Source organism: Nicotiana tomentosiformis, chromosome 2 (genome assembly GCF_000390325.3).
Source record: "Nicotiana tomentosiformis chromosome 2, ASM39032v3, whole genome shotgun sequence".
Taxonomy (NCBI): Eukaryota; Viridiplantae; Streptophyta; class Magnoliopsida; order Solanales; family Solanaceae; genus Nicotiana; species Nicotiana tomentosiformis.
Window position 1 is genome coordinate 41,242,929 of NC_090813.1, and position 72,089 is coordinate 41,315,017.

Here is a 72,089-nt window from a genome sequence, read left to right on the forward strand (position 1 = left end):
TAATTGCAAAATGTAAGTAGAAAAAGAATGCATGTGCGTAATTTTTAAAATCTACGGCCGCACTTGAATTTGTTTCTTCCGCAGTTTAGGTGTTTTGGGAAACCTGGTGAAGCAAGTGCATCTGCGGCTACACTTTAATTGTGCGGACCGAATAAATCTAAAAGGAGTCGCACTCAAAAATGTGCGGACCGTCTACGGCCGCAAAACTGCCTCTGCACTATCGTCATAGAGGGGCTTCTGGGCCTTTGATGTTTTTTGATAAATGTGTGACTGCACTAGTAATTGTGCGGTCTACACTTCCTGTCTGCGGCCTCACATAAACAATTTGTGGACTGCAGATTCGAGTTCCAGTAGCCTGTTGTTTTTGTCGTAATTTCACTATGTACACAATGTTCTCCCTTGCCTACATAAGTCTTGCATATGTGGAATGATGAGTTGCAACTAAGAATTTTCTTTGCTTTGATACAAGCAATGGTTTGATCGCACCGCGGTGGTAAAACTACAAAAGGGAATGGTGAATCTTCTAGGGGTCGAGGTAGAGGTACCTTGCCCCTTGGCCATCCAAAAACCATTAGGAAAAAGGCCACAACAGGTAGACGGAGAGGTGCAGAGCTCTCTGATTCTTGTTCCTATGTCCCGTATAGGGAAGCTTCGGAGGGAAACTCAGCCTATATTCAGGAAGAGCAGACACCTACACAGTCTAGGCCATATGGGAGATTTCAGCTCATAGATGAGGCCTCCTCATCTCACAGCACTTCCGAGGGGTCAGAAAGTGCTAGCCAGACCTCTAATCCAGCAGATGCCCCAGACACAAATGCACAGACTGTATAGGATATCCCCGATGATGATAGAGGGGGAGATGGTACATCCACGGATGTGGAGAGATTGAAGAATAAGGATATATGGGAGGTTAGGTTCGTTTGCTTGCCAGCCTTCACTGACTTCTATATGTGGTGGCAATTTTGATCCTTGACACTTGAGCAGCAGTTTTCCTTGAAGAGTTTGGATAAATACAACCCGAAAGTGTTGAGGAAATTCAGAGCAAGAAAGGGCTGGATGTGGTTTACAGAGAGAGTTGAATATTCTAAGGAATACCTCGTCCGAGAGTTCTACGGAAATGTTTCTCTCATCAAGAAGGGGACGAAGGTGACTAAAGTACGCAACCTCAAGATGAGGTTTGATCAACACACGCTAAATGCCTACTTGGGGTTTAAGGACTTGGAGCTAAGGGAGTACCTATAGAAGTGTGCAATGAAATAAGAAGTTTGACCTTGGCTAGCAGAGAGCTTAGCACCACCAGGGCCACCACCACCACGGATCACTGTTGGGGATCCCATTTGGCGGAACACATTGAGATTTGAGGTAAAGGGATGGCAGACCTTTGTTTGTAGCAGACTGGATACGTGCTAGAATCGGACTCATCTTCGTCTTCCTCATGATGTTCTTGTGCCATTTATCATGGCCAGGTAGCAATTAATGTGGGTGTTGTGATGTTGGCCAACATTTCATTGGTAGCACATTATACCAACATGGCCTACCCTTATCCCAACACTATCACATAGTACCTCACTGATGTAAAGTTAGATCCAAGATCATATGACACCAAGGTGAAGCCGAAGAAGCCATTTGATTGGTATTTGTTGATAAATGCAACAAACCCAAAGAAGAGAGCTCAACCTTCTACCACCACAGGCTAGTCTGACGAGCCGAGAGTGGTAGTCACCGAGACAACTGACTTTCCATCTACCTTTGTTGAGCCCTCTTCTAGTGCTACTACTATGCCTCCACCACAACCCTCAGCTCTTACCATAGCCCCTAGGGCAGCCCCTGCTATAGCTTTGAGGCCGGTGACATGCTTACAGCTCCATTATCCGCTCTATGAGTCTTTAATACATTGGCGAGTCTCAACAACTGGATGTAGACGACTGCTTCAAAGTTGTCTGACATATATAGTATTGTTGCAGCGTAGTCATCTATAAAGGTACCACAGGACTCCTATGATCTTGATGAGAAGTTGAAGAAGATTCTGGAAAACCAGAAGATGATCATGGACACGATGGTACATCACAAGTCGGTAATTGAGGAGTTGGCCAAAGAAGTGAAGAAGATGAGGAAGTCTCAGGCAATCAAGAGATCGGTTGACAAGCTTAGGAAGGAGGTGACCAAACTTGTGACTGTTGGGGATCTACCCTTTGATATGTTACTGTCACGCCCCAAACCTAGGGAGGCGTGGCTGGTACCCGGTGCCCTGCTGGCCCGAGCGAACCACTCTGTAACTCATGATCGTTCGACCAAAACTAGAACATACATAGGTCGAGTTGGCTGAACGCATTCCTTTTTGTAACTATCATGGGCCAACATGGCCACAACTCATAATGTACAAGCGTAAGTGGGAAAACACTGTATCACAGAAACATTTTTTTCTTAAAACATAAATACATATGGGCCATCAAGGCCTCTGACATACTGTACAAAATGAACCTCTGTCTCCAAAGCCTCTAAGATTATTTGACATCAAATGGGATAGGGTACTGGCATACCTATAAGTCTGTAGAAAAACTCTGACACGATGGCGCATAGACTCGGCTGCACTCCGAATGAGGTGGAGTCTTACTGATCCTTCGCTGAATGCCAATTTCATCTACTATGAGGGCTCGTCAAACTGATTCTACCCGTCTATCAGGACCTGCAGCACGACATGCAGCATCCACAAATAAAACGGATGTCAGTACGAATAATGTACTGAGTATGTAAGGCAAGAAAGCATAAGTAAGAACGGTAATGTAACCAGGGATAGAGAATATACAACCTGTGATATCTGGGTACCTCTGAGGACTACTGACATGAAATACATGATACATACATATATATACATAAACTTTTAAAACATACGCCTTTATGGGCCTCACCATCATCATATCGTACCCGGCCGTAATAGGCTCGGTAAAACGTACCCGGCCATCATAGGGCTCGGTAGAATCGTACCCGGCCACGTGGAGCTCGGTAAAACCCAACTGATCAGTGGTTGCACAATAGGTGCCGTACCCGGCCGACTATAGCGCGGCTCGATAGAGTAAAATAGATACATATATATGATGCATGCTGGACTCATTGGAATCATATTTTGAACCTTTCGGAGTGACGTAAGGTCGGTATCCTTCGTACACGTTATTAGGATTAACTCTTCATCAAGAATCTTATAAGAATCAGGAACTACCAACAACATTGATAATATAAGAATAAGAGAAGTAACATCAATATCAATCATTTCATAAGAAGGGCAGCAATGTAAGTACTGCTAGCTTCTAAGAGTAGAGTATCTTTGGGAGCTCGTTCATTACATTATGTACAATCGGAGTCGTGCAAAAGAATGAAGGGGATAGCCTCACATACCTTGTATATACTGCCCAACCTCAAGCTATGCAAATGTTATACCGGGCTTCTTTAGAATTTTTCAGAATCTCACGTTGATTTGAATGGTTGAAGGTCTTGCGTTGCTTATATCAAGGTGGAAAAGAAATGGACAATTTAGCATCATGTGATCTTAATCTCATGTTACTTCAGTATATTGTAGTTGCAATTGTTCTACACACACACACATAACAGATCTTAGAGGTAGGAGAAGTTATGCTCTTTCAGTTACATGGGTTGAACTGTTCGACACAGCAAGTGGTCTAAACTGACCGTCTTTGCCACTCTATTTCAATTTAAACAGTAGAACAGAAGAATTTTCCTTGTTACCTTAACATCCAGGATAATACCAAATACATAAAATGGTCTTAAACGGGAAAGAGACGATATATTAATAGTGATATTTATGATAGATGCAAGTAAGAGAGTGACAGACAAGGTACCAACCTTCTCAAAGTGCCATGTTGCAATCTTTAATTAAGAGTCACTTTGTTTGATTTGTGTTGCCGCCACGTGATGTTCTTATCCCAATCATTTTAGATAATTACCAATTTACCCGCATAATTAAGAATTATCTCAAATTACTTGAAATACTATTCACTTTTAATACACATTATACATCTTACTATCATGATCATGTGGTATAAAATAAATACATACACTATTATTTAATTAAAACATCCATATAAAAATACACATATTTTCTCAACTTTATAATTTTCCTAATCTCATATAAAGAGTAAAAATTCTCGTACTCTTAATTCTTAATTTGGTAAAAAGATAACTTTCTTTTTCTTTTGAGAAAATAATTTCTATATTTACAATAAAGAAAATCTCATAAACTTTCTCATATTATGTGTATAATTTAAAACATATTCGAAAGTAGTAATACTAATAACTATATAGAATCATATATTTTTTTCAAACTATTTTACAAAAATATTCCACTCAAAATACCATATCAAATGTATATATATCGGTATCAAGGATGTTAAACTTATGGGGTGTAACAGTTACTTGACCTAGACCAGTCCATCCCAGATCCATATGCACATCTGCACAGGTTGCACTAGCTGACCAGTCTGATGAGCCATGCCTTGATGTCGACACTGTTGAGGCAGTACGTGAGGTGTTTGCCAATCCCACCACTTGTAGATATGATGATGATGATAAGTTGATTGACCTAATGGGAGATGATGTTGCTTTGGATACTGAGATGTCCAAGTATCCATAGGGAGTTTTCTTCGCCCTCTCGCTTTTTACTCTTATATGTTTAAGCATTGGGGACAATGCTTACATTTATTCGGAGGGGGGGTGGAGTTTATTTAATTTGACATATGACACATTTTGGATACATTTGGACTGTAATAATTTGATGATTTCGTTCCTTTTCCTATTTATAGTTTATCTATCTTTAGTAGTTATTGTTCATTAGCTTCTTTAATTTTCCACTTTAGTTCTTATTTTGTTAGTAGCATCTTCTTATGTTTTCGTAAATAATAACCCTTTGGTTTTCTTAATGCCATGATTCTTTCCAAAGGTAGTTTTTGTGTGAACCAGGTGACTCGTCCCGGGGATGGATAGCGTGACAACCTTCTTAAGGGAGTGACTCAGTTTATATATGTTTAGGTAATACTAATAGTAATAATAAAAGGCCTAATCAAGTCATTCTCGTAAAAAGAGTCATTCATACTTCATTTGGTACCAACACACTTAACTACGTGCTTATGGTTTGAAACAAGGTCTTTGAAAGAAAATAGCTCTAGTTAGTGACTTTGAGACTCTTAAGTTGACTTTGGTAATCATTGATTGGTTTATTGGAGCATAGTGATCTTTAACTTGATTGTGGTTATTGTAGTCCCTCGACTCTATCCTCTTTTACGGTTTAGTTAAGTGAGGGGTGAGGTGATCTTTCGTTGCTAGTCCAAGTACCCGTGCGAATGATCTAGAACTTTTCCCGAATGTGCTTCGAGGTGAAATCCTGAGTTTTCTTGGTTTGGGAAATGATTGTAGGCTTTCATTTGTCTGTTTGAGCTTTCTATTGCCAACCCATGTTGTTATCCCTAGTCAACCCCCTTTGAGCTTCTAGCCTTTCTCATTTGATAACCATGATATAAGCCTTTACCCATTTTGTTGGGATCCTTTCTTGGCACCCGGACCTTCCTTAACACTCTTGTGAAATAAGTGGCCTAAGGCATAATGAGGGAGAGTGGAGGAATTTGAAAAGGGTATCAAGGCACCAAAAAGACAAAACAAATGATTTCTATGAAAAGAGAAGGCAAGAAAAGAGAAAGAACAAAAAAAACAAAAAGAGAAAATGCAAAGATAATAAAGGAAGGGTTGATGGATTCAAAAAGAGGTAATGATCTCTAACGTGATCATCGAGGGAGAAAAATAATGAAATGCACAAGAAAGAGTGATGTCAAGTCTCTCTAGCCCCCAAGAAAAAGAGAATGCCTCTAAGAATTGGTAATTGAGAGCCAAGAAATGAAAATATGGAGTGCTTAAGGAAAGGTGTAACCACTTAACCATATGGTATCCTACCCTAATCCAAAACCCTTCATTACAACCTGAAATAAGTCCTACTTGATTTTGAACCGAGTAAGCTTACATTAGTAGTGATGTACACTAGGGGCAAGCCTATGGTACTTGAAGCCGCACTTGTGACATTCTGTTATGAGAGAAGAGTAAACCTTTCATTGATCTAATGATTGAGTGCTAACCTTTATAGTTAACTTGGTAAATCGAAGGTAGAGGAAGAAAAGTTTGGATTCCACCATGATCTACATGATAGAACAAGAGTCCTTGATGAGTAAAGTCAATTCTTGAAGCTCAAATGTCACATTAGAACTATAGGTGCATGATATGTGAATGGTCAACTTATTGACAATGCACGAGTGTTGTGAGTAATTACTGGTCCCAACTGAGTATGGATGGCTTACCATTGACTCGCTGAAATGACCATTCACTTTGAGGAGGTGGGAACTAATGTATTTGCAAGAGGACAAGCAAAGACTTAAGTTTGGGGGAGTTGATAAGTGTGGATTTTGACAACTTTTAGTAACTTCTTGCTATAGTTTTAGTCTGAAAGTGTTGATTTATGTTCCCAAAACTAATCGAAGTGTGCAAATTTCAACAATGTTGGAGATTTGGACTCTAATGAAGAAATCCAACTCAAAAAAGGGAGTGTTCCGGCTCACAAGGAAAGAAGGGGCGCAACACACCAGAAGTGCAGACTGTAGAATTCTCTCTGCGACTGCAGATCTTATGTAGAATCCCAGAAGAGATTGAAGAGAAGTGCGGCCATAGAACATGGTTGCACTGACAATAATTCAGAAAGTTCATATAGTGCGCAATATGACCAAGAATGATGCCTTGCCAGAAGTGCGGGCCACACATGATTTGTGCAGCCATAGAAGTTGAAGTGCATCCACAGATCAAATTGTGCGGCTGCAAATTCTCTCAACCTACAGACTCAAGCAATGTACGGAACGCACATGGAATTGTGCAGCAGCAGAACTTCTCGGAGGGCATATTTGCCAGCGCATTTTGGGCCACTATAAATTAATGGGAATCACTTTTTAAGGTCATGTTTTGATGTTTTCCTAGCTGTAGCCATTGTAGTTTATAATTTTGGGTAATTTATGATCATGTTTGGAAATAAAAAACATAGTTTATCATTTCAATTTTATATTATGGCTTTAATTAGTGTTTCTTCTTTGTTTTTTTCATTTTCTACTATGAGTAGCTCAATTCTTTCTAGGGTCGTAAACCTTATGGGTATTTAATTTAATCCTTGTTTATGATTGGTTGTTTGTTATTTAGCCTTATTCATGATTTAGTATTATAATTAATGGTTGCAAACATTGATTAATGCCTTTTTGACTTGCTCTTTACTTGAGAAAGAGGGACCTAGTATTGGAAAACATGGCTAACAAGAAATTGGGCCAGTTAAGGATCTGACTAGCCTAATTAAAGGGTTTGAATTAGTGATAGGGGAAACCCGATTTCAGGTCATATCAACTATTTAGCTTGATACCCATTTGAACTTGATAAAGCCAAACTGGCCAAAATCACTCTATGTCCGGGAGGTATTGAGTGGGTAACTTAGAGTTGAGAGCTATGATTCACCCCAATTAATAAAATAAGTGTTAACATAACTAACCCATTAGGCGAACACCTAGGCGAAGGTTACATCCCTAGGCCTTTTCACTGATTTGAAAACAACCAAAAACAATTAGTCAATTTCTAGTTTCATTTCTCTAGTTGATCATTAATAGTATAGTTTATAGAAGTAATTAGCAAAACCAACTTGATTGGAAGTGTATTTAAGTTGTTTCGTCTCCACGCATCAAGCATAGACTCTAACACCCATTGTTAGCTCCCAGAGGAAATCGACCCCGACTCATAATTGCATACTATTCTTCCAACGACCTCTTCCATTCATTGTTGAGTGTGGATTGGGAGTGGATTATATATTTTTCTATCCGTTTCTCTATGGTTATAGTCATGTACTTCGTGTGTTTTTTTTCATTGCGCATATGGTTATTTAGAGCATCATGGCATGAGGTATTTCATATGGACCAGCGTTTAGATTGGGTGATGCATCGCATTAGAGTAGGTTGGAATATGATCCTTTTTCTTATTTCATGTATATTGTTCCTCCTTTGTGTGACGGGTTCATAGAATTGCGCCTTGTAGTGGTTTTTGTTCAACTTGCGAGACGGTTCTCTTATTTGTTTTTTATTTCCATTATTGGGTACATTCGAGTTATTGCCTATTTGGTGCACGAGTTGCACTAAATGTGTATCAAGGCGGGGTTGGTGTGGCATGTTGGTCGAGCAGCTTATGCCGGATGAGATGAGGTTATTGGACCTGGAATAAGTGCTACCAGATTTGATTAGGGTATGTTGGGAAGAATAACGTCACTAGCCAGCTTAGCATTTGGCTATGGTTCTTATCAAGTGAGACAACTCGGAGTTTGAGCCTTTGTCATTCTATTCTCTCACATATGGTGAGGATACGAGCTAGAGTTATTGATGACCCTGTCCCTAGAGACAATGTTGCTAGAGGCCAGGGCAGGGCAGAGGCAGAGGCCGAGGAGGAGCACGTGCTATTGCTAGAGAACCTAACAGAGCAGCAGTTGAGGAGCTGCCAGTAGCTCCTACTATTGCCCCCGGACTTCAGGAGACCTTAGCACAATTCCTGAGCATGTTTGGTATATTGGCTCATGCGGGCTTGATGATGGCTGCACCAGCTACTTCACAGACCAGGGGAGGAGTTCGAACTCCTGCCGCCCGCACCTTAGAGCAGCGGGCTCACATTGGTCAAGTTCGGGGTATGGTGCTGGCACAGCCAGGTTTTCTAGTTCAGCCCGTGATTAGGGCAGCAACATCTGAGGAAGAACAGATGTAGAGAAGTATTACCTTCCTACCTTCAGTGGTTTGGATTCAGAGGATGCACATGATTTCCTAGTGGAGTGCAGCGTTTTCTCCGCACTATAGGTATTGTAGAGACTAGTGGGGTTGTTTTTACTATGTTTTAGCTTAAGGGAGCGGCATATTAGTGGTGACGAGCGTACAAGTTGGGTAGCATGGCCGAGGAAACTTCACTTACATGGGATCGGTTTTCAGAGTTCTTCTTGAGGGAATATGTTCCTCAGACTCTTCGGGATGCCTAACGCGAGGAGATTGAGCAGTTGTGCCAGGGCACTATGTTAGTGTCACAGTATGCCGTCAAATTCAATGATTTGTCCCAACATGCACCTGCTTTGGTTTCTACAGTTAGAGAGCAAGTCTGCAGGTTCATTGATCTGCTCAACCATGATATTCGGTTTAGCATGGATCGGGAGTTGGAGTCAGATGTTCCATTTAATCAGGTGGTAGAGATCGCTCGACGACTAGAGGGCATGCAGGACTAGGAGGGAGAAGACATACGGGTTTAGGAGAGAGAGGTAAGGGAGGCTAAGAGGCCTCGCAGACCGAGAAGATCTACTAGCCCCTATTTTGGAGGCAAGGTACGCCATGGTAGAGGTTTTGTGGATTAGTTTGTTCAATTTTCACTTCAGGCTTTGCGCGGTGCTTCAGATATCCATGGGTCGAAGAGTGCCCGTGTCGCACAGCTTCCACAGCCATGCCAGCGGAGAGGCTGCTTTGAGTGTGAAGATACAAGCCACATGGTGAGACATTGTACCAGACTTCAAACAGATATGTCAGGCGGGGTATCCAGGCTATGCGTTCTGCTCGAGTTGATGATATCCCTGCACCGCCAGCTTGGGGTGCAGGTCAGGCGGGTAGAGGGTGCCCAAGAGGGGGGACTCGATCCGTTGATGTACTATCTACAGTAGGGATGAGGCCGCTGCACCGAATGATATCGTACAAGTATGGTTTTGATTTATTATAGAGGAGCATCATTCATATTTTATTTTTGTTATGCTTATCGGGGTGAGTCCTCCTATGTTGCTTCACATATGGGTGAGTTTCGTGATTTTGTACTCTGCTTATGTGTTTACACATGTTAGGAGATTCTATAGTGGTAGACCGTTTCTATAGTTTGTTTTATTTATTATTGAGAGCTATAAGACTAGGAATGACTTTCTGTTACCAATTATGGGAGGTTTTGATGTGATTTCTGGGTGTGGTTGGTTATGATTTGTGAATTAGATGCTCTACCGATGTGGGAGTTCAGCATGTGTTATGACCTTGCTAGCGAAAATTGAATTAGTGGAAGGTTTCGGTTGGTATAATGTGTAATCTACTTGTGATTCAGAGTTAAGGATGGGATCCTCGTGTTTCCATGAGGTTTGTTATGTTTGGGTCGGGCTGCGTGCTGCGGTGAAGTTATATTAGGATGAGATCCTTGTGAGTTATTCATATACATTGATTCTCCCTTGTGGAATTAATTCGTAGTATGCTACTGATAGGGAGTTGTGCCTGTCGGGCTTGTTTGATAGTTCTTTCATGTGTTCCCTCGTATATCCAATCATATTCATGTTGTGCTTATTGGGGTTTAGCTTGCGAGGTGTGTGCCCAAGTGGTGTTAGGTGTGACTTGTTTATATGAGTGAATAATCATGGTATTTTCGTGCTTCTTGCATCCTTGTAGGTGTTGTGGAGGTTTGGAACAGGGTTCTAGCCGATATGAGGTTAATTGTCGGTGCTGGGTTTGAGTATAGACGGCTATTATGATTAGAAATGTTGTTATGGACACATGTGTAGTGTGTTAGGTCATGTATTTGTATCTGGTGAGTGTATACATAGGTTATTGCAGCTGGTTGAGGCTGATACCGTGTGTTGATGTAGGAATCAAGTCTTTTGGAAACAACCAGATGGTGAGAAAATTGGTTCTAAGGCCTATTGGTATTGGTGGAAGGAAAAACCTTCAGTTGAGGTGGTGTTATCGGGCTTACGTGGATTTGGGTTGACGTGGGGTGTATGAATGAAGTGTATGGAGCCTCTATTAGCTACAAAAGAGTACAATGATAGTGTCGGCAACAAGGCTGCGACTATACCTCAAAATATGGTGATAAAATGAACAAACGATACATCACCCCGAGTGAAGTGGGGCTCACCAAATCAACTTGGAAAAGAGTCTAGTGATATCGCTGATCAGTGTCGCCTGCTGTGGAACCACCTGCATCCATTAAAGATGCAGTACCCCCGGCAAAAGGGACGTTAGTACTGTCGAATAGTACTAGTATATATGACTAAACACTCTCTCAAAGAAACGAGCAGTAATGCAAGTAAGGACAGTCATAATATCAGTTAAAGCCTCAAACAATTACCAAATATCAAATTAGAGACAAGATAAGTTTTAAATAAATTTCCAAAATTTTAAGTGAGGAAATCTTTGGTACCGGTATGCCACTATTCACAATTTCGATTATGATTTCCAACATAGTCACCGCCATGTATGCGGCATGGCATCCGATCACGACCCGATCGGCTAGTACGTCTCATGCGAGACATCAACCAAATCACAATTTCAATTACCATTCTAACACAGTCACCTTCATGTGTGCGGCATGGCATTCGATCACGACCCGATCGACTAGGCTGTCTCATGCGATACATCAACCAAATCATAATTTCAATTACAATTCTAATACAGTCACCTCTATGTGTGCGGCATGGTGTTCGATCACGACCCAATCGGGTAGGCCGTCTCATGTGAGACATCATCCTTTTCTATCAATCACCTCATTTCATATTTCTTGCACATCTCTTCATTTCATTGGCACTAATGGTCACAATTGTATTATTTCTCTTGGCACACTTGCCTTGTTACATATTTCACATTTCGCATTACGTGATTTGTATTTCATGTTTCGTATTTCATGCACACCTTTTTACTTTCAGCCATCATCATGGACTTTCCAAATAGGAGTTTTAGGCACATTACGATTTCTTACACAAGCTTTCACTAGCTTTCCTTTGAAACACAACTTGAGGTCAAGGCATTTAGATATGCAAGCCCTAGTTTGAAAACATACTCAAATAGTAGTACAACATAACAAGAGCATTTGAATTACATATTGATCACGGATGTCTTTTGACACCAGCTTATCCAAGTAATCGATTCACAATAAGCAACTCGAGACATACATGTATATTGTGGGGTTAAATTTTGAGAGAAGAGTTTACCCAACACACCTTACTTGAGCTTCCTTAACTCTAAATGTTCCGGAAATCTTAGCAACTTCAATCTATTTTAGAAAAGTAGCAAATTGAACAAAAATTAGGAAGATGATCATGGTTCTAGCTCATTTGAGCATTTTATTCAGCACTAGGTGTACAATAAGGTTTCAAGGTCCTTTTAAGGAGGATTCCTTCATCCGACAACCCATTATTTACTATTTTAGCTCAACAATATCCCTACATCCCATAATCAATCATGCATGCAAAATAAGCCACTCCCATACCCATGAATTATATTACTACTTGCCCATTTCTAGTTAAAATTCGAAATTAAGAGATAGGGTGTAGAATCTTACCTATAGGATGAAGACCTAGTGTGCTTCCCTTGTTAATTCTTCCAAGATTTTGAGTAAGAATTGGGGAATAATTGATTGAGGAACTCTCTCCCTCTCTAGAGCCTTTTCTCTCTTTCCAAATATCAAGTTCTCCCTTGAGAAATGGTCCATAGGGTATAAATAATGAAATGGGGTCGGGTTATAAAAACCCAAAAATGAAGCTCCGAAATGGGATCTGCGGTCCGCGAAATGGGCCGCGAAATGACCCTCCGAAACTAGGATGGCCGGCCCCACTCTGTGGCCATTATGTGGTCCGTAGACTTGATCTGCAGTCATAATGCACCGTAGAACCTCCCTCCTCAAACTTTCCAAGCTGGCTCTGTGATCAGTGTGCGGCTCGCAAAATCAATTTGCGATAACATAATGGGCCGCGAAATGACATCCAAAAATGGTCCAAATGACTGCCTCAATCTACAGCCATGCTACGGCCTGCAAAGTGATTCTGTGGCCGCATAATAGGCTGCACAAATGCCCAATTCTGCCAAATATATTCCTCCAACTATCATTAACACATATGCCTACCTCGGCACCACGAAACCTAGGGTTTTTCTTAGGAAAATGTTTACGGGGCCTTACAGCAAGAACCCGGCTAGGCTCTGAAAAATCCAGTCTTGCAAACTGATTAGCAAAGCCTGAACATCCATGGCTAGTGGTCTCTATGCTACCACAAAATATGCCAAATTACCCATACTATGAGCCTTTGTACTCAAGGCATGGACCACTATATTGGCCTTCTCGGGATGATACAAAATGGTGATCTCATAGTCTTTCAGCAACTTTAACCATCTTTGCTGCTCCAAATTAAGGTTCTTCCGCTTGTACAGATACTGGAGACTCCGATGGTCGGTATAGACCTCACATGGAACACCGTATAGATATTGCCTCAAAATATTCAATGCGTGAACAATAGATACAAATTCTAAGTCATGTACAGGGTAATTCTTCTCATGATTCTTCAATTGTCGAGACGCGTAAGCAATCACCCTACCATCTTGCATCAACACCACGCCAAGCCCAATACGTGATGTATCAAAATACAAAGTGTAATACCCGAAACTTGTAGGCAACACCAGCGGTACTAACGTCACTTTTGCCAAGGGCGCTACATCTTTAAATGGATGCAGGTGATTACATAGCAGACAACTTTAATCACAGTTAGTGGTACAACATCATCTTCCCAGCGGACTCGGTGAGCCCCATTTTATTCCAGGGTCATGTATTGTACCTTTTGTTTATATTGTGGTCACTTTTTGAGGTATAGTCGGGGCCTTGTTGCCGGCACCATCTTTACTCTCTTTTGTATCTTTAGAGGCTCCGTAGACACTATGTTGGTTGTATATATGTGTTGGGAATGTTAAACCAGTTATGTTGTGTTTGATCACTTGTTCCATTCGAACTATAAGAATTATGTATTTTGAGACTTAAAGGCGCAATGGCTAATCAAATGATTTAGCATCGTATGTATGAACTTCCTTCTATATAATTTATGAAATCATGTCTTTTCTTGATCATGGGTGAATTAGGTAGAAAGAATCTAATAGGCTTGCTCTATCGGGTTCACTCGGTTGAGCGCCGGTCGCGCTCCTCGATTTTGGGGCGTGACATGTATAAATGAATGAAATGCATAAGAAGTAAGTTAATAAGATTTCTCGGAATGTCATAATATCAATATGCCTTCGGATAAACTTTATCAACTACGTATATTGCTAAGACCCATGAACTGAAGATATAATACTAAGACACATGGGAATTCAAGAACATAGGCACCCCTAGTGCTTCTATGAATAGAGACATTTGTGAAAGTTGTGTGTTTTCTCGTTTTGTTTATATCATATGGATCATGCCAAAAGAAAAGAATGGATAGCCTTAACATACCAGAGCCGATTCTCTTGGCAATCCCTCTAGCACACATTAATCGTGACAAAATACGTAGCGACGGGATCGAAGTAGGGGAAAATCCGTATGATATTCTTGAGAAAGGCTGTATCGTACTCCCTTGGAATTGCAATATCACACTTCTATAGTATTATGCAGTTTCATATAAACTCTTGTTTGAGATTTCACTCGTTTCTTAGCAACTTAAGCATCTTACTTAACAATGTAGGGAAAATCTCTTATAATTGTGGGTTCATAAGAACTTTTGGTAAGCTATAAACATTTTCCTTTAACGATATATGTAGTTGTCTATATCATAGGTGTGGGTCCCACTTTATGGATTACTTTTGCCCAAAAATCCCCTAAATATGCAACCTAATTACCTAAACCAAGAGTTACCTTTTGGCTTGATTAAGTATGTCACCTGCTACCATGTTGGGAGGCCCTTTAGGCTTATCCACAATATCCTAATTAGATTGTTAATCTCCCACTAAACCAAAAATTAACCAATTACCCACATAATTAAGAATTATCTCAAATTATTTAAAATACTAATCACTTTTAACATACTTTATATACCTTACTATCATGGTCATGTGATATAGTACTAGTCCATAGATACAGGGTATTATAGCTTAGACCGTATTTTATCTCAAAATGTCAAACTTCGACGAAACTAATTTTATTCGATTCGCTTACCCTCTCACCTTCACGAATTTACTTATCACTTGTTTGAAATAGCATAATACTTATAACCTCAAAATAATCTTATCCTTGAACTGATGTCAATTATCATACGACAAATCCAACGGATAATACTACGGGGTGTAACATCGTCGTAATACTGCGGAGTGTAACATCGACGTAATACTGTGAGGTATAACAGTTTTGTGGTGCCGAAGTAGGCTTACGTGTTTGACGATTGAACAATGCACGGGTTAGTAAAGGAAATATTTGGGCAGAAAATTGCATTTCTGCAGCCCACTATGCGACCACAAAACATGTATGTGAACCGCATATCAATTATGCGATCGCATAACCAATCGCAGATCATGTTCCGGAACTTCATTTTTGGGTTTTTATAACCCGACCCTACTTCATTAAATAGACGTAATGGACCATTTTGGGGCTAAAATCTGACATTTTTAGAGTGAGAGAGTGCCCTAGAGTGAGAAAGTGTTCCTCAATAATTTTTCTTCAATTCTTGCTCAAATCTTGGATGATTAAGAAGGAAAACCCACAAGGTCTTCATCCTATAGATAAGATTCTACACCCTAACCCTCAATCTCGAATTTTATCTAGAATTGGGTAATTAGTAAGATAATATTTGGGCATGGGAGTTGTTTATTTTACATGCATGTGTTATCAAGGGGTGTAGGAAGATTGTTGAACTAAAAATGGTAAAGAATGGATTGTGGAATGATAGAATCCTCCCTAAAAGGACCTTGAAACCTTAATGCACACCTAGTTTTTGATAAAATGCTCAAGTGAGCTAGAACCATGATCATCTTCCTAATTTTGGTTCAACTTGTTATATTTCTAAAATATATTGAAGTTGCTAAGAATTTCAAAACATTTAATAGTTTAAGGAAGCTCAAGTGAGGTATGCTGGCTAAACTCTTCTCTTAGAATTGAATCCCACGATATTCATGTAATTTATGTAAGACCTGAGTGGTTCATTATAAATTGGGTATTCCGAGTAAGTTTGTGCTGAATGATATATGTTCAATAAGTATCCCAACTGCTATTATCATGTCATGTTATAATTTGAGAATGGGTTCAAGTATGGGATGTGCATTAATAATGCTATGACTTCAAGCCAAGTTCAAACGAAGGCTATTATGCCAAATTCTGTGAAATATCTCTATGTGCCTTAGACTCTTAATTGCTCATATGTGTACTACACACCTTGATTTGAATTGTTGTTGTTGGCGATAATGAGGATGATGTTTGAAAGTGAAAAGTTGATCATGAAATACTAAATACGGCCAATGTGCCAAGAATGATTTTATAATTGTCGCCTCTAGTACCAATAAAATGAAATATGTAAAGAACTATGAAATGTGATGATTGATATAAAAAGGTTGATGTCTCTAATGAGACGGCCTAGCCGATCAGGTCATGATTGGACATCATTCCGCACACACGGTGGTGATTATGCTAGAAATTGTATTTGAAATTGTGATTGTGGTTGATGTCTCTAATGAAACAGCCTAGCCGATTGGGTCGTGATCGGACTCCGTGCTAAAAGTACGGTGGTATTAGTATTGATAGTGATTGTGGTTGATGTCTCTAATGAGATGGCCTAGTCGATCGGGCCGTGATCGGACTCCCTGCTAAAAGTACAGTAGTATTGGTATTGTGAATAATGGTATATCGGTACTAAGGCTCTTCAACCTAAAAATATGGAAATTTACTTGAAATATTAAGTGGTTCTTAACTTGATGTTTTGGTATTGTTCGAGGCTTCCATTCATTTTATGATTGTTCCTCCGTGTAATATTATTCATTATATTGAGAGGGTGTTTAGTTATACATACTAGTGTTATTCGATGTTACTAACGTCCCTTTTTTTGGGGGCGCTGCATCTTTAATGGATACAGGTGGTTCCACAGCAGGAGACATTATCAATGATAGCAGTGCACCCTCTACACAACTAACTTGGTAAGCCCCACTTCATTCTAGGGTCATGTATCTTTTGTTCTTTGTGTATTGTGTTTGAGGTATAGCCGGGGACTTATTGCCGGTAGTATCATAGTACTCTTCTTTATCTATAGAGGCTCCGTAGACATAGTGTGGGTTGTATATTGTTGCTGGAAAAGTCAAACTATGTTGTGTTGTGGTTGTATTACTTGTTCCATTTGAGATATTAAAATGATGAAACTATCAGTAATGAATTTATATCATAGACATGATCACCTCATTGTCTAATTAATGACAATATGTATTATCTCCATTCATGGATGAGTTTGGGTAGAAGGAAATTTAACAGGCTTGCTCGGCCGGGTTCACTCGGTTGAGCGCCGATCGCGCTTCTCAATTTTAGTGCGTGACAACTCCGCTCGATAGGGATATCGATTTTGGAATGGACTTGTAGTCGAGAACTCAACCCATTTCTATTCCACTATATCGTATGGCCTCAGCGGAGGTGAAGGATTTAAAGGAGAAGTTGGAAGAGTTTCTTGATAAGGGTTTCATTCGGCCTAGTGTATCACCTTGGGATGCTCTGGTCTTGTTTGTGAAGAAGAAGTATGCTTCTTTGTGCATGTGCATTTATTATCGGTAAGTGAAAAAGATTAGAGTAAATAACAGGTATCTATTGCCACGCATTGATGACCTATTTGATTAGCTACAGGGTGCCAGAGTGTTCTCAAAGATTGATTTGCGGCCAGGCTATCATCAGTTGAAGATTTGGTATCCAGATATTTCAAAAACTGCTTTCAAGACTCGGTATGGTCATTACGAGTTCCTTGTGATGTCATTTTGGCTGACCAACGCCCCAACAACATTCATGCACTTTATGAATACTGTATTCCAACCCTATCTTTACTCATTCGTCATTATGTTTATTGACCTGGTGTACTCCCGGAGCTGGGAGGATCATGAGCAGCATTTCAGGATTGTGCTTTAGACCTTGAGAGAAAAGAAGTTGTATGCAAAATTTTCAAAGTGAGAATTCTGGCTTGATTCGGTGGCGTTTTTGGGTCATGTGGTGTCGAGTGAGGGGATCAAGGTAGATTCAAAGAAGAATGAAGTAGTGTAGAGTTGGCCCAGACCGTCTTCAGCCACTGAGATCCAAAGTTTTCCTAGTTTGACAGGGTATTATCGTCGTTCTGTAGAGGGTTTCTCATTTATTGCTACACCTATGACCTGATTGATCCGTAAGGGTGCTCCGTTCAGATGGAATGAGGAGTATTGGAGAGCTATCAAAAGCTCAAGACTGCTTTGACTACAACCCCAGTGTTTGTATTGCCTACGGGTTTGGGGTCTTACACTGCGTATTATGATGCGTTACGTGTTTGTCTCGGAGCGGTGTTGTTGCAAGATGGTAGGGTGATTGCCTACGCGTCTAGACAACTGAAGGTGCATGAGAAGAATTATCATGTCCACGAGTTGGAATTAGCATCTATTGTTCATGCCTTGAAGATTTTGCAGCACTATTTGTACGGTGTCCCTTGTGAGTCTATACCGACCACTGAAGTCTACAACATCTATTCAAATGGAAGGATATTAACTTGCAGCAGTGGAGGTTGTTAGGGTTTCATAAGGACTATAATATCATAATTCTTTATCATCCTGGGAAGGACAATGTGGTGGCCGATGCCTTGAGTCGAAAGAAGTAGAGCTTGGGCAGTTTCGCATATCTATCAGCAACGGAGAGGCCATTAGCATTGGAGGTTCAGGCGTTGGCCAACCAGTTTGTTAGGTTGGATATTTCAGATCCGAGTCGACTTCTGTCTTGCGTGGTTTCTCGATCTTCCTTATATGATCGTATCAGAGAGCGTCAGTATGATGACCCCCATTTTCTTGTCCTCATTGTCACGGTCAAACACGATGATTCCAAGAAGGTTACTATTGGGGATGATGGTGTGTTACGGATGCAGGGCCGGCTATGTGTGCCTAATGTTGATGGGTTGCAAGAGTTGATTCTGCAGGAGTCCCACAGTTCGCGGTGATCCATTCATTCGGGTTCCACTAAGATGTGTCAGGACTCGAGGAAGCACTATTGGTGGAGGAGGATGAAGAAAGATATAGTGGAGTATGTGGCTCATTGTCTAAATTGTCAGTAGGTGAAGTATGAGCATCAGCGGCCAGGTGGGTTTCTTTAGAGGCTTGAGATTCCCGAGTGGAAATGGGAGCGAGTTACCATGGATTTTGTTGTTGGGCTCCCACAGACTGAAACTAAACTGGATGCAGTATGGGTGATTGTGGATAGGAACCAAGTCGGCTCAATTCATTCCAGTGGTGACTACTTATTCTTCAGAGCAGCTGGCTCAGGTCTATATTTGCGAGATTGTCCGACTTCATGGCGTGCGGGTATCCATCATCTCTGACAGGGGTACGCAGTTTATATCGCGCTTCTACAAAGTCGTACAATGTGAGTTGGGCACACAAGTTGAATTGAGTACAACATTCTACCCTCATACGGACGGACAATTCGAGCGCACTATTCATAAATTGGAGGATATGCATCGTGCCTATGTTATGGAGTTCGGGGGTTATTGCGATCAGTTCTTGCCGCTTGAGGAGTTTGCTTACAACAATATCTACCAATCGAGTATTCAGATGGCTCCGTATGAGGCCTTGTATGGGAGGCAATTTCGGTCTCTAGAGGGTTAGTTTGAGCGAGGTGAGGCGAGGCTTTGTGGTACAAACTTTGTTCAGGATGCTTTGGAAAAGGCTAAGTTAATTCAAGATCAACTTCGTATAACCCAATCTAGACAGAAGATGTTTTCAGATCGGAAGGTTCGCGATGTTGTATTCATGGTTGGAAAGAGGGTCTTGCTACAGGTTTCTCCTATGAAGGGTGTTATGAGGTTCGGGTAGAAGGGCAAGTTGAGCCCTCCGTATATCGGACATTTTGAGATTCTTGAGAGAATTGGGGAGGTGGCCTACAAGCTTGCATTGCCACCTAGTCTAGCAACAGTTCATCCGGTATTAAATATTTCTATTCTCCGAAAGTATCACGGTGATCCGTCCCATGTGTTGGATTTCGCTCAGTACAGTAAGACAAGGATTTGTCTTATGTTTAGGAGCTGGTGGCCATATTTGACAGGCAGGTCTGAAAGTGGAGGTCGAAGAGCATTGCTTCATTGAAGGTTCAGTGGAGGGGTCAACCACTTGAGGAGGCGACTTGGGATACCGAGGGTGATATGCATGGGAATTATCCTCATCTTTTCACCACGTCATGTATGTCTCTATAATCGTCCGAGGACGATTGTTTGTTTTAAGGGAGGGAGGATATGAGGACCTGGCCGGTCGTTTTGAGTATTTTTGCCCCGATCTGCCACCTCTATGTTTATTATGGTTTTGTGACATGCTAGGGGTGTTTGGTTTTGGTTCAGGTGAGTTTTGGAGTGAAATGGGACACCTACTAGCTATGTTTGAAGTTTAAGTTGAGGGAGTTGACCATAGTTTGACTTTTATGTAGACGACTCTGGAATGGAATTTTGATTGTTCATATAGCTCCGAGTGGTGATTTTGGACTTAGGAGCATGTCCGGATATTGATTTGGATGTTTGTAGATCGTTTCAACTTGAATTGGCAAAAGTTAGAAAGTTGAAGGTTTGGAAGGTTGAGAAGTTTGACTGGGAGGTGACTTTATTGATATATGGGTTCGATTCTGATTTCGAAAACTAGAATAGGTCTGGCATGTCCTTTATGACTTGTGTCCAAAATTAGAGGTCAATCGGAGTTGTTTTAGTATGAATCGACATTAGTTTTGGAAGTCGGATGTTCATAGTTTCAATAGGCTTGAATTGGATTATGATTCGTAGAATTGATGTTGTTAGATGTGATTTTTGTCCTCGAGTAGGTCCGTTATATGTTTTGGAACTTATTGGCATATTCGGCCGGTGCCCCGGGGGACCTGGGTGTGCCCGTAGAAGCGAAAATCACTGGGCAGAAAATGGGTGTTCAATGGTTTTATCTCATTTTCATCTTTTGGACCTAGAGAGTTCGGTTTGTGGTGACTTTTCAAGGAATTTTCAGGGAAATTATCAGGGTAATTGATCCTAACATTGATTTGACTATATTACATGAATCCAAGGTTATTTGTGTTATCTAATTAGTGATTTGAGTTGGAAAGTTTGGGGAAAAATTGTGAAACTTCTTAGACTAATGTTTGGGGATTTGAAAGGCGAGTTGAAGTCGGATTTGAGTAATTCTTGTATGGCTGTACTCGTTATCCAATGGGTGTTTAGATTTTGTAAGTTTGGTCGGGTTCCGAGACGCAAGTCGAGGGTTGACTTGAGTTGACTTTTTTTTTCTCTTTAAAGATTGCAACTTTATTGTTTGGAATAGCTTCCTATTGTTTGGATTTATGGTATGAGCTATTTTGGCTAGATTCAAGCTGTTCGGAGTTGGATAATCGCGGGAAAGGCTTACTAGTGGATTGGGTTAGCGTGTTTTGAGGTAAGTTTCTTGCCTAACTTTGTGTGGGGGAATCACCCCTTAGGATTGGTATTGTTTTATGTTAATTGTGATATGTGGAAACTGTGTAGGCAAGGTGACTAGTGTGTACACGGGTTAAATGTGGTAATTGACCGGTTCTAGCTATGTAGATTCATTTCATTCCTTTAATTGAGTTTCCATAATATGTTATATTCATCATCTTTAGTCTATCTTCACATGCTTTACTTGTCATTGTTAATAATTGTCTTAACTCTTACTTGCTAATTGTCATTACATGTTCAGTTGAAGTTATTTTCCTCTCTATTACTTTGCCTCAATATGAATTACAGCCTTTATAAGTCAATACCAAGTTCAACAATAAGATACTCCATGAAATAGGAGAATGTTTGGTTGCTATTGTTAAGACTCTTGTGCATATTGTGGTTGAGCCATGGGCTATGTATTGTGGAAACACTATTATTGTTGACTTCTTTGGCAAGTTGTGATTTGGGCACTTAAGGTGCGATTTGTGATACGTTGTGATATTGATACGCATACGGTGGTATAGGGATTGGGGTCAAAATGCATACGGTGAGATAAGGTGGGCTTGATACGCTTGTTTTTATTAGGGAAACTACTTGAAGCTATGCGGTGTGATAAGGTGGGCTAAAACGCAGGAAGCTATTTCGAAAAAAATGATTTTCAAAACTAAGTGCAAGGCTCCCGCGGTGATATAAGGAAAGATTATGATTTGTTTTGTGATATTAGACTACGAGGCAGTACCTCGGTAGAGATGCTTGATAATACCTTTCTATTACATCACTTGTGTTTTGGTTGCTTTGTTTTCTTGGCATATTATTCCTTCTTTACTTTTGTGATGCCTTAATTGCCTTGGTTCAGTGTAGCTATTCTTGGCATATTTTCTTCATTGTTTCATTTTCGTTGTTTATCATTATCATACTATCATATACCTATATAGTTTTCTTATTTATTCTAGTAGGGTGTTGACCTGACCTCATCACTACTCTATCGAGGTTAGGCATGGCACTTACTGGGTACCGTTGTAGTGTGCTCATGCTACGCTTCTGCACATCTTTTTGTGCAGATCCAGGTACCTCTTACCAGCCTAGGCACCAGCGAGTCGAGCTCGCATTTGGAGACTTCAAGGTATACCTGCCGATGTCCGTGGGCCTCGGTGTCACCCTCTATCTAGTTCTATTTGATTTTCCCTTTTTATAGATATTGTTGTATAAGGATGTTCAGTATACTGTTGTAGAGCTTGTGACTTCGTACCACTAGATTTTGGGAGTTTTGTTCTAGTAAGTTGCGGAGTTCTTTTAGGCTACTTGTTGAGTTATATTAAAGTTTTTATCATTTTTTCAGTTAAAGTTTGCATGTATGTTAGGATTACCTAGTCTTAAAGACTAGGTGCCATCACGATATCATGCGGAAGTAAATTGGGTCGTGACAATCTCGAAGGAGAAAACCAGACATCAGATATCTGCTATGCCAAAACATGATGAAATGGTCTGAAACCCATCCGAAACACACCCGAATCCTTTGGGACTCCGTCCAATAACTCTAAGCAATCCAAAACATAACACGAACCTATTCTAGGCCTAAAATAATATAAAACAACATCAAAACCATGAATCGCACCCCAATTCATAACTAATGAACTAATAACCTTCCAACTTCCAAAACTCATGGCGAAACACATCAAACCAACCTGAAATGACCCTAATGTTTGCACGCAAGTCCTAAATAACATAACAAACCTATTCCAACTCCCGGAAACAAAATTTGAGCACGATAACAAAAAAGTCAACTCTTGGTCAAACATATCATCCTTCCAAACTTTCAACTTTCCAATGTTCGCCAAAAAACACCAAATCAACCTACGGACCTCCAAATACAAATCCGGACATATGCCTATGTCCAAAATCATCATACAAAGCTATTGGAATCATCAAAATACCATTCCGAGGTCTTCTGCACAAAAGTCAAACTCCAGTCAACTCTTTCAACTTAAGCTTCCATCTTTGGGACTAAGTGTCCCAATTTACTCCAAAACCTTCCCGAAACAAATACAACCACCTTGACACGTTACATAACCACAAATAAACATAGAAGAGGCAATAAATAGGGGAATAAGGTTATAATATACAAAATAACCGGCCGATTCAATATATATATATGTGTGTGTGTGTATGTGTGTGTGTGTGTGTATGTGTGTATCGGGTTGAAAGCTGCAAATAATATTAGTATTATATAAGCGGATCTGGTTGTGCACTGCAACAAAGAAGTTATGTTATGGTTATTCTTGGTTGTTGGTTTCCGTTACCGTATTGTGCTGTGAAACTGAGTAGTGACAATATTCTGGGGCCCTCTATTATATATTTCTTATTTCGGGAATCATGTTCATTAGTTGTTTCCCTATTTCGTTGTTGTGTTTCTGCTTATATCCGTACATATTCGTAGTGAGTATCTGGGCATACCCTCGTCACTACTTTGTCGAGGTTGGGCTCGACAAATATAGAGTACATGGGGTGGATTGTACTTTTACTATACTTCTGCACTTCGTGTGTAGATCCTAGAATTGGTCCCAGCGGTGCGTAGCAGAGATTACTCGTACTCCTTTTATCAGGAGACATGTGGTAGAGCTGCAGAGCGTTCGCAGACCCTGAAATCCCCTTCCTATTTATGCTACTATTCATTTCGTTTTAGACAATTCCATTTCATTTCAGACTCTATTTGTTGTATTCTGGAAGCTCATGTACTTGTGACACTAGTTTCTAAGATCAGACTAGACAGTGTTTGTTACAAATTATTATATTACAAAGTGTTTCAATCTTAATTTCTTAATATTTTGCTTTTAAATTTTGAAATTGATTAACTATTGAGATAATCTTGGCTTGCCTCGTAAGCGTATGTTAGGCACCATCACAGTCTCGAAGTTGAAATTCTGGGTCGTGAAATTTGTAAGGCTTTTGCTGATATATTTTTATGTTCTAATTTTCAAAAGCCACCATAAATGTTTTATTCTTTTTTGAAAAGGAAAAATGATTGAAAATAAAGTAAACAATAGGCACTTGTTAGTTAGAAATTAGTTTGAACATTAGATACTAATATGAAGGATCATATCTTTTCATGTAAATTTAACATTTTTGTGCAATTGTTTTATATGTAAAGTATTTAAATTATTAAATAAGGCATTATGGTAATTTAACTTCCCACTTAAGGGCTTCCCATTTTTAATATAATATAGATAAGTTGGGTAAACTAGGAAGCTTTTAGTCTACTTCAATATGCAAAATAAGAAGCTTGCAGACAATTTCATTATGTTCCACACAAAAATTTTAAGAAGAAAATATATTGTTACTAAATCAAACAGAAGGACTTATAGCAGCAAGTAAATAAATCGAACAATATCTTTTTGCCCTTTAAAAAATAAACTTTATCAGACAAAATTAAAATTTAGTTATTTTATTTTTAGGACTTTAAAATTAACTTATATTTTGAGTTTTAAATCTTTTCTTATTTGAACTATGTAAGAAGTCCTAAATATTTAGGAGTATGAATTCAATTAATATTTTTTCTTGTATTAATTCTTTCCCGATTTGTACTATATAAAATAAATATAACATATATCTTCCATTTTATTTCTCCTAATGTAAATAAAATACCTCGCGTTTACAAGAATTATGTATGTTTTACCTTAGCATTGGTTTGTTCTACGAGTAGAGAAGTCGTTAAATCCAGAATTGGTTGAAGCAAACTTTTTTTAACGATCAGGCCGTCGTTTTGTGTATTAGAGTCCCGTTCCCCTATATTAGGTTTATTTTATGTGTATTTATTATTTTATGACTTGCGGGTTTCTTGTTTAGCTTCCGAAAGGTTCGGGTGTAATTTGGAATACTTTGTGTCATTTATGGAAGCTTAAGTTGTAAGAGTTGAACGAGGTTTGACTTTCTTGTAAACGACCTTGGAATTGTGTTTTGATATTTTCAATAGGTTTGTATGGTGATTTTCGACTTAGGCGCATGTCCATATTTGGACTTGGAGGTTCTTAAGTTGATTTGGCTCTTTTTGGCGAAAGTTGGAAGTTTGAAGGTTTGGAAAGTTCATAGGTTTGACCGGGAGTTGACTTTGATATTATCGAGTATGTTTGGGAAGTTGGAATAATCTCTTTATGTCATTTGAAACTTGTGTACAAAATTTAAGGTCATTCCGAGTAGGTTAGACGTGGTTCGACATGAGTTTTGGAAGTTGGAAGTTTGATTAGTTCATTAGGCTTGAATTGAGGTGTGATTTATAGTTTTGATGTTATTTGGTGTGATTTTAGACCTCGAGTAGTTATGTGTTCTATTTTGGGACTGGTTGGTGTGATTCGATAGGGTCGCAGAGGCCTCAGGTGAGTTTCAGATGGGTTCGGGATTATTTGAGGTTGAATTGTGTAACGACCCGACCGGTCGTTTTGTAAATTTAAGCATTGTTTCGCCTTTTTAAGATTTTCACATGTGTATTTGTGGTTATGTAACTTTTGGGGATGGTTGGTTTGGTTTCAGGGAGGTTTTTGATTGAATTTGAACACTTAGTTTATAGTTTGGAAGCTTAAGTTGGAAGTATTGATCCAGTTTAACTTATGTGAAAAATCAAACCACAACAGTGTTTTGATGGTTTCAATAGGTTCGTATGATGATTTTGGACTTGTGTGTATGCCCAGAATTGAATTCGGAGGTTCCTACGATAAATTTTATCTTTTTCCCGAAAGTTAGCAATTTAAAGGTTTAGAAATTTCATAAGTTTGATCATGGGTTGACTTTGCATCCATCGAGTTCATACTTTTATTTAGGGACTTGTAATAGGTCCCTTTTGTGTTTTGGGACTTGTGTACAATGTTTCGTGTCATTCCGAGTTGGATTGATAGGAATCTAATGCTTGGTTATGATTTAAGATGTTCTTGAGTCTCATAGTTTACACAAAGCGTTTTGGTGTTCGATTGGTGATTTTATATGTTATTTTGGTGTTTTAAACTCGCGAGCGAGTTTGTATGATGTTTCTAGACGTGTGTGGATGTTTGGTGTGGAGCCCCGGGGGCTCGTGTGAGATTCAAACGTATTTCAGAGTGTTTTGAATTGAGTTCAATTTTTTGCTGGTTCTGTTGATCATTCAAATGCGAAGACCGGTTAGCATTTGCGAGCCTCGCATTTGAGACGTATCAGGCGCAATTTGCGAAGGTGGGCCGGGGCGATAGGCTTCGCATTTGCGAATCCAGCCTCGCAATTTGCGATGGGAGAACTGTGCATGGGTTGGTTGCAATTGTCATCTTTGGTCGCTTTTGCCACCCTTGCTGTCATGAACAAAAATTAATCTAGTCGTGATAGCACCTAACCCATCCTACTAGGTAAGCCAAATAACATCCAACACTGCTCAAACAAGGGTAACAAGAGCCAATGAGCAAAATAACTGAACTTCTATACAAAATTTCAAGAATTGGTAGTACAAGTCATGAGCCACTAAGATTTTAGATTTACAAAGTGTCACGCCCCAAAACCGAGGAGCGCGACCGGCGCTCAACCGAGTGAACCCAACTGAGCAAGCCTGTTATATTTCATTCTACCCAAATTCATTCGTGAATAAAGAGGAGATGTACTCCGTTAATCAAATACTTAAGCGATTTCATTAACTGCTTCCATTTCATTCCCATTAATAGCACCATTCAATATTTCCAAAATAGTACGAGTTTATAGATTTAATGAAAAACATGTTGCCAAATACCAACAGTTCTAATCCAATTCCCAACATCAAATACCACCCACAACCTGTCTACGGAGCCTCTAAGTACAACTGAAGAGTAATATGGAAATGCCGGCAACAAGGCCACGGCTATACCTCAACCACAAAGTACATGAGAAACAAAAGATATATGACCCCCGAAATGAAGTGGGGCTCACCAAATTGGCTGAAAGGAGTGCACTGCTATCACTGATCAATGCCACCTGCTGTAGAGCCACCTGCATCCATTAAAGATGCAGCGCCCCCGGCAAAAGGGACATTAGTACTGTCGAATAGCACTAGTATGTATAGCTAGAAATCCTCTTTCAAAATAGAATGCCCATATGATCTATACGTGGAACACATAATATAATGTAATTGAAACAACCTGTACAAACAAGGACAACAAAAGGGGCACCTATTGTCTGCAATAATAATGTGTCTCATTAGACTGTCCTTAGTGTTCACATATCATATTATATACTTATGCGTTTCATAGACCGTCCATAGTGTTTATTCATACCGTACATCTATACCTCTTATACACAATGCACCTATGCGTTTCATAGACCGTCCACAGGATTTCATATCACAATGGATTTTATAACACAATGTACCTATGCGTTCATAGACCGTCCACAGGATTTCATATCGCAATGTACCTATGTGTTCATAGACCATCCACAGGATTTCATAACACAATGTACCTATGCGTTTCATAGACCGTCCATAGGATTTCATAACACAATATACCTATGCGTTTCATAGACCGTCCACGGGATTTCATAACACAATATACCCATGCATTTCATAGACCGTCCATAGGGTTTCATAACGCAATATACCTATGCGTTTCATAGACCGTCCAGAGGGTTTCATAACACAATAGACCTATGCATTTCATAACACATTGGACACAAAAGTACAAATATGTGCATCTCATAACCTTTCACACCACATATCACCTAATCCGTACTTTCAACCACTTACAATATTATTATTTCATTGGCTCTCTTGGCCAAACATATGATTCTTTATTCATGGCGCAATGGCCGTATTTCATATTCCACACTTTCATTTCTTCCCTTTCATAGATCATCATCATAATTATCAACAAGTAGAATATTCCGGAAATCACAACTTTTAATTCATTAGTAATGAAGGCTTTAAACACAATCGATTTCTTTCCAATAAATGGAGTAAAATGATTGGCAATCGAAGTACAAGTTAAAATCATACACAATTTCCACTCACGAGTATGTAAGAACGCAAAACACATTGAAAATTTCTTACAAAGCATAGCATTAGCTAAAACAGTCGCATATGGGCATCACTTGAGTTCATAAACTTTTAGTCGATTATATTGTCGAAGTCAATTTTGGAATAGTTGAGTCAAAGCTCATTTCATAATCTTTCTCGCATTATTTCATTTCATTGGCACCATTGGTCACAAGTATAACTTTCACTATTGGCACGTTGGCCACAATTTATATTCCCAATTTACTGATTTCACTTCCAACCATCTTTAAAGATTATTAACAATAAGACATTCTAATCAAGACTTTAGGTACACATATGAGCAATTAAGAGTCTTAAGAATATTGAGATTTTCTCACACAATTTGGCATACTAGCTTTCATTTGAAATACGATTCTAGCCACCATATTTTAATATGCAACCCATACTTTGAAACTCACGAAAACATTATGGAATTCAATTCCAAGAGAGAAAGTTTAGCCAACATACCTCAATTGAGCTTTCCTTAAATTACTACAATGTTCCGAAAATTCTAGCAATCCCAATCTATTTGAGACATAACAAAATTGAACCATAATTAGGAAGATATTCATGGTCTCAGCTCATTTGAGCATTTTATCAAACACTAAGCGTGGATTCGTGACCCCATACAAGAGAAAAATCATAACACGCAACATGTTCCTTATGCCGCTGGCAGACATCTAGCCCAAGCCGTTCTCGACACTATCAAGATTTATTCAAAAACCCGTCCACACATAACTAAGCAATCAGAACTGAATTTTCCCAACTTAAACAAGTCATGCAAGCCGTCAAACCCAAGTGTATTGACACAAAACACTGGTAAAGTATCACCACACCAAAGGAACCAATTACCTTTATTAGTATGCTGACCCTACACTACCAAGCTGGCGAATTTCTTCGAATCCTCCTTAACTTGCCTTCAAGTTAACACTTCTCCTTGCCGGTACACTATGATTCTAAACCAAAGATCATCGCAAAAGACCCTAGCATGAACCACGTCGTCCAAAAGCCAGTAACCCATTATATTTGTAAGGCCCCATAAAAGTTTACCTAAAACTCGGGGTTTCGTGGTGCCGAGGTGGGCATATGTGTTAATGATAGCCAGTGTATGGAATTTTTGGGTTGAACAGTATGCTGGGGAGTTGAAGGAAAATGCTTTGCAGAAAAAGGCTTTTCTTCGGCCTACTGTGCGGCTGCAGAATCGCTCTGCGGGCCGCAAAATGGCCGCAGAGTGAGGCAGTCAATTGGGTAACATTTAAATGTCATTTTGCGGCTAATTATGCGGCCACAAAATGATTTCACGGGTCATACATCGATCACAGAACCAACATGGATATTTTTCGGAGGGAAGTTCTGCGGCGCATTATACAATCGATGAACGGGCCGCAAAACGGCCGCATACCCAAGCAGTGGTGCCAAGTTCCGGATAGCCATTTCGCGGTCCGCAGAAGAATTATGCGGTCTCATATGCGACCGCAGACCTGTGTCGGGGCTCCTAGTTTTCTAATTTTTGAACCCGACCCCATTCTAATAAAACACCCTTGGGGATAATTTTAAAGGGGAAAAACATACATTTATAGAGTGAGGGAGTGTCATAGAGTGATAAAAGGAGTTCCTAAGCTTCATCCACCAATGTTTACTCAAATCTTGGAAGATTAAAAAGGAAAGCACACTAGGTCTTCGTCCTTGAGGTAAGATTCTACACCCTAACCCTAAATTTCGAAATTTAACTAGAAATGGGTAATTAGTAAGATAATTCATGGGTATGAGAGTTGTTTATTTTGCATGCATGTGTTATCAAGGGATGCAGGGAAATTGTTGACATAAAAAAGGCAAAGCATGGGTTGTGGGATGATGGAATCCTCCATAAAAGGACCTTGCAACCTTAATATGCACCAAGTGTTTGATAAAATGCTCGAATGAACTAGAACCATGATCATCTTCCTAATTTTAGTTCAACTTGTTACATTTGTAATATAGATCGGAGTTTCTAAGAATTCCGAAACATTTTAGAGTCTAAAAAAGCTCAAGTGACGTATGTTGGCTAAACTTTGCTCTTAAAATTGAACCCCATAATATCCATGTAAGTCCCGAGTTGCTCATTGTGAATCGATTAACCCGGATAAGCTGGTGTCAAAAGACATCCGTGATCAATATGTAATTCAATGCTCTTGTTATGTTGTACTACTATTTGAGAATGTATTCAAAGTATGGGTTGCATATCTAAATGCCTTGACTGCAAGTTGCGTTTCAAGTGAAAGCTAATGAAAATTGTGTAAGAAACCGTAATGCGCCTAAGACTCCTATTTGCTCATATGTGTGCTTAAATGTCTTGAATAGAAATGCCTTTTTGTTGTAATGTCCATGATGATGGTTGAAAGTAAAAAGGTGTGCATGAAATACAAAATACATAATGCGCTATGTGAAATATGAAACACGGCCAACGTGCCAAGACAAATAATACAATTGTGACCACTAGTGCCAATAAAATGAAGAGATGTGCAAGAAATATGAAACGGGATGATTGATAGAAAATGATGATGTCTCACATGAGACGGCCTATCCGATCGGGTCGTGATCGGACACCATGCCGCACACATGGTGGTGACTATATTGGAAATTGTAATCAAAACTGTGAACAGTGGTATATCGGTACTAAAAGTCTCCCAACTTAAAATGTGGAAATTTACTTGAAAACTTATCTCATTCCTAATTTGATATTTCGTAACTGCTTGAGGCTTTTACTGATATCATGATTGTCCTAACTTGCATTACTGTTCGTTCTTATGAGAGGGTGTTTAATCATATATACTAGTACTATTCGACAGTTCTAACGTCCATTTTTCTGGGGGCGATGTATCTTTCATTGATGCAGGTGGTTCCACAACAGGCTGCACTGATCGGTGATAGCGACACACTCTTTTCCCAGCTGATTTGGTGAGCCCCACTTCACTCGGGGTCATGTATCCTTTGTTCATTATATCATTATGTTTTGAGGTATAGCCAGAGCCTTGTTGCTGGCACTATCATTGTACTCTTTGTATTTGTTAGATGGTCCGTAGACATAGTGTGGGTGTATATGAGTGCTAGAAATGTTAAACAAATTATGTTGTGTTTTGATCACTTGTTCCACTTCAAACCATGAGAATGTGTGCATTTAAAGACTTATTAAATGAAGTAGCTAATGTTAATGAATTTGGTATTGTCTACATGATCTTCTTATTGGTTAATTAACAAAGATACGTGTTCTCTTTAAATCATGGAAGAGTTTGGGTAGAAAGTATTCAACAGGCTTGCTTGACCGGGTTCGCTCGGTTGAGCGCCGGTCGCACACCCCGAGTTTGGGGCGTGACAAACTTGGTATCAGAGCCTAAGGTTTTAAAGTGTCCTAGGATGCCTCAGAGCCATGTATAGTAGAGTCCTTCTTATCGGTGAGTTGTCGAACACATCTATAATTAGAAGGCTACTTGGACATTTAGGAATAATACCCTTCTTTGATGTTCTTGATCATGGGATATAGCGGATTGTACGATTATTTCTCCTTTAACTCGTGCATTACTCTAACTTTCAGTAAATGGCGCCTAAGAAGAAGGCAAGAACTGGTCAAGGAGCCGATGTTACCCTAGGAGTGGCAGTTGATTCTATCATTGATGACACGAGTGAGCACTCGAGGGGTGAGGATATTCACCCGATTACTACACTGCCTGGTTGTACTAATTCCTGCTCAAGGTGCACCAGTTCCTACACCTGACGAGGGTGCAACGAATCCTCCACTAGATATTCTAGTTCCACATCCAGCCCCAGCTTCCGGTCCCAGTGTTTGAGATGTGGGAAAACTCCCGTGAGGATGGGAGCCCTTCGGCGAGGTGGAGTGAGTTTGCCTATGCTTTCATGGATCAATTTTTTCCTGTCGAGACTAAGGCAGCCCCTGCTGTAGAGTTTGAGAATGTAAGACAGGGTAGCAAGAGTGAGTGGGAGTACCATATGTAGTTTGCGTGCATATCCAAGTATGCTATTCACATGTTACCCACTATGGAGGCTAGAGTGCGTCGGTTTGTGCAGGGCCTTATCAACTGCCTTGAATTCTGACATTAACTATGGGAAGATTGTAGTATTTGATCAAGCTATAGAGAACCGTACGTTGAAGAATAGAATTGAGCGAGAGGGTAGCAGTAAGGCCTGGTCCGTGGGCAAGTTTGGGAATTCATTTAGTGGCGGTAGGTCAAAATTCAGGGGAGGGTCATCAGAGCCATCCCAGTATTTTGCTCAGTCGTCGGCCAGTACACCTAGTGCTTGATAAAATGCTCGAATGAGCTAGAACCATGATCATCTTCCTAACTTTGGTTCAATTTTGCAACTTTTATAAAATACATTGAAGTTGCTAAGATTTCCGGAACATTTAGAGTTAAGGAAAATCAAGTAAGGTATGTTGGCTAAACTCTTCTCTTAAAATTTAGCCCCACAATATCCATGTAAGTCCCGAGTTGCTTATTGTGAATTGATTACCTGGATAAGCTGGTGTCAAAAGACATCCGTGATCAATATGTAATTCGAATGCTCTTGTTATATTATATTACTATTTGAGAATGTGTTCGAAGTAGGGCTTGCATATCTAAATGCCTTGACCTCAAGTTGTGTTCCGAAGGAAAGCTAATGAAAGCTTGTGTAAGAAATCGTAATGTGCCTAAAACTCATATTTGCTCAAATGTGTGCTTAAATGTCTTGAATAGAAATGCCTTGTTGTTGGAAAGTCCATGACAATGGTTGAAAGTAAAAAGGTGTCAATGAAATATGAATCACGTAATGTGAAATGTGAAATATAAAACACGGCAAATGTGCTAAGAGAAATAATACAATTATGACCATTAGTGCCAATGAAATGAAGACATGTTCAAGAAATATGAAGCGGGGTGATTGATAGAAAAGGGTGATGTCTCAAATGAGATGGCCTACTTGGTCGGGTCGTGATCGGATGCCATTCCGCACACATGGCGGTGACTGTGTTAGAATTGTAATTGAAATTGTGATTCGGTTTATGTATCACATGAGACAGCCTAGTCGATCGGGTCGTAATCGGACGCCATGCCGCATATATGTCAGTGACAGTGTTAGCATGGTAATTGAAATTGTGATTTGGTTGATGTCTCGCATGAGACGTCCTAGCCAATCAGGTCATGATTAGATTCCATACCGAACACATGGTGGTGACTGTGTTGGAAATCGTAATCGAAATTCTGAATAGTGGTATACCGGTACCAAAGATTTCCCTACTTAAAATTTGAAAATTTATTTAAAATTATCTTATCTCTAATTTGATATTTGGTAATTGTTTGAGGTTTTAACTGATATCACGACTGTCCTTACTTGCATTACTACTCATTTCTTTGAGAGAGTGTTTAGTATATATACTAGTACTATTCAACCGTACTAACGTCCCTTTAGCCGGGGGTGCTGCATCTTTAATGAATGCAGGTGGTTCCACAGCAGGCGACACTGATCATCGATAGCACTACACAGTATGTCTTTTGTGGCATATGAATGTTGTTTCTGAGAATAAGTGAATTCTTTCTATCTTGAGTTCCTAATTGTTCTTAATTTTATTGTGTGTGGAACTAGCCTCTATTGTTGTTTGAGGGCACTTGATTCATAAAGGAAAGGTAATGTCATTGACCTCTGTGTTAGAGTAAGTGAGCGGGTTGTGAAAAATGTGTGGTGCTTTTGAGTCAAATCTCGAGGTGAGGATGCTACGGTATTGTGCTTAATCTGTTTTAAATATTCTTGGTGTGATGAGTTAAGAGAGTTGTTTAAAAAGGCCGTGTCTTTAAAAAGTGTAGTTTGATAGCTGGATGGTAGGCTATAATCTCATGTTTTGGTCGCTTATTACCTTCCAATTTACTGCACTTTAATTGAGTTTTAGCGTTAATTGCTAGTGTTTTGTACTAATTGTGTGTTTAATGCTTTGTAGGAGTATTTACGAGCTATGAAGATGTTACAGAATGAATTTGGATAATTTGGAGCATTGAAGTCTAAGTAAAAGCCCAAGGGAATAAGCCGGGGTCGCATACGGGGGTCAAGAACCACGTCAGGATAGCTAAAAAGCAAGAACAATCCGTACTCAGAGAAAGTCCCACAGCTGCGATGCGTGGGGCTCCGCGTGGGGTGCCACGGCATGCCAATTCTCAGTTGTCTGTCAGAAATCAACTCTTTGAACTTCTCCACTAATGCTCCGCATGGCGCGTCGCCCCATGCGGCGCGCCTGTGCAAAATTTACAGAGTTATTTCCCTACTTAGTATAAATACATGTAAAAACATTAATTTTATGGACTTTTGACACATGTTAGACCTAAGTAAGCGAAGGAGGGGGTGGAGAAGCAAAAACTCAAGGATTTCATCATTCAATCCTCAATCAAGACAAGGGTTTAGATCTTTTTATGTTTTCCTTTAACTTAACCATTGTTATGATGAATTACTCCATATCCATGGAGTAGTTCTCTTTAGGGTTTGATGGATTTGGTGTATTGATACTTGTTTGTGGATAATTAACTCTAGTTTTATGTATTAAATCATTTGGATGTTTTAATTGTTGCATCTATATTCACTTGTTCATGTAATCGAGAGAGGCATAACATGTGATATTGCTGCATTACACTTTGTTGGTTGAAGTCAGTAATTCCTCTTAGTAATCGGAAGAGGCTAGTTGAATTGTTGATTAAATTTAGTTAGGAGGATAATCGAGAGCGGTTCTCCTAAAGACCAATCCACTATGAATTCTTTAATATCTTCACATGCTTAAAATTGGTTCATTTTGTGATGTTGAGACTTAATCAAGAAAGGCGTTTCTCCTAATCAATTGAACTAATAACCAAGTGAATTTGAGAGACTCACTTAAACATTATAATTGAATGATCTAGAGTTAAATCTGTAAGGCCCCGTTAAAAGGTTTCCTAAAAACCGGGGTTACGTGATGCTGGGGCAGGCGTAGAGGTTAATAATAGTAGAAAAAGTTTCCTAAAAATCGTTCGAACTTTTTGGACTAAACAGTGCGCTGGGGAGTTTAAGGTAAATATTGGGAAGAAATAGGCATTTCTGTGGCTTATTATGCGGCAGCAGAATCACTCTGCGGACTGCATAATGGACGCAGAGTGAGACACTTTTTCTGGGTTATTTTGATGTCATTTTCGCGGCCCATTATGTGACCACATAACCATTTTATGGGCCGCACTCTTGTCGCATATCCAGCTTTGATATTTCTCGGAGGGAGGTTCTGTGGTGCAATAAGCGACCGCAGAACAGGTCTGCAGGCCGCATAATTACCGCAAACCGAGTCAGATTTGCCCATTCCTGGAAGGTAATTGTGCGGTCGATATGTGGACCGCATATCCATTATACGGTCACATATGCGACCGCATATCCTGTTCCAGGGCTTCATTTTTTCGGATTTTAAACTCGACCCTATTTCGATAAATCATATGCCATAGCTATATTTTGAGCACATTTATGCTATTTTTAGAGTGAGAGACAGTTCTTAAAGTGGGGGATTAACCTTGAACCTATACAATATCCCTACAACACCCATCAACCTATACATGCACAACCATTTTCCTCAAACCCACCAAAATCACATTTCCTAGCCTTCACATACTCCGAAATTCGAGATTGAGGGCTTATGGATTCTGGTCACCATCCCACAACCCCCACCATGATAACATACTACCTAAACCCATTATCAAACATTTTATTAAAGCTAGGGATGAAGTCTTACCTTGTAAGTAGAAGTTCTTGTGAGTTTCCCTCTTGAATTTCCAAGATTTGACCAAGAATTGGAGGGTATAATTGATATAGCTTCTCCCTCTCTCTGTAAATTGATACTCTCACTCTAAAAAAAATCACGTTATATCTTATAAAATGACCCCCTAAGGCCTTGTATCAAAATGGGGTCGGATAAGAAAATTTCAAAAAATAATCCCGAAATTCAATTATGTGGTGCAATTACGTGGTGACAGAACGGATATGTGGCCAGTAGAATCAATATGTGTCCAGCAGGATGGCTACAAAATTGTTTGTCAATTTTGCGATGCATTTTCGGGATAGCAGAATGATTATGCGGCAAACAAAACAGCCACAAAATAGTTATGCGGCTAGCAGAATCATTATATGGCAAGCAAAAATAGTTTTCAAAATTTGAGTTGCTTCTGGTTCATTATGTGGTCATTTCGTGGTAAGTGGAAAAGATCCTCTATAGCATAATGGACCACATAATCGTCATTTTCTGCAAATTCTTCTACCTACTCCACTATGAATTGTACAACCCAAAAAGTCTGTACCACAGCTCATTTCTACAATATTGGAACACATTAGCCCACCTCGGCACCACGAAACCCAGGGTTCTAGGTAACATTTTACGGGGCCTTATATTCTCCCCAGCTTAGGATCATTCGTCCTCGAATGAGGAGTGAAGTCCGCCCAAAACACCCAACATAATTCATCTATTTTTTCACACATCATAATCCCCCAAATTTGACTAACTCCCAAATTTTTCAAAAATTTCGGCAGAGTTTCCCCTTAATCTGGGCCTAACCACCTGACAGAGTAACACCAAAACCACCCTAACAACACATCCATAACTTAACAAAGCATCACAATATATATCAACAACACTAATCTCAACATTAAAGGCCTTACATTAACAGAAGTGGTACCTTGACATGAACTTTACATATTTTAAGCCATATCACATAGAAAGTACCCTTCGAACCACAACTATTTGGCTATACAAACAAGTGAGAATATCGTATTTGCACAACACTCTCGGCCTTCGAGGTGACTTCCTCGACTCACAGACTTGTCCATAGCACTTTGGCGGATGCAATCTCGAATGTAAGGACCCGTAAAACTTTTAACCAAAATACTCGGGGTTTCGTGGTCCCAAGATAGATTCCTGCGTTACTATAGTAGAAATGTTTGGATTGAACAGTACCCTACGGACTGAGAGGAAAATGTTTTGCAGAAGAACGCATTTCTTCGGCCCATTATGCGGCCGCATAATCACTCTGCGGACCCCATAATGGCCGCAGAGTGAAGCAGTAAGTTTGGCCAATTTGAGGTCAGTTTTGCGGTCGACTATGCGACAGCATAATTGATATGCAGACCGCATATCGGTCGCATAATTCCTCTTGTGTTTCTGCGGAGGGAGTTCTGCGGTGCATTATGCGACCGCAGAACAAGTATGCGGACCGCATACTGGTTGCATACCTGAGCCGAAAGTTTAGGCCCCAGAGGGCCATTTTTGCTGTTACTTTGAGGACGGCATAACCATTATGCGGTCGCATATGCGACCGCAGACCTGTGTCGGGGCACCATTTTTCTTAATTTAAAACCCGATCCCTATTCCGTTAAAACACCCCTTAGGTTTATTTTGAGCTCATTTTCTGATACTTCTGGAGAGAGAGAGAGAGGGTTCGAGAGGGAGGGCCTAAGTTTTCATCAAATTGATCTTCAATCATCACTCAAAGCCTTGGAAATATTCAAGTAGAGCACCAAAATTCTTCACCCTAAAAGGTAAGGCTTCATCACCCCAGCTCTAAATTTCAAACATAGTTATAATGGGGTACTAGGGTGATACTTCATGAGTATGAGGGAGGTTTATCTTGCATGCATGTGTGATAAAGAGTGTGGGGAAAGAAAGTGAGTTAGATCCATGAACGTTTTCCTAATTCTGGGTTCAATTTGTATATTGCTAAAATAGATTGAGGTTGCTAAGGGTTCCGGATTAATTTAGAGAACAAAGAAGCGAAATTGAGGTATGTATGGCTAACTCTCTTCTTCTTAGAATCAAACTCCTGGTGTCCGAATAATTGGTGTAAGTTCCAACTTGATTATACTAGAATCATTTGCCTTAGTGTGTTTGATTGAAAGATTCATGTTCCCTAATTGTTTTAGATGGTTACCATGTCATCATGCTATTTGAGAATGTAATTATGATTTTCCAAGCTCCTTCCCTTATGTGTGAAATGCCTTATGTGATGGTACTTATCGACATGAATGATGATGTTATTCGAACAAATAAAAAAGAGGAAAGATTTGAATTTTAAAATATGCCCAAGTGCCAAGAACTACTTAATAAATGAGGTTGTTTGTTCCATGTAATGGAGATGGGAAAGAAATGTGAATTGAGTGGACAGTTGAAAGAGGTTATGTCTCAAGTGAGATAGCTTAGCCGATCGGGACGAGATCAGACGCCATGCTGTACACATGGTGGCATTTGTATTGGAATTATTGAATTACATTGTGGATATGGTTATGTCTCACTTCAGATGGCTTAGCCGATCGGGCCGAGACCGGACTCTGTGTAAAAACACGGTGGCATTGTGAGTTGTGGCTTTGGCACTAAAGATTATTAATCTATGAAGATGGAAAGATTGAATTGGAAACTATGTAATCCTTACTCGGTGTTTTCTTTGTATTTCTATGAAGTACTTATTGATTATTTTGACTGCCTTCTCTTTGTTTCACTGTTCATTCTACTAAGATTGGTGTTTGCCTTACATACTAATACTATTTGACAGTACTAACGTCCCTTTTGCCGGGGGCGCTACATCTTTGAATGGATGTAGGTGGTTTCATCGCAGATACTGGTGCTCTCTTTCTCTTCTCACGGCAGTCTTGGTGAGCCCCCTTTCTCCCAGGGGTCATGTAGTCCTTCTTTTGTATAAGTTTTCACATTTTGAGGTATAGCGGGGGCCTTGTTTCCGAAATTGTCATGTTGCTCTTTTGTATCCTTAGAGGCTCCGTAGACGTTTCTGTGGATCATGTATGTATGTTGGGGCGGTCGTTAGACCGAGTTGTATTTTGGAAACTCAACTATGGCATAATGTATATAAGGAAAATGAACTAGCAACGTTTATATATTTATATAACTGATCTCTCCCCGGTTTTACAAATAGTGATGCGATCCCTTTTTGGGTTATGAATCAGTCTGGTAGGAAAGGTTTAATAGGCTTGCTCGACGGGGTTCACTCGGTTGAGTGCCGGTCGCGCTCCCCGAGGTTGGGCGTGACAAACTTGGTATCAGAGCCTAAGGTTTTAAAGTTTCCTAGGATGTCTCGGAGCCGTGTCTAGTAGGACCCTTCTTATCGGTGTGTTGTCGACCACATTTATAATTAGGGGGCTACTTGGACATTTAAGAATGATACCCTTCATTGTTGTTCTATATCGTGCGATAGAGCAGGACGTGAGGTTGTTTTCCCCTAACTCGTACATTGTTCTAACTTTCAGTAAATGGCACCTAAGAAGAGAGCGAGAATTGGCGAAGAAGCCAACACCACCCCAAGAGTTGTTGTTGATCCCTTACTTGATAATGCGGGTGAGGATAATCCCCCTTCTATCACACTGCCTGATTCATCTATTCCAGAACATACTGCCGTAGTTCCTACACCTGCGAAGGGTGCCACAATCCCTCCCACCGATATACCTGTTCCACCTCCAGTCCCAGCTCCAAGTCTCAGTATTTCTGATGGGGATCTTAGGGGAGCTATTTAGATGCTGACTCAGTTAGTAGCTTCTCAGGCCCAGAGGTCAAATGTTGCACCCACCCTATTTAGCTCGCAAGAGGATTCTTCTAGTTCTAGGGTAAACAGGTTCCTTCAGTTAGACCCTCCAGTGTTCACAGGTACTGATCCCGGGGCAGACCCTCAGGATTTCATTTATGAGATGCATAAGACTCTCCGAGTTATGCGTGCTAGTGAAGTAAATGGGGTAGAGTTGACCTCTTATCGTCTGAAAGGGGTGGCATATTCCTGGTTTGAAATGTGGGAAGATTCCCATGAGGAGGGGATCCCTCCGACGAGATGGAGTGAGTTCGCGGATGCCTTCATAGACTATTTCTTGCCTGTCGTGACTAAGGCAGACCGTGTTGTGGAGTTTGAGACCCTTAAATAGGGTAGTAGGAATGTGTGGGAGTATCACATGGAGTTCATGCGCCTGTCAAAGTATGCTGCTCATATGATGCCGACTATATAGGCAAGAGTGAACCGATTTGTACAGGGCCTTAGCCCTTTGGTTATTAATGAGGCTTCCATAGTTGCTCTAAATTCTGACATGAACTATGGAAGGATGGTGGCATTTTCCCAAGCTACGGAGCCTCAAAAGTTAAAGCTCAGGATGGAACGGGAAAGTAGTAGTAGGGCCCGATCAGCGGGCAACCTTGGGGATTCATTCAGAGGTGGGAGATCAGATTTTCGGGGAGGATCATCATGGCCATCCCAGTCTTATGCTCAGTCTTCAGCTAGTGCCCCGCCATCAGGGCATAGTCAGTAGCAGGGGAGTCGCTTTAGGCCCGGTCAGGGCAGCAGAGGGTCCCACCATCAGGGCTGATCAGGGGGGAGATTCCAGCAGATGCAGAGGGCCCATTGCCCTAAGTGTGGGAGGATACATTCGGGAGTCTGCTACCTGGACATGCCAGTATGTTACGGATGCGGAATGAGAGGCCATATTCAGAGAGAGTGCCGTGCATCCCGTCAGAGTGCAGGCAGGGGCACAACTTAGTCATCCAGTCCTACAGCTGCCACATCTTTAGCACATCCACCAGATCGAGGCTCTTCATCACTAGTAGGGCGTGGTACAGCTAGGGGTGGTGCACAGAGTTCAGGAGGACCCAGCCGATTCTATGCTATGAGTGTTCGACAGGAGTGCGGAGGCTTCCGCAGATGTCATCACAGGTATATTGACCGTTCAATCTCATGATGTGTATGCCCTTATTGATCCCAGATCTTCTTTGTCCTATGTTACTCCTTATGTTGCTACGAGCTTCGGGGTAGAACCAGAACAGCTTCATGAGCCGTTCTCTGTATCTACCCCAATTGGCGAGTTTATTACGGCCGCATGGGTTTATAGAGATTGTGTTGTCACGGTGCATGGTCAGGATACCATGGACGATTTTATTGAACTAGGGATGATCAATTTTGATGTAATAATGGGAATAGATTGGCTTTATTCATGTTTTGCCAAAACTTGATTGTCGAGCCAGAATCATGAGGCTTGAGTTTCCTAACGAGCCAGCTGTTGAGTGGGAGGGGAATAATGTTATGCCAAAAGGTAGGTTTATTTCTTACCTTAAGGCCACAAAGATGATCAGGAAGGGTATATTTACCATTTGGTCCGAGTTACAGACACCACTGCTGAGGTGCCTACCTTGAATCTGTACTAATTGTGAATGAATTCCCCAATTTAATTCCGGATGAGCTCCCTGGAATTCCTCCAGACAGGGAGATTGATTTTGGGATTGATGTGATTCCAGGCATGTAACCTATATACATTCCACCTTATAGAATGGCGCCGTCAGAATTAAAAGAGCTAAAGGAACAACTAAGAGATTTGCTAGAGAAAGGTTTCATCCGACCGAGTGTGTCGCCTTGGGGCTCACCGGTTCTCTTTGTCAGGAAGAAAGATGGATCGCTGCGGATGTGTATTGATTACCGGCAACTCAACAATGTCACAATCAAAAACAAATACCAATTGCCTAGAATAGATGATTTGTTTGATCAATTACAAGGTGCTAAGTTCTTTTCCAAGATTGATTTGCGGTCCAGGTACCATCAATTGAAGGTAAGGGAGCAGGATATTCCGAAAACAGCTTTCAGAACTCGATATGGGCACTTTGAATATTTGGTAATGTCTTTCGGGCTAACAAATGCCCAGGTGGCTTTCATGGATCTTATGAATTAAGTCTTCAAGTCGTTCCTCGACTCCTTTGTGATAGTATTCATTGACGACATCCTTGTGTATTCACGAAGTCGAGAGGATCACACCGATCACCTCAGGGCAGTTCTGCAAACTCTTCATCAACACCAATTGTATGCAAAGTTCCCAAAATGTGAATTTGCTTGAATCTGTTACATTCCTGGGTCATGTCATCTCCGGAGAAGGAATTAAGGTTGATCCTCACAAGATTGTAGCGGTGAAAGATTGGCCTAGACCTACTACTCCAACAGAGATTCACAGTTTCTTGGGTTTGTCCGGGTATTATAGGAGGTTCGTGGAGGGGTTCTCCACTCGTGCCTCTCCATTGACTAAATTAACGCAGAAGGCGGTTAAGTTCCAATGGTCCGATGCTTGTGAAAGGATCTTCCAGGAATTGAAATCCAGATTGACTTCGGCGCCGGTATTGACCCTGCCAGAGTGTACCGAGGGGTTTGTGGTGTATTGCGATGCTTCAAGGATCGGTCTTAGGTGTTTATTAATGCAACATGGTAAGGTTATAGCATATGCTTCAAGGAAACTTAAGAATCATGAAAAGAACTATCTAACTCATGACTTAGAGCTTGCGGTGGTGGTTTTTGCATTTATAATTTGGCGTCATTATTTGTATGGAGTCCATATAGATGTATTCACGGACCACAAGAGTCTTCAATACATCTTCAAATAGAAGGAATTGAACTTAAGGAAGAGAAGGTGGCTTGAGTTGCTCAAAGATTATGACATCGACATTTTATATCATCCGGGGAAAGCTAATGTGGTGGCGGATGCTCTTAGTCGGAAATCTATGGGTAGTTTGGCTCACTTGGAGGCATGTTTGTCATGCCCCAAAACCGAGGAGTGTGACTGGTGCTCAACCGAGTGAACCCGACCGAGCAAGCATGTTAGGTTTCATTCTACCCAAACTCATCCATGAATAGAGAAAATACATATTATCATTTATTAGACGAAAATGTGTTCATATCTACAATACCAATTCATTTCCAATAGTTTCATCATTTTTAAAGTCTCAAATAGACAAGTAATACATCCACAACATAACATAGTTTGTCTTTCCCCAGCAACAATACATAACCCACACTATGTTTATGGAGCCTCTATAGATAAAGAAGAGTACAATGATAATGCCGGCAACAAGGCCCTGGCTATACCTCAAATAGGATACACAAGAACAAAAGATTCATGACCCCGGAATAAAGTGGGGCTCACCAAGTCAGCTGGGAAGAAGGTGCACTGCTATCGCTGATCAATATCTCCTGCTGTGGAACCACCTGCATCCATTGAAAGATGCACCGCCCCCGGCAAAATGGACGTTAGTACCGTCGAATAGTACTAGTATGTATAACTAAACACCCTCTCAACAGAATGACAATTAATACAAACAAGATTATCATAATATCAATGAAAGCCTTAATCAACATCAAACCTCAATTTAGGATCAAGACAGTGTTCAAATTAATTTCCATATCTCACATTGGGAGATTTTTAGTATCGATATACCATTGTCCACAATACCAGTGTTCACAATACCAATGCCACCGTACTTTTAGCACGGAGTCCGATCACGACCCGATCGGCTAGGCCATCCATTAGGGACATCAACCACAATTACTCTCAATATCAATACCACCATTTTTAACACGGAGTCCGATCACGACCCGATCGGCTAGGCATCTCAGTAGAGAAATCAACCACAATTACTATCATTACCAATTTCCAACACAATCACCACCATGTGTGCGGCATGGTGTCCGATCACGACCCGATCGGCTAGGCCGTCTTATTTGAGACATCAACCTTTTTATATCAATCATCGCATTTCATAATACTTTCACATCTTTTCATTTCATTGACACTAGTGGCCATAATTATAAGATCATTCTTTGCACGTTGGCCATATTCAGTATTTCATGCTCACATTATCAATTTCAAATATCATCCTCATCATCAACAATAAACACAATTCAAATCAAAGTGTGTAGTACACATGTGAGCAATTTATAGTCTAATGCACATAGAGATACTTCACAAAATTTGGCATAATAGCCTTCATTTGAACTTGACTTAAAGTCGAAACATTATTAATGCACAGCCCATATTTTAACACATCCTCAATTGGTAACATAACATGAATAGAGCATTTGGGATGCTTGTTGAACATATATCTTTCAACCAAATCTTACTCAGAATAGCCAATTTCATAATGAATCACTCGGGACTTACATAATTTACATGAATATCGTGGGATTTAATTCTAAGAGATGAGTTTAGCCAACATAACTCACTTGAGCTTCCTTAAACTCTAAAACGTTCCGAAATTCTTAGCAACTTCAATCTATTGTAGAAATATAATCAATTGAATCAAAATTTGGAAGATGATCATGGTTGCTCACTTGAGCATTTTATCAAACACTAGGTGTGCATAAGGTTTCAATGTCCTTTTTATGAAGGATTCCATCATCCCACAACCCAATCTTTACCATTTTTAGCTCAACAATCTTCATACACCCTTTGATATCACATGCATGTAAAATAATCAACTCTCATGCCCAAAAATTATCTTGCTAATTACCCATTTTCAGATGATTTCGAAATTAGGGTTTAGGTTGTAAAATCTTACCTCTAGGATGAAGACCTAGTGAGCTTCCCTTCTCAATCTTCCAAAACTTGGGCAAGAATTGAAGAACACTAATTGGAGAATACCTTCTCACTCTAGGGCACCCTCTCTCACTCTAAAATGTCAGATTTTGTCTCAAAAATGGCCCAAAGAGTGTATTTAACGAAATATGGTCGGATTTTAAAAACCAAAAAATGGAACTCCGGAACAGGGCATGCTATCGCATAACCCATATGCGGACCGCATATCGGTCGCATATTTGGTTACAAAATAGCCAAAAGAACTGCATGTGTATGCGGTCACAATGCGGTCCGCATAACTGTTATGCAGTCGCATAATGCACTGCATAACAGTTATGCGGTCACATAATCGACCGCATAGTTGCCTCCAACTGACCTAATTAACTGCCTCACTCTGCGGCCATTATGCTGTCCGCAGAGTGGTTCTGCGATCGTATAATGGACCACAGAAATGCACACTTCTGCCAAAAAATTTCTTTTACTTTCCAATGCATTGTTCAACCCAAAAAGTCCGGCACCATGAAACATTATTATCTTTGCAAACTTTACCAGGTCTTACACTTAAGTACTTTGAAATTGTTCGGGGTGTTACATTGTTAAAAGCCCTTGGCCTGGGAGATTCACCAGTTGGCCAGTTTGGGAGTTCTTCTTACGGACTCTAGTGAAGGGGGAGTGATTGTGCGGAATAGGGCGGAATCATCGCTTGTGACGGAGGTCAAGGAGAAGCAATACAGTGATCCAGTGTTGGTGCAGCTGAAGGAAGGGATTCATAAACATAAGACTACGGCTTTTTCTCTTGGCATGGATGACGGTACATTACGGTACCAAGGACGACTATGTGTTCCAAATGTAGATGGTCTTCGGGAAAGGATCATGGTAGAAGTGCATACTTCTAGATATTCCGTGCACCCAGGCTCTACAAAAATGTATCATGATCTCAAGGAATTTTACTGGTGGAATGACATGAAGAGGGGTGTGGCGGACTTTGGGGCAAAATGTTCAAACTGTCAACAAGTGAAGGCCGAGCATCAAAGGCCCGGTGGTTTAGCTCAGAGTATAGAAATTCGAATGTGGAAATGGGAAATGATCAACATGGATTTTGTGGTAGGGTTACCACGCACGCCGCGTAGGTTTGACTCAATTTGGGTGATTGTGGGTCGACTCACAAAATCAACTCACTTTTTTCTAGTTAAATCCACCGACACTGCGGAACAATATGCTCAGTTGGATATCAAGGAAATAGTCAGGCTTCATGGCACTCTGATTTCCATCATTTCCGATCGAGGGGCCCAAGCTAATTTTTGGAAGACGTTTCAGCAAGGTTTGGGTACGCAAGTAAATCTTAGCACGGCTTTTCATCCACAGACTGACGGGCAAGCAGAGCGGACTATTCAAATGCTTGAAGACATGTTGCGTGCGTGTCTGCTTGACTTCAAGGGTAGCTGGGATGATCATTTGCCGCTCATAGAATTTGCTTATAACAACAGCTTCCATGCCAGTATTCAGATGGCACCGTTTGAGGCCATGTATGCTAGAAGATGTAGATCGCCGATTAGGTGTTTCGAGGTTAGAGAAGCTGAACTAATAGGACCAGACCTTGTGCATCAGGCTATAGAAAAGGTTAAGATCATAAAAGAGCGGTTGAAAACTGCTCAGAGTCGTCAAAAATCCTACTCGGATGTTCGTTGCAGAGACTTAGAGTTCAAAGAAGATGATTAGATGTTCTTGAAGGTATCTCCCATGAAGGGGATCATACGGTTTGGGAAGAAAGGAAAATTAAGTCCGAGGTATGCCGGGCTCTATAGAATCATTCAAAGGATAGGTCAGGTGGCGTACAAGCTTGAACTACCACTTGAGATGTCATTAGTACACCCGGTATTCCATGTGTCCATGTTGAAGAAAGTAGTTGGAGATCCGTCCGCTATTGTGCCAGTTGAGACCATCGAGGTTAGTGAAGAATTGTCATATGAAGAAATTCCGGTTACTATTCTTAATAGGCAGGTCCGAAAGTTGAGAAATAAAGAAATTGCATCCGTGAAGATGTTATGGCGAAACCAACAAGTCGAAGAGGCTACTTGGGAAGCCGAGAATGAAATGAAAGAAAAGTACCCTCATTTGTTTGAATAGCCATGTAATAGATCTATGAAGTTGTTTCCCCTAAAGTTTGTATCGCTTTTTCGGCTAATATAAAGACATTCCTTTCTAGCTATATATGTTGTTATTTTGCATTTTGTTGTGTCATTTAATTCTATATGTGTTGCTAAGGTGTGCTTCGGGGGCTCTCTGGCAAGTGGATAGGCCTAAATACAAAGGAAACTCTAGCGAAATTTTCAGGAAGTTAGGAAGTTAGGCAAATTTGGGGCTGATGGTATGTGACATAATTGAAACTGTGTTAAGTGAACCTTGATCCTCATTTGAGGATGAATGATCATAAGTAGGGGAGGATGTAAGGACCCGTAAAATTTTTTACCAAAATACTCGGGGTTTCCTGGTGCCAAGATAGATTCCTGCATTTTGGATTGAACAGTACCCTACGGACTCAGAGGAAAATGTTTCGCAGAAGAACGCATTACTGTGGCCCATTATGCGGCCGCATAATCACTCTGCGGACCGCATAATGGCCGCATAGTGAAGCAGTAAGTTTGGCCAACTTGAGGTTAGTTTTGCGGTCGACTATGCGACCGCATAATCGATATGCGGACTGCATATCGGTCGCATAATTCCTCTTGGGTTTCTATGGAGGGAGTTCTGCTGTGCATTATGCGACCGCAGAACAAGTATGCGGACTGCGTACTAGTAGCATACTTGAGCCTAAAGTTTAGGCCTCTGAGGGCCATTTCTGCGGTCACTTTGCGGACCGCATAACCATTATGGGGTCGCATATGCGACCGCAGACTTGTGTCGGGGCACCATTTTTCTTAATTAAAAACCCGACCCCTATTCCATTAAAACATCCCTTAGTCTATTATAAGCTCATTTTCTGATACTTCTGGAGTGAGAGAGAGAGGGTTCAAAAGGGAGGGCCTATGTTTTCATCAAATTGATCTTCAATCATCACTCAAAGCCTTGATAATATTCAAGTAGAGCACCAAAATTCTTCACCCTAAAAGGTAAGGCTTCATCACCCCAGCTCTATATTTCAAACATAGCTATAATGGGGTACTAGGGTGATACTTCATGAGTATGAGGGAGGTTTATCTTGCATGCATGTGTGATAAAGAGTGTGGGGAAAGAAAGTGAGTTAGAGCCATGAACGTTTTCCTAATTCTGGGTTCAATTTGTATATTGCTAAAATAGATTGAGGTTGCTAAGGGTTCTGGATTATTGTAGAGAACAAAGAAGCGAAATTGAGGTATGTATGGCTAACTCTCTTCTTCTTAGAATCAAACTCCTGGTGTCCGAATAATTGGTGTAAGTTCCAACTTGATTATACTAGAATCATTTGCCTTAGTGTGTTTGATTGAAAGATTCATGTTCCCTAATTGTTTTAGATGGTTACCATGTCATCATGCTATTTGAGAATGTAATTATGATTTTCCAAGCTCCTTCCCTTATGTGTGAAATGCCTTATGTGATGGTACTTATCGACATGAATGATGATGTTATTCGAACAAATAAAAAAAGAGGAAAGATTTGAATTTTAAAATGTGCCCAAGTGCCAAGAACTACTTAATAAATGAGGTTTTTTGTGCCATGTAATGGAGATGGGAAAGAAATGTGAATTGAGTGGACAGTTGAAAGAGGTTATGTCTCAAGTGAGATAGCTTAGCCGATCGGGACGAGATCGGATGCCATGCTGTACACATGGTGGCTTTTGTATTGGAATTGTTGAATTACATTGTGGATATGGATATGTCTCACTTCCGATGGATTAGCCGATTGGGCCGAGATCGGACGCCATGCTGTACACCTGGTGCCATTTGTATTGGAATTATTGAATTACATTGTGGATATGGATATGTCTCACTTGAGATGGCTTAGCTGGCTGGGCCCATACCGGACTCCGTGTAAAAACACGGTGGCATTGTGAGTTGTGGATTTGGAACTAAAGATTATTAATCTAAGAAGATGGAAAGATTGAATTGGAAACTATGTAATCCTTACTCGGTGTTTTCTTTGTATTTCTATGAAGTACTTATTGATTATTATGACTGCCTTCTCTTTGTTTCACTGTTCATTCTACTAAGATTGGTGTTTGCCTTACATACTAGTACTATTCGACTGTACTAACGTCCCTTTTGCCGGGGGCGCTACATCTTAGAATGGATGTAGGTGGTTTCATCGCAGATAGTGCTGATCGCAGATAGTGGTGCTCTCTTTCTCTCCTCACAGCAGTCTTGGTGAGCCCCCTTTCTCCCAGGGGTCATGTAGTCCTTCTTTTGTATAAGTTTTCACATTTTGAGGTATAGCCGGGGCCTTGTTGCCGGCATTGTCATGTTGTTCTTTTGTATCCTTAGAGGCTCCGTAGACATTTTTGTGGGTCATGTATGTATGTTGGGGAAGTCGTTAGACCGAGTTGTATTTTGGAAACTCAACTATGGCATAATGTATATAAGGAAAATGAACTAGCAACGCTTATATATTTGTATAACTGATCTCTCCCCGATTTTACAAATGGTGATGCGATCCCTTTTTGGGTTATGAATGAGTCGGGTAGGAAAGGTTTAATAGGCTTGCTCGACCGAATTCACTCGGTTGAGCGCCGGTCGCACTCCCCGAGGTTGGGGCGTGTCATCAACTTCCAAACTTATCAAACAAGTATGACAATTAGGTACCTCCCATAAGCTAATTACCCCTTAACTTCACCTTCCACAACTTCCACCGTAACAATAGACAAATGATTCCTGACTACTCTCTCGGACATAGACACATGAAATACCAGGTTCATGGAGAACAACGATGGGGACATTATATGCATAGCTCGGCCTATTTCCCCCTCTTGAGAATAACCTTTTCACTTTCTTCAACTCTAAATCTCTATGTTGGACACGCAAATTAAACCCTAGGAGCCTTTAACAATTATTCTATGATGAGCTAGAATGAATATGACCGTAGAGTTTGTTCTTAATATGTTCGATCATGGAATGATGTTTCTTCTTTGACATGTTTGAACCTGCAACTCTTGATAGATTTACTAAAAATAACAACAATGAGGTTCGGCATTGGGCTGGAATTGTTCAAATATCCATCAATGTACTGAGAAAGGCATTCCAGGAGGTTATATCATAAGAGACATGAAGGTTATTACCAATAGTGCAGATATGGTTTGTCATTATAATGACATCATTTGTTAGAAAGTTTATAATGGGTAATATGATGCTCCAGGGAGAAAGACAAATAACTCTTATTCACCTAGGGATGTGGAACATTAAGGATAGTGTAAGGCACCGTGAAAAGTTTTCTAAAATCCGGGGTTCCGTGATGCCGGGGCTGGGGAGTTGAAGGAAAATGTTGGGCAGAAGTAGGCATTTCTGCGGCCCGTTCTACGAGCATAATGGCCACAGAGTGGAGTAGTCTTTTGGGCCATTTTTAATATCATTTTCGTGGCCCATTATGCGACCGCATAACCATTTCGCGGGCCGCACTCTTGTCGCATACCCAGCTTTGAGATTTTTTGGAGGGAGGTCCTGCCGTGCACTATGCGACCGCAGAACCGTTCTGCGGTGCATTATGCGACCGCAGAATAGGTCTACGGGCCATATAATGACCGCAGACCTAGTTAGTTCCTTTCTAGTTTTGGCACCCAAATTATGCGGCCGATATGCAGACCACATAACCATTATGCGGTCGCATATGTGACCGCATATCCTATTCCGCGGGTTCATTTTTGGGGTTTTTAAACCCGACCCTATTTCGTTAAAACACAAGCCACAACTCATTATAAGCATATTTCTGATATTTTAGAGTGAGAGAGAGAGTTCTTAGAGTGGGGGAGCAACCTTCAACCTATTACACATCAATTGTTGCTCAATAATTGAGGATTAACAAGGGAGTCTTCATCCTATAAGTAAGAATCTATGTCCTAGCTCTCAATTTAGAAAATTTACAAAAAATGGGATAATTAGAGAGACAATTATTATGTGTGGGGGGGTTTGTCTTGCATGCATGTATTCTTGAAGTATGTGGGAAGGTTATGAGCTAAAAATGGTAGAGAATGGGTTGGGAAATGGTGGAATCTTTCACAAAAGGATCTTGAAACCTTAATGCACACCTAGTGTTTGATAATATGCTCAAGTGAGGTAGAATCATGATCATCTTCCTAATTTTGGTTCAACTTATTATATTTCTAAAATAGATTGAAGTTGCTAAGAATTCCGGATTATTTTAGAGTTTGAGAAGCTCAATTGAGGTATGTTGGCTAAACCCCATTCTTCTTAGAATCGAATCCCACGGTGTTTATGTAATTGGTGTAAGTCCTTGACCATTATAGAATTGGCTATTCCTAAAATTTGTGTTGAAGGATGTATGTTCAATGTTTATTCTAAATGCTTCATCATGTCATCTTGCCATTTGAGGATGTGTTCAGAATGTGGAATATGTGTTAGAAATGTTAAGACTTCATGTCAAGATCGAATAAAGGTTGTTATGCTAATTTGTATGAAAAGCCTCTATATGTCTAAGATTCCCAAGTTGTTCATATGTGAATTTAATGTCTTGAATGGGAAACCTTATTGTTGTTGATAATGATAATGATGTTTGAATGCTGAAAAGGGAACTAGAATTATGAAATACGGCCAAGAGGCATGAATGACTTTTAAATTTTGGCCACTAGTGCCAATGAATCGAAAGTATATGAAAGAAGTATGATGTGAGATGATTGACTGAAAAGGTAATATCTTGGGTAAGACGGTCTAGCCGATCAGGCCATGATTGGATGCCATATTGCACTCATGGTGGTAACTGTGCTGGAAATTACAAACTAAAAAAGGTAATGTCTCGGGTAAGATGGCCTAGCCGATCGGGCCGTGATCGGATGCCATGCCTCACACATGGTGGTACTATGCTAGAAATTATGACAAAATTGTGGTTATGGTCAATGTCTCAAATGAGACAACCTAGACGATCGGATAGTGATCGGACTCCGTGTAAGAATACGGTGGCATTGTGAATTAGGGTATATCAGCTCAAAAGATCACTCAACCTAAGAACATAGAAATTGACTTTAAAACTTATGTGATATTTAACATGATGTTTTAATATTATTTGATGCTCTTATTGAATTCTTGACTATTACACATCAATTCTTGCTCAATAATTGAGGATTAACAAGGGAGTCTTCATCCTAAAGGTAAGAATCGATGTCCTAGCTCTCAATTTCGAAAATTTACAAACAAATGGGATAATTAGAGAGACAATTATTAGGTGTGGGGGTTGTTGTACTGCATGCATGTATTCTTGAAGTATGTGGGAAGGTTGTGAGCTAAAAATGGTAGTGAATGGGTTGGGAAATGGTGGAATCTTTCACAAAAAGACCTTGAAATCTTAATGCACACCTAATGTTTGATAATATGCTCAAATGAGCTAGAATCATGATCATCTTCCTAATTTTGGTCCAACTTGTTATATTTCTAAAATAGATTGAAGTTGCTAAGAATTTCGGATCATTTTTGAGTTTGAGAAGCTCAATTGAGGTATGTTGGATAAACCCCCTTCTTCTTAGAATCGAATCCCACGATGTTCATGTAATTGGTGTAAGTACTTGACCATTATAGAATTAGCTATTCCTAAAGTTTGTGCTGAAGGATGTATGTTCAATGTTTATTCCAAATGCTTCATCATGTCATCTTGCCATTTAAGGATGTGTTCAAAATGTGGAATATGTGTTAGAAATGTTAAGACTTCATGTCAAGATCGAATAAAGGTAGTTATGCCAATTTGTATGAAAAGCAATGTTTCTAAGATTCCCAAGTTGTTCATATGTGAATTTAATGTCTTTAATGGGAAACATATTGTTTTTGATAATGATAATGATGTTTGAATGTGGAAAAGGGAACTGGAATTATGAAATACGGCCAAGAGCCATGAATGATTTTAAAATTTTGGCCACTTGCGCCAATGAATCGGAAGTATATGAAAGAAGATGATGAGAGATGATTGACTGAAAAGGTAATGTGTTGGGTAAGACGGCCTAGCCGATCGGGCCGTGATCGGATGCAATGCTACACTCATGGTGGTAACTATGCTGGAAATGAAAAACTGAAAAAGGTAATGTCTCAGGTGAGATGGCCTAGCCGATCAGGCCGTGATCGGACGCCACGCCGCACACATGGTGGTACTGTGCTGGAAATTATGATGAAATTATGGTTATGGTTGATGTTTCAAATGAGACAACCTAGCCGATCGGGTTTTGATCGGACTCCGTGTAAGTATACGGTGGCATTGTGAATTAGGGTATATAGGCTCTAAAGATCACCCAACCTAATAACATGGAAATTGATTTGAAAATTTATGTGATCTTTAACTTGATGTTTTAATATTATTTGAATCTCTTATTGAATTCTTGACTGTTCCTCTTGTATTATTATTCATTCTATTGAGATGGTGTTTTGCTATACATACTAGTGCTTTTCGATGGTACTAACGTCCCTTTTGCCGGGGGCGCTGCATTATTAAATAAATGCAGGTGGTTACATAGCAGGCGATGTTGATCAATGATAGTGGCACATCCTCTTCCCAGTAGACTTGGTGAGCCCTACTTCATCCCGGGGTAACGTTTCGTATCTTTGTTCATATTATTATCACGTCTCAAGGTATAGTCGAGTCCTTGTCGCCAGCACTATCATACACTCTTTTGTATCTTTTAGAGGCTCCGTAAACACTGTGTGGGTTGTACATGGGTGTTAGAAAATTCAAACAAGTTATGTTGTGTATTTTGAGGCTTAATAGTGTAGTAACTAATGAAACAATTTAATATTGTATGTATGAACTTCCTACTATTTAATTAATGATATCATGTCTTTTCTTGATCATGGGTGAGTTGGGTAGAAAGTATATGACAGGCCTGCTCGACCGGGTTCACTTGATTGAGCGTCGGTCACGCTTCCCGAGGTTGGGGCATGACAGATAGTAAACTCTCTGCACGTGACAATGACATAGTCAATGATTCTAGAAGTAGAGTGATTAAAGATAACGGAACCCGGGGAGACACTATAGGATAGTCACGGAAGGTTTGAAGACGTTCGTAATGAGTTCGCCACGAGTATTCTGACTTGAAAAGTACTTACATGAATATAAAGGATGGGAAAAACATGAGGAGCTGACATGATGATATGATAACCCCAAAAGTGCATTTGGTCTTGACTGAGAGCCTATTGAGGGTGCTTATGAGCAATGAATTGTTACAACGATATATAGAAGGACGTCATCTCTAATGGTTATCCAACCAGGGTCTGGAAAGTAACACAGTTAATTTACTACTAAAGAGCACAGACAGGACACGTTGTAGAGGTATAAGGAGAAAATGAACACTTGTTATGAACTAAACACGTTTATGCTATAACAACTATAAAGCTGCAACGCCCGACCACGTCATGAGCCGCTACAATACTAGGAACAAGGTAAGATACTCACTGGGGTATGATCTAGGTGGATTGAAATTCATACTGAGATGGAAAGATATAAGATCTTCCCATGACAAATTTGTGTAAGTCCTAAATTTTTGAGAGAAACTTTATGCGAACAAGTGACCATTTCAATTGACATGTACACATATGATAGGTGCTAAAATATGCTCTTATGTGACTAGACGGTGAAAAGGGTTTATGATAATGCTCCCAAAGTGAGTAAAGTGACTATTCAAACCATGTGAGTCACATGCACAGGAGAAAGAGAGTGGCTCAAGAAAGCTCTCAACACTAGGCTGCCTTGCATTAGATTCGATACCATGTAGATAAACATTATGAAAGTGTGTGCACAAGTACAAGTGAGCAGGTGTTATCCATTTGGATCAGAAGGTTCTACAAGAAATTCATCATGTATAGTCCTTTATTGAGAATTTAGGAAAACAAGTGGAAACTATTGACCTAGGGTTGTGGCTCAATTCAAAGAAATCATTATAGAACTCAACTCCTCAAGGGGTTGTAAGTAAGAAAATTCCGATATAGAGACTTCACGAATAATGTGTCTCGTTCAAAAAGTAGATACTTGCAATGTTTTGTGATTCAAATTCTTGTTAAGACCATATTTATGCAGGCTCTCAATATAGATTTACATAAACAAGAAGGAAAAACATGTGGTGTTCAAAATGATATACTAGGGAGTGACTTACTTGGTAACTTTAGATTGACGAGGTAGTGCCTTAACTAATTCCCCTCGACTCCACATCCGTAACACGCATTGGTACCATAGTGACATACCCCCGAATGACATATCCTACACTTCACGCAACGAGGATGAGGTCCGCTAAACTGACTCGCCCCACTGGCCTGATATTTACCCTTTTTGCATACATCAAATGCATCCCCCTTGTCCTTCCTCCAGGCCTCCATTGGTGGGAGTAACAACCCATGTACTGGTTTGCTATGTAGGCCTTTGGAATAGCCCAAATATGCCACCTCTAACACGCTGCTGAGCATACTACCGACATGACGCCAAATGTTCCTTCCCCCATATCAGGCAGAGCAGAATGGGTGTACCCAACCTAGGGAATTTGTTCTTCTTGTGCCCCCTCTTTCCACAGCTATAACATATTTCCAGAGTCAGCCAACATCTCCCTAAGTGACATTTCTTACAAATCAAACAATCCGGCTTATTAGTACCAACATTCCTCTTTCGTTTCTCAAGTGCTCTAACCACATGATCCGGTGATGCGGTGACAATGATAGGAACAAGGGAACTTCCCCTAGAAATATGTTCCTCCTATCCCATCATAAATGAGCAACACACCATTTGTTCTTTAAATACTTTATCCCCAAAGAGGGCAATACACAATTTCAACACATGAGTATGTAAGAACTCAAATCACTTTGGAAATATTTATGAAGGAGAGCACAATATGAAGGAGAGCATAACCGATACACACGGTCCACAAAAATAGTATCGCCCACCGGCGTAGGTACACGAACATGTGAAATTAAGGAATCATGGGGCATATCTAGATAATGAGTAAAGTACGATGATACATACGAATTAGTGGAACCAGGGTCAAATAATATAGAAGCCTCCATGTGGCACATTGAAACAATACCTATGATCACTGCATCTGAAGCAACAACATCTGGCATGGCAGGAAAAGTATAGAATCGGGCGTGACCGCCACCTGATTGGCCTCCCCCTCTTGGGCGACCCCTAGGTGACTCACCCCCACCCCGAGCTGGCGGAGCGGGTGGCAAAGTAACTGGTGTTAAAGTCATAGTTTTACTCCTCTACTACACTGGACCTCCCGAGCGTCGAGGACACTGTCTCCATATATGCCCAAATTCCCTGCACTGAAAGTAGTTCCCCGGTACTGGTGGTGGTGCGGACTGAATGGCCCCGATAACCAGAATAACTGCTGGAAGCACCCGGTGCAAATGAACCCTAAACTGAAGGGGCACACGAGGAACTCTGGGCTGGAGTGGTACCGAAAGATGGCTGACCCTGATGAGAACTATATGAACCGTGACTGGATGATGCACCACGGTGAACTAGATGACCCGTCTGAGAGTGTCTATAAGGACAACCCATCTGAGAGTGTTTATAAGGACGACCCCTACCGCAGTAAAACTGACCGCCTGAATGAACACCGCTGAAATAACATGGTCCATGAGGCCTCTTGGCCTCCCTATCTCCACGTTCCTAGCTACAGACCATCTCTATCTGCCGAGCAATGTCAACTACCTCATCAAAAGTAGCACCAGATACCCTGTCCCAAGTCATAAGTAACCGTAGCTGATATGTGAGGCCATCAATGAATCTCTTAATCCTTTCCCTATCAGTGGGAACCAACCAAACTACGTGACGAGCCAGCTTAGAAAATCTCATCTCATACTGCATCACACACATGCCATCCTGACATAACTGCTCAAACTGTTTGCGCAGCTCTTCTTTGTGAGACTATGGCACAAACTTCTCCAAAAAGATAATGGAGAACTCCCACCATGTAAGTGGTACTTCACCGACCGGCCTACGCCTCTCATAAGCCTCCCACCAACTGAAGGCAGCCCCATAAAACAAAAAAGTAGTGAACGAGACCCCATTGGTCTCCAGAATACCCGCGGTCCGAAGAATCTACTGGCACTTATCCAGAAAACCCTTACCATCCTTTAACTCAGCACCGCTAAATGATGGAGGTCAAAGCCTCCAGAATCTCTCAAGCCTTATCTGCTCATCATCTTCCATAACAGGAACTACCGGGACCTAAGCAGCTGCAACCGGCTGAGCTGGTAATGTCCCCAGTATCTCAAGTCCCTACACTACCTAATCAGGAGTATGGAAAACTGGGGTAGGAGTACCTCCCCCGACCTGAGAAGTGGCAGGTGCGGCCTAAGCCGAAACCACCTGAGTAAGGCCAGTGCAAACTGTCAATATCAGGGCCAAAGCCTCTTGAAGGCCTGGAATAACAATGGGCACAACTGGTTCCTGAGCTAGTCCTGCCGACTCAACTGTATTAGAAATCTGCTCCCAAGCTGGAGAAACTAGTGGTGCCGCTCCAACTATTGTACGAGCTGTACCTCGACCTCTACCTCGGCCCCGGCCTCTCGCATCCCTAACTGGTGGCTGACCATCCGATCCGATAGTACGTGTTCTCACTATATGTGAGAGAATAGAATAACAGAAATTTAGTTCCTGAAATCAACAAATTCGCACGACAGAATACAAGAAGGTGAAAGATTCCTAAGGGTTTGGCAGCCTCTCGAAGATAAGTACAGACGTCTCGTAACCGGTCCGCAAGACTCTATTAAACCTGACAATGACTTGTGAGACCTATGTAACCTAGGCTTTGATACCAAATTGTCACGACCCAAAATCTCACCCGTCGTAATGGCACCTATCTCAATACTAGGCAAGCCGACAATATAAATAACCCACGATTTCCTTTAATTTTAAAAAAATAATATTTAATGTCAATACAAAAATCTCATTAATATTGACATAAAACACTTTCAAAATCCAATGTCACTGAATACACGAGCATCTGTACATTTCAAGTCTGGAAAACACGGTCTATAATAATCTGAGACCAAATACAATAAACAAAAGGATAGGGAAGTCGAGACAAGGTCTGCGAAACATGGCAGCTACCTCTGAATCTCCGAAAAATCAACTATGGAAAGCGTCAACCCCCACTATGTCGGGGATCCTCCCATTCACTCCAACCTCACAATCACTATTTACTCACAATCACTCATTCCTCTCAGTCACTCAGCACTCAGCACTCGCACTCAGTAGGTACCTGCGCTCATTGGGGGTGTGTACAGACTCCGGAGGGGCTCCTTTAGCCCAAGCGCTATATCTAGCCAATCATGGAATAAATCAATGAAACATACTGCAGAGTGCAACCCGATCCTAAAAATATCCTCACAATTAGGCCTTATGCCTCACTCAGTCATCAACCTCTCCAGTCTCTCGGTCTCTCAGAAATCATGATAAGCAGCCCAACATCAATGATATGATGCATCAGTAATGAATAAGAGAGACTAAGGTTAAAATGTGCAAATAAAACTGTGACTGAGTGCAAAACAACAATTTAGCAGATAATTCCACAAGTACACGACCTATGTGGGGCCAACAGTGTAAATATATGATTTAAACATGATTTATAAATCAATTTCTCCAACACATGGAAAAATGTACGAATATCAACAGATTATTCAACTACACAATTTCATGGAATTGACCAAGTCACAATTCCTATGGTGCACGCCCACACGCCCGTCACCTAGCATGTGCACCACCTCAAAATAGTCACATAACACATAATTCGGGGTTTCATACCCTCAGGACCAAATTTAGAACTGTTACTTACATCAAACCGTGAAATTCTTTATTCTACAATGCCTTTGCCTCGCGAATTGGCCTCCGAATACCTCGAATCTAGCCATAAATAGTCTGATTCAGACAATAATAATTATTGGAATTAATTCCATAAGAATATAATAATTTTCCAACAAAAATCTGAAATTATTTCAAAAATCTCCCGTGGGGCCCACATCTCGGAACCCGACAAAAGTTACAAAATCTGAAAAGCCCATCCAGCCACGAGTCTAACCATACCAATTTTACCAAAATTCGACCTCAACTCCACCTCTAAATCCTCAAATCTTATTTTCAAATCCCTAAGTTCAAATCCCCAATTTACATCTAAAAAACATGTAATCTAGTCAGATTATTCTCTGATAATTCAATATTATGGACATGCGTCAAGATTTCCTGTGATTTCCCGCTCAAAAATCGCCTTACCCTCTTTTGGAAATGTTAAAAATGACAAAATTCCTCGGACCCTTCTGTTTTGTACATTGCCCAGTGCTTTCGCACATGAAGCTCATTAGACGCTTCTACGGTTCCCGCTTCTGCGACCAAGCTGCCACTTCTGCGGCTAATTCCGCTTCAGTGGAGCTTCTGCGGACACGCTTCTGCGATGAAGGTGTCCGCTTTTACGGTCTTGCCCAGCTCCCCTCACCTCCGCTTCTGTGACTTTTGAATCGCGTCTGCGAGTTTCCATCCGCTTCTTCGGACCTTGCGCACCTGCGATGCCCATTGCGCTTATGTGTGCTCTCACCTGCGAGCCAAATTCCGCAGATGCGATTGCACCAGAAGGCAGAAACTTCAATTTTTCCTCTAAGTCCGAATTTGATCCGTTAACCACTCGAAACTTACCCGAGGCCCCCGGGACCTCAACAAAATATACCAACAAGTCCTAAAACATCATGCAAACTTAGCCGAGTCTTCAAATCACATCAAACAATGCTAAAAACACGAATCACACATAGACTCAAGCCTAATGAACTTTGAAAACTTACAATTTCTACAAACGACGCCGGAAACTATCAAATCACATCTGATTGACCTCAAATTTTGCACACAAGTCATAAATGACATAACAGAGATATTCAAATTTCCATAATCATATTCCGACCCCTATATCAAAAAGTCAACCCCCCGATCAAACTTCCCAAAAAATTCGACTTTCGTCATTTCAAGCCTAATTCTACTACGGACCTCCAAATAATTTTCCGGACACGCTCCTAAGTCCAAACTCACCATACAGAGCTATTGAACTCAACAAAATTCAAATCCGATGTCATTTACACATAAGTCAACATCCGGTCAACCTTTCCAGCTTAAGTTTTCAATTATGAGACTAAGTGTCTCATTTCACTCCGAAATCCTTCCGGACCCGAACCAACTAATCCGGTAAGTCATCAAACAACTGTAAAGCATAAATTGAGCAGTAAATGGGGGAACGAGGTTATAATACTCAAAACGACTAGCCGGGTCATTACCATTAACCTCGTGTTGAAAGCAGTGACAAGCTCGGAAGAAGGTCAGTGTCTGACATCAGTAATCAATAATGATGCAGGATGTGATAATGTCATTAACAATAAATAACTCAAAAGGTTTCTTATTTAGCTCGATCACAAATACAGGAAACCTAAACATGCTTTACAAGGATACAGTTAAAGTCCAAATCTTTCACGGAATCACAAAACAATGAGTTTATCAAAAATGTGATTTTTCCACATGTTCAACAATAGATAAGACTATTCATTTACTAGTTAGCATGAGGTAAATACATCTACATGCCTACATGTCTATATATATGCCAAGTCATCAAATGTCCTATTACCGTCTAGCATGAGGAATATACATCTCTATGCCCATATGTCAAATGTACATGCCAAGTAATAATTTCATAGAGATATAATCGAATACACACTCTTAGGGCGCTGCAGGTGCTTGGCTCAAATGCCCCACTTAATCACACACAATCACACAGCACTGACGGATGCTTGGCATCAATGTCTCTCACTAAAGCACGTGTAATATCAATGTGCATGTGCCTATTGTTGGCATGTCAAACTCCGGAGGGGCAGATCCTTCCAAGCGCTAATCAAAATCACATAGCCCAATCACGAGATCTAGTGCACGGCCTCAAAATTAGTGGCACTTAGTCAAATGTGGGGCCTAGCATATGCGCAACGTCAATATTAATATAACTATTGCAGCATGAACCCCGATCCAACTTGACTCACAACACGGCTCTACGGCCAACATCAGTCAACATTCACACAGAAACATGATCCACTTATATAACATGCAAGGACACCATAACATGTGAGATAGCATATCTAAAGTGCATAAAGACAAAGATATAACATGCAGATGTAACTATCATGACTGTACAGTATGACTACGGCTCAAGACAACTAGCTCAACATGGCAAAAATAGCCCTATCATATCTCAAACGGTTAGGCAGGTAGCCTGGACATGAAAATAAATCATAACATAACCCTCTTATCATGTTAAGAACCCTAGTTTTCTTACGAGGCACTTTTACGTGCGAAAACAAATAGGGTGTAACATTGCTATCTTTACTGACACTTCGCATTTGCCAAGTTGATGTCGCAATTGCGACATCTGAGGCCATTTTCTAGATTTCTTCTTTTCAACTTCTTTTTGACTCATTTTTACTTGGTTTCTTCATGATCACTTCTAAATCATATAGAACCTGTAAAATAGAAGTAAACGACATTAAACATACGATTTCTTCAATCAAACATAGGAAAAATCTAAGCTTAAAGATGAGATAAGTTGGTAAAATACCAACTTATCAGCCTCCAACTCCCTACCCTCAAAGACTTTCCAAGAAAAATGGTAATAATCAATTCATGAAGTTCATTCAAATAATGAAGAGTCTTTCAATTAATGTTCCATTTGTAGAAGCTTTGGAACAAATGCCCTGTTATGCAAAGTTTATGAAAGATCTTGTGACTAAGAGGCGGTCAATGAATTTTGAAACTATCAAGGTCACTCATCAAGTGAGTGCAATTTTTCATTTCATGGCTCCTAAGTTGGAGGATCCCGGTACTTTCACGATTCCTTAAACAATTGGGAGTGCCGAGTTTGCTAATACTCTTTGTGATCTTGGGGCGAGTATCAATTTGATGCCCTGTTAAGTTTTCAATACTTTGGGAATTAGAAAACCAAGACCCACATCTATGGGTTGTAAATGGCCGATCGTACCATGAAGAGGTCGTTGGGTGTGATTGAAGATATTTTGGTCCGGGTTAATAAGTTCATTCTTCCGGCGGAATTTGTTATTCTAGATTGTGAAGTTGATTATGAAGTGCCTATCAGTCTTGGGAGACCTTTCCTTGCTACGGGTAAGGCTTTTTGTGATGTGGAAGCTGGAGAACTCACTTTTTGGGTTGGTGATGAACAAGTGATATTCCTTGTGTGTAAGTCTATGCCACAACCAAATAACAATGAGGTGTGTTTTTGTGGATTTTGTGACCAATATTATTGTTGATGATACAAGTGCTACAATTAATATTGGTGATATGTTGGAAGCCGTTTTGCTAAAATTTGATGATGATGAGATGGATGGTTTTCATTGAATGTGTGCATTCTTTGCAAGGAATGGGGTTGTACAACTATGCACCCCGGAAATTATCTTTGGATCTTGAGAATAGAAATACTCCTCCTACAAATCCTTCTATTGAAGAGCCACCTAATTTGGAGTTGAAGCCATTACCTCCACGCCTTCAGTATGAATTTCATAGCCGTTGTTCTACTTTATCAGTTATTGTTTCCTATTGTTTGACTAACATGCAGGTTGATTCCACACTGGCGGTGTTGCAAAAGAAGAAGAAGGCTATTTGGTAGACTTTGTCGGATATTCGGGGTATAAGCCCCGCCTTTTGCATGCACAAGATCAAGTTGGAGGATGTTGTTAAACCGTTCATTGAACATCAAAGAAGACTCAATGAGGCTATGCAAGAAGTTGTCAAGAAGGATATTATCAAGTGGTTGGATGCCGGGGTTGTCTACCCCATCTCGGATAGTTCATGGACCTCTACAGTTCAACGTGTCCCAAAGAATGGGGGAAAGAAGGTTCTTACCAATGATAAGAATGAGTTGATTCCTGCAAGAACGGTGGCCGGATGGAGGGTTTGTATGGATTATCGTAAGCTCAACAAAGTTACAAGGAAGGCACTCTTTCCACTTCCTTTCTTAGACCAAATGCTAGATAGATTGGCCAACCAAACTTTCTATTATTTTCTTGATGGTTACCCGTGCTACAACCAAATTCCCATTGCTCCGGAAGATCAAGAGAAAGCAACCTTTACATGTCCCTATGGTACTTTTGCTTTCAAGTGGATGCCTTCTGGTTTGTGCAATGCACCGGTGAATATTTAACAGTGTATGATGGCTATTTTCACGGACATGGTGGAGGACTACCTTGAAGTTTTCATGGATGACTTCTCGGTGGTTGGGGAATCTTTTGATGATTGTCTTGCAAATTTGGATAAAATGTTGGCTAGATGTGAAGAGACCAATTTTTTGCTTAATTGGGAGAAATTCCATTTCATGGTTGAGGAAGGCATTGTCCTTGGCCATAAAATTTCAAGGAATGGAATTCAAGTTGACAAGGCGAAGATTGAGGTGATTTCTAAGCTTCCACCCCAAACATAGGTGAAGGGTGTGCGAAGTTTCATAGGCCATGCGGGTTTCTACTGGAGCTTTGTCAAAGATTTCTCTAAAGTGGTGTACCTATTGTGCAAGCTCAATGATAAGGATGCCAGGTTCCATTTCAATGATGATTATATGAGGGCTTTTGAACTATTGAAACTCAAGTTGACAACTACTCCTATCATTACCACTCCAAATTGGAGTTTGCCTTTTGAACTAATGTATGATGCAAGTCACGTAGCGGTTGGGGCTGTTTGAGGCCACGTATTAACAAATTTTTTCATCCGGTTTCCTATGCTAGTAAGATGATGAATAGTGCCCAAGTTTGTTACACTGTTACGGAGAACGAGCTGCTTGCTATTATATTTGCCATTGAGAAGTTCCGCTCGTACTTTATGGGTGCCAAGGTTATTGTCCACACGGATCATGCGGCGCTTCGCTAACTTATGAACAAAAAGGATTCTAAAGATCGGTTGATGAGATGGGTACTCTTGTTACAAGAATTTGATTTTGATATTCAGGATAGGAAAGGTAGTAAAAACCAAGTGAAAGAGGGGAGGGGAGAAGGAGGGGAGGCCACATTATGGCCTTGAAATCAATGACTCATTCCTCGATGACCAACTATTTGAAATTTCAGTGAAAGAGGTGTCATGGTTTGCAGACTTAGAAAATTTTCTTTTGAGTGGAATCATTCCGGATGAGTTCTCTTAAAACCAAAGGAATATGCTCAAATCAAGATTATTATTGGGATGAACCATACCTTTTTTGGATTTGTACGGATGGGGTGATTAGAAGGTGTGTACTGCAGAAGAGCAAGGCGATATTCTTGGTGCTTGTCATTCTTAGCCATATGGTGGTCATCATGGTGGAGCAAGAACGACGACCAAAGTTCTTATATGTGGTTTCTATTGGCCTACGATTTACAAGGATGCAAGTAAATTAGTGAAAAGATGTGATGAATGTCAACGGGCCGGTGGAATTTCAAAGAAAAATGAGATGCCTCTCACAACCATCTTGGAGATTGATATTTTCGATGTGTGGGGCATTAACTTTGTGGGCCCTTTTGTTAGTTCTTGTGGAAATACTTACATCTTGGTCATGGTGGATTATGTGTCCAAATGGGTTGAGGCCGTTGCATTACCCAACAATGAGGCGAGAAGTGTAGTGGCTTTCTTCACGAAAAGTATTTTTACAAGATTTGGTACTCCACGTGCAATCATATGCATTGGGGGTCACACTTTTGCAACAAGGCTTTTGACACTTCACTTAGCAAGTCTGGTGTTACTCACAAAGTCACGACTCCCTATCATCCACAAGCTAGTGGTCAAGTGGAAGTCTCCAACCCGAAGATAAAGAGTATCTTGTCTGAAACGGTGAATGCTAATCAGACAGATTGGTCCAAGAAGCTTGATGATGCATTATGGGCTTATCGGTCGTCTTACAAAACACCTATCATAATGTCTCCATACTGGTTAGTGTTCGGGAAAGCTTGCAATCTTCTTGTGGAACTAAAGCACAAAATGGACAGAAGAATGTCAGAAAGCTTTCGATAGGATCAAAGAATATTTGTAAAATCCACCCATGTTAGTCCCCCCCCCCCCCAAACCCTAGAAACCGTTGCTATTGTACATGTTTGTTCTGGATAATACATTTGGATGCATGTTGGGATGACACGATGAGACTGGTAGGAAAGAGCAAGCTATCTATTACATGAGCAAGAAGTTTATACCGTACGAGGCCAGATACACTTTGTTAGAGCGAACCTGCTGCGCTTTGACATGGATCGCTCAGAAGTTAAGGCACTACATATTAGCATACACCACGCATCTGATATCCTGATCCGCTCAAGTACATCTTCTAGAAGCCGATGCCTACTGGAAAGTTGGCTAAATGGCAGATTCAACACAAAGCGAGTTTGATATTGTGTGCGTAATATGGAAAGCTATAAAGGGAAAAGCATTAGCCGACCATCTTGCAGAGAACCCGATGGAAAAGGACTACGAGCCGCTCATTATGTACTTTCCGTATGAAGAAGTGTTGTTCACAAGAGAAGACATTGCACAGTCGTACCCATGGTAGAGAATGTTTTTTGATGGAGCAGCAAACTTCAAAGGTGTAGGGAATGGGGCAGTCTTAATTTCTGAGTTAGGACAGAATTACCCAACTTCAACGAAGATAAGGTTTCCTTACACCAATAATATAGCTGTGTATGAAACATGCATCCTCATGATTAGGATGGCAGTCAACATGAACATCAAGGAACTTCTGGTCATAGGAGATTCTGATCTATTGATACATCAAGTTCAAGGTGAATGGACTACCAAGAATGTCAAGATCATTCTGTACCTGCAATGCGTGAAAGAGTTGTGCAATAAATTCATCAAGATCGAATTCAAACATGTTCTTAGAATCCAGAATGAGTTTGCCAATGCTCTTGCAACCTTGTCATCTATGATCTAGCATCCAAATAAGAATTACATCGACCCTATTGCGATAGAGGTTCGGGATCAACATATGTACTGTTTCCATGTAGATGAAGAGGCAGATGATAAGCCGTGGTACTACTACATGAAAAGGTTCCTTGAACCAGGAGAATACATAATGCCATCCATGTCCAAAAACGAGCATTAAGAAGACTAGCAAATCACTTTTTCCTTAACGAGAAATTCTTGTACATGAGTATACCAAACTTGGGTCTGTTAAGGTGTGTAGATGCCGCTGAAGCGACCAGATTATTGGAAGAAATACACGTAGGAACATGCGGACCTCACATGAATGGTTTTAATTTGACCAGGAAGATTTTAAGAGCTAGATACTTTTGGATGACCATGGAAAGCGATAGTATCCGTTACATGTAGAAGTGTCACCAGTGCTAGATTCACGAGGATTGCATCCAGGTTCCACCTAATGCGGTGAATTTAATAGGTTGTCCTTGGCCGTTTTCCACTTGGGCATGCACGTGATCGGACCTATAAAGCATGCCGCATCAAATAGACAATATTTCATACTAGTAGCCATCAACGACTACACCAAATAGGACGAAGCTTATACATACAAGGGCGTTACAAAAAAAGTGGTAACAAATTTCATCTGTAACAACATAGTATGCCAAGTCGAGATCCTAGAGTCAATCATCACCGATAATGAAGCCAAACTCAACAGCGATCTCATGAGGGAGATTTGCGAGAACTTCAAAATCGTTCATTATAGTTCCACAGCCTACAAGCTGCAAATGAATGGAGTTGTTTAAGAAGCCAATAAAAACATCAAAAGGATCCTATGAACGATAGTGGAAAATCATGGACAATGACAGAATAAATTATCCTTCGCTTTATTGGGTTACCGAACCACCATGAGAATCCACCAGGGCAACACCATACATGCTGATATATGGTACCGAAGCTGTGATACCCACAAAGGTCGAGATACCATCTTTGAGGGTCATTCAAGAAGCCAAGTTAGATGACGCAGAATGGATACGAGTTAGACAGGAGCAACTTATGCTCATTGATGAAAAGGGAATGGACGCAGTATGTCGCGGTCATGTCACGCCCTGAAATCGAGGAGCGCGACCGGTGCTCTACCGAGTAAACCCAGTCGAGCAAGCCTAATTTACATTAACCTCTCATCATTACTCATGCATGATTTACCATACCATAATTAGATCTTGACTTTCATATTGAATACATTTGGCTCAATGGCCCATATTTTCTTTCTCGTGATGGTTACACAACTTTATAAATAGCTGTAAATACTGTGAACATAAATACATGACAAAACTCAAATCTTTAATTGCATGACCTACATTGTACATGGAGCTTCTATGACAATAGAAACCTAAATACATAAAATTAAATAGACCCAAACATCCACTAGAACTGTAGTGGGCTCACCATACGCTGAGTAGTGAAGAAGATCCCTATCAAAGATCCATATCATCTTGTAGAAGTATACCTGCATCCATTAAAAAATGCAGCACCCCTGACAAAAAGGACGTGAGTACATGTGGAATAGTACTCATATGTAAGACAGTCAAAACAACATATGAAAATACGGTAACTTAATTTAGAGGCAAATGAAGTACATCAAGAAACTACGAAACATCCTATAGAATCACATTTCAAGTCTTATTATACTTGCATTATTCTAAACATCTTTTAGGATCAACTGAGCCATATGAACTATACGTGGAATACATAATATAATGTAATTGTAACAACATGTACAAATAAGGCCAATGAAAGTGACACCTTCCTTTCTTATTTTTCACAAATACATTTCATAGACCGTCCTTAGTGTTCACATATCATATTATACACCTGTGCGTCTCATAGACCATTCACAGTGTTTACTTACACAATACAAATCCACCTATTCAAGGGCATGGAAATACAACATGAATATGATGAGTCATGTTGACAATAAAAGGGCTTGGATAGCCGTTAACGTCAAGCAAATTTATTAAGAGCTTCCATTAACTTTTATATATATTAAGTCGGGGATTCTCTATAAGCACCTTCACACAAAGCGCCCCTGCCACCTCACCCCAACATATGTGGGTGGAGGTGTATCACAGTACCACAATCCCTACACAAAGCGGCCCTGCCGCCTCACCCCAATATATGTGGGTGGAGGTGTATCATAATACCACAATCCCTACACAAAGTGGTCCTATTGCCTTACCCCAATATATGCGGGTGGAGGTGTATCACAATACCACAATCCCTACCCAAAGCGGTCCTACCGCCTCACCCCAATATATGCGGGTGGAGGTGTAATCCCAATCACAATACCATATATAAAGTCAAAGAGACGTAGTTTGTCATTACATTTACGGTCGTAATTTCCCATATCATTGGAATACTTCATGTTTATGCTCATCATGGAGAAATACAACTCATTACATTAGCACATGCATGGTAAACCAACAAGTCGATTTCAATGGCACATGATCCCAATTTCTTTTCTTAAGGTTCATCATCATATAGCATAGGACATCTCCCTTTCATCTCATTATTCACTCACTTGACATCTTGAGGTCATTAGCTAGATTCATGACTCTTGGGGACTTAACAATCGAAGTCATTTACATACATTATTTCAGAAGCATACAATTATAGTTGAAACCATTGGGACATACAACACCTCATAATTCTCATTTAGGCAACAACCATATTTCATGTTCATACTATCACTTACTTATACTTGCCATGGGTGATCATAGAACATTTAAAATATTTAGCAACACCATAGCCTCTCCTCATGAGGGCGTAGGATCTTATAAGACATTGGGAACATAAGTACAAATACATTTATCTCATAATCTTTCACACCATATATCACTTCACATTACATTCAACTACTTACAACATCATTATTTCATTGGCTCCCTTGGCCATACATATTATTCTTCATTTATGTCACCGTGGCCGTATATCATATTCAAACTTTCATTTCTTTACTTTCATGGGTCATCATCATAAACATCATCATATAGAATACACTTGAAATACCTTTCCCCAAAAGGGCAATACACAATTTCAACTCATGAATATGTAAGAAATCGAAACATATTGGAAATACCTACCAAGCATAGCATTAGTTAGAACAACCACATGTGGACATGACTTGAGTACATAAGCTTTTGGATAATTCTATTTTCGGAGTCAACTTGGAATAGTTGAATCAAGGCTCATTTTATAATATTTCACACATCATATCCCCAACTCACTACTTTCACTTTCAAGCATCTATATAGGTTATCGACAACAAGGAATCCTTAATCATGACTTTTAGTACACCTATGAGCAATTAAGAGTCTTATGCACATTGAGACTTCTTACACAATTTGACATAATAGCCTTCACTTGAAACACTACTTGGAGTCATAACATTTTTATACCCAACTCATGCTTTGAACACATTCATGAAGGATAACATCATATGATAAGAGCATCCATAACACATTTTGAACATATACCTTTCAACACAAAGCTTATTTGGAATAGTTGATTTATAAAGAATAACTCGGGACTTACAAGAACATCATGGAATTCAATTATAGGAAAGAAGTTTAGTCAACATACCTCGCTTTGAGCTTTCCTTAAATTACTATAATGTTCTGAAAATTCTAGCAATCCCAATCTATTTTGAGACATAACAAAATTGAACCATAATTAGGAAGATATTCATGGTTTCAGCTCATTTGAGCGTTTTATCAAACACTAGGTGTGCAAATTTAACTACAAGGTTCTTCTACAAGATTTCCTTCACTCCTCAACCCAATATTTATCCATTTGAGCTCAACAATCTTCCCACTAACCTTATTGGTACATGCATGTAAAAATAATAATCTCATACCCAATAATCATACTCCTAATCAGCCATCTTCTACCCAAATTCGAAATTGAGGAATAGGGGTTTGATTCTTACCTCTTGAGTGAAGATCTTGTGAGATTTCCTTATTGGATTTCAAGGCTTGAACAAGATCTTGATGAACAAAACACTTCATTTACTTCCTCTCTATAGAACACTCTCACTTCTCTCTAAAAACCTCAGATAATTGCCCCAAAACAAGCCCTAAAGCCTATTTATCAAAATGGGGTCGGGTTATGAAAATAGGAAAATTTACCCTCCGAACTCAGGTGTGCGGTCGCATAATGGAACGCACAATCGGTATGCGGTTCGCACAATGGACTGCAAAATCGATGCCTAGAACTGGGCTGCACTGGCCAGGTTTGCGACCATTTTGCGGTCACATAACTACTTTTGCAATCGCATAATGATTCTGCGGTCGCACATCTGACCGCAGAATCACATTCTTCCAGCCTTTGGTAATTTGGTAATAACTTCTTGTAGGAGTGTCCAAATGACAAAAGATTTGAAGCATTAGAAACTAGACTCGAAGATATTGCATTTGATATATTTTTCATCACATAAATCCTTATATATATGTATATATTCTCATTCAATGTTTTGTCTTGTGCGTACCCATTTGAAACTTTAGTCTATCATGAAATTTCCAACTTGACTTAGACTTAGGGCTCACCTTAGACCCCATCCCACTTATAATATTACTCGTACACTCATTATAATAACAAATTGATATCCATAATATTAATACCCCTCGTCTGCATACAAAATAATATAATTAGCGCACATCAACTTTCTTAATAGCGCTTAAGTACTTTGGAATTTTATTCCGGGGTGTTACAGGTCACTTGTATCAAAATAGGATGGCTAATGCATTCAACAAGAAGGTGAAACTTCAGTAATTCACACCGGGGAAGTTGGTTTTGAAGATGATATCCCCTAATCAAGAAGAAGCCAAGGGAATGTTCGTGCCGAATTGGCAAGGTGCTTATGTTGTCTATCAACTGTTATTGGGAGGAGCATTGATCCTAGAAGAAATGGATGGCAGAGTCAGCATGAAGCCCATCAAATCAAATGCAATCAATAGATACTACATTTGAAGACAATAGATGTAAGTCCTCGTAAAATTTCACAAAGGAAAAATAATGTTTCGTGGTGCCGAACTGCGCTTACGTGTTTCAGGAAAGTAAAAGAAAAATTTGGGCAGAAAAATGCATTTCTGTGGCCCACTATGAGGTTGCAAAATCACTCTATGGACCGCATAATGGCTGCAGAATGAGTCAGGGATGGTCCAGTTTGGAGGTTAGGTTTTCGGTGCATTATGCGATCGCAAACCAGTTTTGAGGTGCATTGTGCAAGGAAGAAAGATGGGTCATTGAGAATGTGTATTGACTATCGGCAGCTTAATAAGGTCACAATCAATAATAAGTACCCACTGCCAAGGATAAATGACTTGTTGGATCAATTGCAAGGTGCCAGGTACTTCTCCAAGATTGATTTAAGATCCGGGTATCACCAATTGAAGATCAGGGAGCGGGATATTCCAAAAATAGCTTTTAGGACCCGGTATGGGCATTTTGAATTTCTAGTGATGTATTTTGGGCTAACAAATGCCCCAGCATCCTTTATGGATCGTATGAATCGAGTTTTCAAACCATTCCTTGACTCTTTTATGATAGTGTTTATTGACGATATCCTCGTATATTCACGCAATCGGGAGGATCATGCTGATCATCTCATGGTAGTTCTACAAACCCTATATCTGCACAAGTTATATGCAAAGTTTTCGAAGTGTGAATTTTGGCTGATATCTGTCACATTCTTGGGTCATGTAGTCTCTAGTGAAGGGATTATGGTTGATCCTCAAAATATTACGGCTGTAAGGAATTGGCCGAGGCCTACAACTACAACAGAGATTCACAGTTTCTTAGGGACATATAGACCCCGTCCTCAAGAGTTTCACGTAAAAAGGCTGGATAATATAGAAAGTTTGCGGAGGGGTTTTCTACTCTTGCCTCTCCATTGACTAAATTGACGCCGAAGGCAATTAAGTTCCAATGGTCAGATGCTTGTGAAAAGAGTTTCCAGGAGTTTAAAGGAAAATTGACTACGACACCGGGGTTGACCCTACTAGAGGGTATAGATGGATTTATGGTATATTATGATTCTTCGAGAATCGGGCTTGGGTGTGTATTAATGCAACATGGCAAGGTGATAGCTTATTCTTCTAG